A 71,299-nucleotide genomic window follows, 5' to 3' on the forward strand; every position below is an offset into this window, starting at 1 on the left:
TCGAAACGGGCTCGCTGTTTAACGACGCACTCAACAATATTCCAGTAACATGGAATTCTGGACCAGATAATCCGGTGATGAACATCATGAACATCGATTGGGATACGATGACATTTGTCAACCAAGTCAGCGAGCTCCACCCGATCCCGTTAGCTGCCCTCTTACGACAACATGACGACCAATTCTAACCCAGATATTCACTGGTCAGCGACAAGGGAAATCATAATGTGGTGAAATCTGTCTTGATCACATCCTCTTCTCGTTTTAACTGAAATGTACTTAGATCTACGTATATTACCCTTTCATGACTTAATTTAAGATGAAGTCGAATCTTTTGCATTCGTAATTTAACTTATTCATTTTAAGGAGCATTTAGAAGATAGATGCCCATTATTTGCAGGTATTTCAGGGATCTTCTGTTCTCTACAAGAACCTCAAGTGTTGCTTAGCAACTAGTAGTGGACGTCTAATCACTCCCGCGCCAGACTGATACCCTTCCCTTCTGATTTGCACAATGTAGTGCAGCGAGGTGCGCAAGCGCTGAGAGGCAGGCATACCAGTCTACATCCACATCGGAGGGATATTTTTAGGGGCCTTTTCAAGTACGAGTTGTGAGAGTAGCCTCCCTTACATTGGCTAGGGGTGTAATAATTGTAAACGATTAGAGGAAAACAGCGTTGTAAATAAATGCACATCGGTCACTGCGTGGAACGTGGCAAGGCTTTAATGGCCTCACGCCTCTGAACTGCCACGCACCACCAAGCATCAGCTTAACACAATCTCCAGTAGCTTACGTGGCGTTGCTTTCCAATCTGTATCACACGGCCCTAATAATAAGGCTTATCGTACTGACCTCGGACGAATTAGATAAGTGTCAGCTATCTTCAACCTTTCTGAACAGACGTATTATGAATGATCAGCGTGTGGGTTCGTGTGAAGGGTACGCTATCAACATCATTTCACGTCAGAGTGGACTGCCTTAATTGTCGAGGGCAGATAGTGAAAATCGGGTTTGCAAGCATCTTAGTTTGAGTTTGTGTGGAGCAATTTCCAATATGTCCAGGTAAGATAAATATGCTTTTACATTAACTGACAGGATATTTCAATATTAATATGATCCTACTTTATCTTTTTAATGAATAAATTTAAAGTGGTCATTGCAAGGTAACATCAGGGCATAGCAATTAATACTACATGCTTGTAGTCTGTCTCATATTCCCAGAACCACATTATTTTCCCTACTGCCTAGTATTTGAAACAACTGACAGTATGTTTCAATGTTAATATAATCCCGACTTTATTTGTAAATGAATGAAATTGTGTATTGCACAGGTAACATCTGGGCATAGCAATTAATACTACATACTTTTAGTCTGTCTCATATTCCCCAAACCACATTATTATCCCTACTGCTTAGTGTTTGAAACGACTGACAGTATATTTCAATGTTAATATAATCCTGACTTTATTTTTAAATAAATGAAATTGCTTATTGCACAAGTCTTCGTAGTAATTTGAATACTGCAGGTTTAGTCTGCCCCTGAACCATAGTACTTTTCAGACTGCATAGTTTTTACAGCTGACAGTGTATTTTTAATGTTAATTGATATAGTCCTGACTTTATCTTGTAATGAATGAAACTGCTGTTGCCCAGTCTTTTAAGTTCGTAAAGGACACTGGGGTGGCCTTGTGGGTAAGGCGTTCACTCATCATGCTAATTACCTGGGTTCGATTCCCCAGATGGGTACAATGTGTGAAGCCCATATTTGGTGTCCCCTGCTATGATATTGCTGGAATATTACTAAAAGTGGTACAAAACTAAACACCTAAAGTTTTTCGGGCAACAGTTCTTCAGGAAGACAATGAAAAGACTTTGATATGCCCCTTTGATGCAATAATGTTAAGCCTGCATTGTAAACCCTCTCCCTGGTCCTTTTATCAATGAAATACTAGTGAGGTTGCATAGCAGTAGTGTTAGTTATAACCGTATTCATTGGAACAGTTTTAATGTTGTCTTGAGCCCAACAGAGATTATAATCTCTTTATGCTCAAGCTAGAGAACTTGTTTGTCCATTATCTACCAGGACATAGCATTATCTGAATGTCGGAATGTTTACTGTCAGATAACCTCTAGCAGTGGCTTGCTGGTGCTCTCTAGCTTTTAGTATTGTACTGTTCATAAAATCTGTTTAATAGTACAGTTACAGGTCCGTTTCAACTTTCTATCTGTGATAAATTGGTTATTTTACTGTCCTTCGTTGGCAGTGTTTTAAAACTATTTTGGCTGCATTTACTATGAATTTGTTATTTGTTATGTCATGATGAGGCTGAAATATTGCTGATATGACTATAAATCTAAACTCACTCACTCTTTCTACCATTTTCCTTACATCTTGAATCAGGATGCCACAATATAACAAGAAAAGCTGACACAAATGACAAACTAATAAAAAGCTGACACAAATGACAAACTAATAAAAAGCTGACACAAATGACAAACTAATAGCTGATCAGATTGTTGTTTTTTTTAAACTTTTCCATGTTTTTTGATGATATAATTATCATCAAATTTTAAAAGATTTCTTTGTTTCATCCTCCTGTTAATGCCCAAACAAATCAACATTAATGCAGTACCTTCTCTGAGGTAGGATTTTAACTCATTAACTGTATTACCAGTAAATAGACATTTACCATGTCTGTGGTGTACTTACAAGGGTGTCCAGATAGATAAGTGAATGAGTGAATAATGTTTTATGCTCAATATTCCAGCAGTATTATGTAGACGGAAACCAGAAATGGACTTTACACTTTCACCCATGTGAAAATCAAACCTGTTGCTTGTAAAGTTGCTTCCATTCTATAATAAACATGGACTTATGGGGCTCAGTTGAGTGGTTTGTAACTTGCTCATGATGCATATAGGTTATCACGTGAGTATGTATGGGGATGATTAATATCCTGCATTAGGAATAAACATTGTATTTAACGAACTAAACATTTAGTGTTTATTCCTAATGCAGGATATTAACCATGCCCAAACACACTCGCATGATAGCCTATTTATCATACAATGTAATTCTTACTTTATGATTTTAAAAAATATGATTTTGCCTTAGATCATGAAACTAAATTTTGTGGGATGTGCCTGCATAGCTATGACGTCACAAATATGTGAGTAGTAGTACGTGACGTCACAAGCTTGGTGAAGCAAGTTTATATTGTCACTCATTTGAGTGCGTTATGTCATCTGGTTCCCAGTAAGCTTTTTCTTAAAGAACGCATTGCTGTCAACAAATCTTAGCTTATGTTTGAAAAATAACAAAAAAATTTGTCTGGAATTTCAGAAAATTTCAATTACCCCTTTGAACACCAAATACACTTTAATGTTCACATGACGTTGTGCACCTGGATTCCTATGCCGTCCTCTCGCTAACACTGACAGTCGGTTTAGAAACTGTCTTTGTTATCTTCGCAAGCCTATGTATTTCTATCTTCGCTTCATTATCTGCTCAATGTATCATAACCAGGCACGAATTTTCTGGGATCAAAGGAGTGACAGTACAGTAACCATGGTCGTCAATCCTGACACGATCACTGACCCTTGACGCCATGTTTGTTTACACTGTGAAAGTAGTCCCTAAAATTTGCATATGACCTGTCTAATTTGCATCGGTATCCGTATATGACCCCAATGGATACTGGAAATATCTGTTGACTTTATCCTGCAGAGAACACTATCCATTGTATGATGAAACCTAACATTACAAAGTGCAACCCTAGGTATGTCTCTAACTTGCACAGAGTGCAACCTTAGGTATGTCTCTAACTTGCACAAAGTGCAAGTCAGTTGTTTTAGAAATAAATCAACAGTAAATCTAGCTTTGTAAGCAGAAGTATGTCAGTTCATTTTTCTTCTAAACTTTGAATAGCAATCTCACGAAAAACATTGCTGTTTATAGACATGTCTTGACTATGACAATGCATGTAGACAGGGTCAACTGTGTCTGTGTTTCTACGGTTTCATATGCACCACATCACAGAAATATGTTTATATGCACCGAAACATTTAAACACACTATGTTGCAAGTCTTTATTTTAGGTTACAAATAGGTCTACATCTCTTAAATCGAGCCCTGGATTGTTTTGTGTTTTGTGAACAAGAACCATCCTGGTTACGTTTTCAGAGTGATGGCAACCCCTCTGCTGGTAAATGGTTCAAGCTTTGGTCACATGTGTACCATAAGTTTGAGTGAAAGTTTGTTCATTTGGTTGATATATCTGAAATAAACACGTGATTATACACTCTTAGGTCTGGGTTATAATAGATTTCCATCAGCTATGAAAGCCATAAGACACTGTTTAATGGACCAATGTTCCATTACTCGAAACAACCTTAGCTAAGATTAACCTTAAACACTAAGGTTAGAGTTACGATAACCTTGAGAAAGAGATATGCCCGTTGCACGAAACAACCTAAGACAACCTTAACTTGGACTCCAACCTTAGTGTAACCTTAACTAAGGCTGAACTCTTCAGTGCTGTAGTAATGGAAGCATCCCTAGTTCACTTGTTCTGTCTTTGTACACTCTCTGCTAAAGTTAGAGTTACGATCAACTTAAGAAAAAGATACACACGTTGCACAAAACAACTTTAGGGCAACCTTAAGTGGGACTCCAACCTTAGCCGTAACCTTAACTAAGACTGAACTCTTCAACACAGGAGTAATGGAAGCATCCCTAGTTATTCAGCGTGTCCACTTGACTTGCTCTGTCTCTGTACACCTTCTACTTGCTCAAACTTCCCTCAGTCTTGTTGTATATAATAAAAGCAGCTGCCATATTCCCTTCCCAGCCTTAGAGATGCTAAGGTTGATTTGGACCAACCTCAGTTATCAACCTTAGCTTAAGGTTAACCTTAGTTAAGATTGTTTCGTGCAACGGGAGGCTAACCTTAGTAAAGTTATAAGGTTGTAATCTTAGAGATAAAGTTGACCTTAAGAAATAAAGTTGTTTTGAACAACGGAGCACAGGTGGTCAGGCCTGATGACTTTGTTGTGTGTCGGTGAGTCACGTGATATTCACCTTTACGATGTAATGTTTCAGCAAGCGCCCTGCCACATTTGTACCCGGCTTCCATGATGAGGAACTTTGTTCCAAAATGCGCTACAATACCTTTGGAGATACAGGACTTGAAGTATCAGTATTAAGTCTTGGTGAGTTTTGGTTGTGTTGGGTGACTTTATTACTTGTAAAGCTGAGGAGTCGTCATAGGCACGGTGCTACTGATTTCCGAAAATCAGAGAAACGTATCCCATGGCGATTCCATGCTGTATTGTGATTGGAACTGTCATGCTATTGTATTAGATGCATTTGATTGTGTTATGCAATAAATGAACATACATAGAGAGGAATATTTCATGATGCAACAACGATTTCCCTTATGGAGTGCAGAATATGGACATGTTTGTCATTTAGGGTAGAGAGTATGTTTCTGTATTATGACATTGTTTGGGGTACATACTGAAATCTGTAAAGTAAAAAGTACATTTGTTACCTTTCTGTAATAAAAATGCAGACAACAAATGTTTCCACTTACATAAAATGTCACAGTTGCCAACTTGTGGTCAATGAATTATGAAATATATACAGAAAGGCAGTGCAAAAAGAAATTTTTTTACCCAGTCTTAAGTATCCACAGAGATAAATTCTGTTTGTTGTAAAGGAGAAAAAGCTGTGATAATTATGTGGATCAGTGAAAATCAGTGATGACACCAGGGGTCCTAAAAAGTGCAAGAATGCCATTCACCCATCATTCACAAAAATTAATTGAATAAACGGAAGTATTTTTGACGGACATCACAGAGCAGTACTCCTGCCAGGTGATGGCGGTCTATAAACAAAGCAGACCGTAAAATACAATTTTTGAAAAGAATTTGTTAATTGATAATAAGAAGGCACTGGCTACCAATCTGTAAATGTTTATGGAGAGCATCAAAAGAGAAGACAGGACCTGCTCCTGTCCCAGATAGCAACTGGACTGGCAATATGTTATGAAGCGGCAACAACTGTGCACTTGGTCACGAAATGTGCGGTTTTCAAGCTTAACCTTTTCTCCTGATACTTCATGAAAAGAATTTAATTGCCCTCAGTTATTGCAACGCTGGTGCTGGATCTTGTACTTAAACCCCTGCAAGACTGACCTCGAAAATGTTAGTGTAGTGGCTGCAATAATGTATCGGACTACAGATGGATTGCAATTGTTGAGTCTCAAATAGTAATTTAACATGTGAGAAATGAAATACTGTCAATGCATTGATAGTATGTTTGATTATAGTTAGTAATTGACTTCCACTGATGAATGCGCAGTGTAAATACAGAAAGCTCTGGATTTGTTCACTTTGATTTAGAGTTATCTGCACCTGTTACCTATTAAACAAGCTCGATCTGGGGTTCAAGTTTCTTGTCAGGTATTGACTAAAATTACTTCAGCTTGTTTCAATTTCATACAAACTATACATTTATTTGGGAAAGATTTAACAACTCAAGGAGGAAAATGCTGTAGTTGGTCACGATTGACAACTGCTATCACAATAGTATGAGGCGATAGACTGTCGGAATTGCAATAGTTATATCCCCCTTAATAGTCAATCCTACATCAACTTCAGTGGCTGTTTGTGTATAAGGTGGACACAGATTACACAGATCAACTGCATGGACTGTTTGTGTATCAGGTGCATCGTCTTTGGGCAGCGTATTCCGCTCTACCAAAGAGGAGGAATCTATTGAGGTGGTTCGCAAGGCCCTGAAGAGCGGAATCAATGTCATAGATGTGGCGCCCTGGTATGGCCATGGGAAGGCAGAAACAGTCTTGGGGAAGGTAGGATATAGTTTAAGTAAAATGTTTTAAAGGTTTAAACATATGGTGGTGGTGTTTGTCTCTCACACACACACACACACACACACACACACACACACCACACACACTTTTTCTCAGACACTATACACTCATCACCACATATATGCATGCATTCGTGCACGCACGCACGCACGCACGCACGCACGCACGCACGCACGCACGCACGCACGCACGCACGCACGCACGCACGCACGCACGCACGCACGCACGCACGCACGCACGCACGCACGCACGCACGCACGCACTAGACTAGTGTATGGCTAAAAAGTCACATGACCTACAATATTTTTTAAATGATCCACATGACTGAGGGCCAGTGGCCTACTTTTTAGAAATGCTTCAATGAACACTGCCAACACACACACTACTCACATACAGCACAATCGAACAAATATGTCCATGATGCTATATAGAGGCATGCAGTAATCTTGTATGCAATGTTATACCCAATTTCACCCCAGATGTCTTGTAGTTACACCAGACTACACCAGGATGTGAGCAACAAGATACGTAATTGTCAAGAATAAAGAAAAACACGGAAATCTTCAACTCCAACATATGTTGGGATAACAGTGAAGAACCCTGTCCCTCAAAGCAGTCGTAGTGCTACGAATGTCCTGAGTGTATGTAAAAGTATGGGAGTTACAACTGTCGTACTCATAGTGCTACAATTGTTTTGAGGAACGCAGCCCAACAGGACCTGATTGTACCAATGTCCTTCTTGTCTAGGCCCTCAAGGGAGTTCCAAGAGAAGCGTACTATCTCACCACCAAGGTTTGTCGGTACCTCCCGGAGCCCGACCAGATGTTCGACTTCAGTGCTGAGCGAACCATAAAGAGTGTGGATGAGAGTCTTGCCAGATTGGGTGTGGACTACATTGATATTATACAGGTGAGTGTACAAAACTACATCAATGTAATACAGATGAGTGTATGAGACTTCATCAATATTATACAGGTGAGTGTACGAGACTACATTGATATTATACAGGTGAGTGTACAAAAGTACATCAATGTAATACAGATGAGTGTATGAGACTTCATCAATATTATACAGGTGAGTGTACGAGACTACATTGATATTATACAGGTGAGTGTACAAAACTACATCACTGTAATACAGATGAGTGTATGAGACTTCATCAATATTATACATGTGAGTGTACGAGACTACATTGATATTATACAGGTGAGTGTACAAGAATACATCGGTGTAATACAGGTGAGTGTATGAGACTACATCGGTGTAATCTAGGTGAGTGTATGAGACTTCATCAATATTACAGAGGTGAGTGGACTAGACTTCATTGATATTATACAGGTGAGTGTACGAGATGACATCGATATTATACAGGTGAATGTATGAAGCTACATTGATATTATTCAGGTGAGTGAATGAGACTACATTGATATTATACAGGTGAGTGTATGAGACTTCATCAGTGTTATACAGGTGAGTGGACTAGACTACACTGATATTGTACAGGTGAGTGTACAAGACTTTATTGATGTCATGCAGGTGAGTGCATGAGACGACATCGATATTATACAGGTAATAGTGCAGTGTTGTAACCTAGTGCCCAAAGTGTGTTTGCTCTTCACGCTGAATGTATAAGGTCCATGTCTGGTGTCACCTGCCGTGATATTTCTGGAATATTGCTAAATGTGACATAAACCCACACTCACTCTCCATACTGGTCAGTGCATGAGACTACATCAATATTATACATGGCCCCTTTCAAAAAGCTATCGTAACTCAATGTCATGCCATTTTTACTGTGAGAAAGGTTTATGACAATTGTAGCGCTACAAATACTTTCTGAAAGTGGACTCAAGTGAGTAGATATGACTATCTCACTGACATACATTGCCAATGATTCATGTGACATTAAATTTACAGAGCATGCTTTTAGTGACAAAAATAAGGACACTGAATGCAAAATGGCCAAAAATCCCAGTGGCCCAACAAACGTGAGAACTGGTCATGTTTCAGGTTCATGATATGGAGTTTGCTGACAACCTTGACATTGTGATCAATGAAACCCTGCCAGCATTACAGAAGGTCAAGGAGGCTGGGAAGGCCAGAATGATTGGTATCACTGGATATCCTCTAGAAAACTTCAAGTGAGTCCTGGGGCATGATCATAATACAGGGAGTGCTCACTGTACTGTACTCATTTGGTACTTCGTGGTAGAAGATCTTTATCTGGAATAACATTGAATCATGTCTGATGTACAGAAATTACCTATGTTTTGCAAATGCAAATCGACTGAAGGGAGATAACTGTAAATCTGTTTGTCTTGTCAGCAAATTCTAGTGATGACTTCAAAGAGATTTGTACCTGTGCTTCAAACAATTAACATTGAGGTAGTCAGTAATATAAATATGTTGTTCACTTGTCTCTCAGGGCCCATGGGTTGATGTACCCTTGATATTTGTTTATGTTCCTTTAGGGTACATCAACCCATGGGCCCCTCAATACCAGTTAACAACTTCACTCTTGCTATATGCGTTGATATAGCTGACTAAAATAAATATCCAGGATGGCATTGTTCTTCAGTTGAAAATATGGACCGTTAACATTTACGTGTTGAATTTTGTAAAAATATGGATTGTATTGTTACCAAACACACACAGATGTTGAATCTTGTGGCACATTTCAATTCTGTTGGTCAGTACAGCCAGTGGACAGTGTCAAGTAAATATGTGAGAGGAGATATGATAAAAAGGCAATGTGAAATGTTGGTTTATCTATTTAGGACGGTGCTGGAGAAGAGTACGGTGAAGATAGATAGCATCCTGACCTACTGCCGAGGATCTATGAATGATAACTCCCTGGCAGAATATGTACCATACTTTCAGGTAATATAACTCCCAGTCAGAATAGATACCATACTTTGAGGCTGGATAACTCCATGGCAAAATATATACCATACTTTGAGGCTGGATAACTTCCTGTCAGAATATATACCATAGTATGAGGTAGGATAACTACCTGTCAGAATATATGCCATAGTTTGAGGTAGGATAACTCCCTGTCAGAATATATACCATAGTTTGAGGTAGGATAACTCCCAGTCAGAATATATGCCATAGTTTGAGGTAGGATAACTCCCTGTCAGAATATATACCATAGTTTGAGGTAGGATAACTCCCAGTCAGAATAGATACCATAGTTTGAGGTAGGATAACTCCCTGTCAGAGTAGGTACCATAGTTTGAGGTAGGATAACTCCCTGTCAGAATAGATAACAAAATGTATACCATAGTTTGAGGTAGGATTACTCCCTGTCAGAATAGATACCATAGTTTGAGGTAGGATAACTCCCTGTCAGAATAGATACCAAAATGTATACCATAGTTTGAGGTAGGATAACTCCCTGTCAGAATAGGTACCATAGTTTGAGGTAGGATAACTCCCTGTCAGAATAGATACCATAGTTTGAGGTAGGATAACTCCCTGTCAGAATAGATACCAAAATGTATACCATTGTTTGAGGTAGGATAACTCCCTGTCAGAATAGGTACCATAGTTTGAGGTAGGATAACTCCCTGTCACAATAGATACCATAGTTTGAGGTAGGATAACTCCCTGTCAGAATAGGTACCATGGTTTGAGGTAGGATAACTCCCTGTCACAATAGATACCAAAATGTATAGCATAGTTTGAGGTAGGATAACTCGCTGTCAGAATAGATACCATAGTTTGAGGTAGGATAACTCCCTGTCAGCATAGATACCAAAATGTATACCATAGTTCGAGGTAAGATAAATCCCTGTCAGAATATATATACCATAGTTTGAGGTAGGAGAACTCCCTGTCAGAATATGTACCATAGTTTGAGGTAGGATATCCCCCTGGCAGTATTAGATACCATATTTTGAGGTAGGATATTTCACTGGCAGATTTTATTCCATATTTTGAGGTAGAATATCTCAATGGCTGATTGTATACCATACTTCAGATATCTCAGGATAACTGACTGGCAGATTATATACTATACTTTGAGGTAGGATATATCCCTGGCAGAATATATAACAACATTCAAGCTAGGATACTAGTATATATGCCACTATCGGATTATATACCATACTTTAAGGTAGAATATCTCACTTGCAGAATGGATACCAGACTTTGAGGTAGGATAACTCCCTGACAGAATAGATGCCAGACTTCATGCTTGACTATCTCTCTGAGAAAATTTGTACCATTTTTAGATATAGGATGATCACCGTCAGAATATATAATGAATATATAACTAGAGGTCTTGAGTTGAGGAATTATGTAGAGAGCAAGGAATTTAACTAACTAACTAACTAACTAACTAACTAACTAACTAACTAACTAACTAACTAACTAACTAACTAACTAACTAACTAACTAACTAACTTATATATCATATAACTAGAGAGGTTGAGTTGAGAAATGATGTAGAGAGCTAGGAATTTTACCAACTAACTAACTAACTAACTAATTTATGTATCGTGTCTCTTCATGTTTTGAAGATAATCATTATGACATCATGAAAGAAAGCTGATTGTGGCCTAAACTATGAGTTTTTGTTGCAGTCTAAAGGTATAGGGATCTTGAATGCCTCACCAATCAGTATGGGTCTGTTGTCTGACCGTGGCGCCCCGTCTTGGCACCCGGCATCCCAGTATATCAAGGACACCTGTGCTGCAGCAGCAGCCTACTGCAAGGTAGGTAACATAACTGTGATGTACAGTCAACACAACTCAGACATACAGTCAACATAACTCAGGCATACAGTCAGCAAAATACAGAGACATAGAGTCAGCACAAGACAGGCACACAGTCAACACAACACAGATATACAGTCAGCATAATACAGAGACATACAGTCAACATAACACTGGTGTACAGTCAGCACAAGACAGGCATACAGTCAACACAACACAGACATACAGTCAACACAAGACAGGCATACAGTCAATGCAACACAGACATCCAGTCAACACAACTTGGATATACAGTCAACACAGCACAGTCATGCAGTCAACACAACATGGATATACAGTCAGCACAGCACAGTCATGCAGTCAACACAACATGGATATACAGTCAGCACAGCACAGTCATGCAGTCAATACAACATGGATATACAGTCAGCACAGCACAGTCATGCAGTCAACACAACATGGATATACAGTCAGCACAGCACAGTCATGCAGTCAACACAACATGGATATACAGTCAGCACAGCACAGTCATGCAGTCAACACAACATGGATGTACATTCATCATATCACAACATAAATATACAGTCGACATAACATGCATTTTCAATAATGTATGGTCAACATGACAGGCATACAGTCAACACATACATTCATACACTCAACACAACATGGACATATACTCAAAACATCATGCACATACAGATAGCAAACATCACAATCAAGTTGGTTTTGTGCCTCAGTGACATTGCCTGTGAGCTTACCCTGATGGCATGCAGAGTTGTGCCCCTTTGCAATATTAGCCATAGACTTTTTGTTGACTTTTCTCTTTACAATTTTCAAACTTTTAGACTTTTCCATGAAGTTATGGATTGTATGGTTTTTATCATGACATCATTGTGTATTGATAAAATGATTGAGGTTTAGTGTCAGTTTTAGGACAAACAGGGTAACCACTTTTTTCTGAGTATGAAGTAAATTGAGCCCTGCACATCACAGACATTAAAAGAGGGAAATGGAACAAACATGATAACTGATTTTATTTATTTATGAAATATTTACCCACTTTCTTACACTGACATGTCTTCTTTGTTGATCCTAGGAGAGGGGAGTGGATATATCTCGTCTTGCCATGGACTTCACTTTGTCACAGCCACAATATCACTCAACTCTCGTCAGCACAGCAAGGTATGGGACACTCACACACTGGTAGTCCACAGCTCTGTTAATTCAGGCTGAGTGAGTGAGTTTAGTTTTATGACATCCTCATCAATATTCCAATTATATGATAGTAGTCTCTGTTTTGTTGAGTCTGGACTATACAATCCAGTGATCAACATCATGATCATCAATCTGTGCAATTGGGATGTGTCAGTGAGCCTGACCACCTGATCCCGTTAGTTGCCTCTATGACAAGCATATGGGTTACTGAAGATCAGTTCTAACCTGGACCAATACTGGTACTGTTCATGTGAGGACAATCAGAAAGTATGTGCTGGTCATTTTCGGAAACAACAATGTTTATACACAGATTGATCTTTTTCACCAAAGGTTTAGTTTCCAATTAACTGTCCTCTTCAAAACTGGGTTAATATATGTCATGTTCAAGCACTTTAATACTTTTCAAATATCTTTCACAGCACAATGAGGAGTTATGGTATTTCTCAAATAACAATGAATCATATTCAGTTTTCAATGTTGCAAAAGTCGAAAAAGTATTTGAATTTTTCGGGGGATCTTTATGGAAACACATGATATGGCATATAATGTGTATGTGTATTATGTTTTTGTTTGTTATTGTGTAGACTGGTTTTTCATTGTATGAAGATGTTTTTGTGCTGTGTTTTATGTTGTTCTCAACAGTATTCCCGGTTGTGAGTAGTGAATCATGGACCAGATGATCCAGTGACTGATATTTTCAACAATTACCCACATGGTGGCAGTATGAGTGAGTGAATGGGTATAGCTTTACGTCGCACTCAGCAATATTCCAGCCTTATGGTGGTGGTCTGTAAATAATCGAGCCTGGACCAGACAATCAAGTGATCAAAAGCATGAGCATCAACCAAGACAGCTGGTTGACATGATTGTGTCATCCAAGTCAGCGAGTCTGACCACCCATCCCTTTAGTCACCTCTCATGGCAAGCATGGGTTACGGAAGATCAGTTCTAACCCGGATCTTCACGGATTGGTGGGGGTACGAGGAAACGCTGTCAACCAAGCCATTTCTCACATCTTTGATATATCCGTGGAGATCTGGGGTAGAATAGGTCTTTGGTAATCCATACTTACCAAGAAGATGACTATTTTTGTTGTAAGAGGCAACATTAGTTCACATTTGCCCAGATTGATGCTCATCCTGTCGATCACTGGATTTTCTGCACAAGTGCAGCGTCAAACTAAACTCGCTCACTCACATCTTTGATACCATTTTGGCTGGGGTGCTATAACGGCCAGAAATCCTGCTTGGAGGAGTGTATTATGTGTGTTTGTTGCTCGTTTCAGTTTGGCAAACCTACAGAAGAATATTGACTCTGTGTACACTCCGCTCAGTGACCTAGAGAAGAAGACACAGGCAGAAGTAATGGAGAAGTAAGTCAGGCATATATCAGGACGTGAAACTTCCAAAACTTTCAGCCAGAAAGTCATGAAGGCCAATTATTTACAGACTACTAGCACAGCTGTTTTTGAGTGCGGCATAAAACTACATTCACTCATTTGATTACCAGCAAAACACCATCCTCAACATATTTTAGGAGTACCTCAAGAATAAAGACCTAACTTTCTGTGTTTTCTAATTTAATTGAAAAAGTATTTGATCACACTGTTCCTTTTATATTATCATCAATACATTATTTTCATCAGTCATTTGTAATGATTCCCATAATCGATATTTTCAATTATCAGTCTTTAGCCAGCCTTGATTACAAATATCTATAGGGTAATTAATACAAATGTATATTCTGTTTTGAGAAACAGTAAGAAAGATTATTTGACTTGGTGTGACTACATTGACAATGTTGATTTGTCACAACAATGACCAGTGACTGGCAAATTAGTAAACATAAGTTTTAGAGGGGTCACTCACATGGCACATGCTTCTCCATACAAATCATCAGCAGCAACACCCCCCACCCCCTCCCCAGCCATAAATTATGAATGGTCCCTAAAGCAGCATATCTCTCATTTGCTGACACACTCACTCACTCCTATGAATGTGAATTTTCAACCATCATCACAATTACCTCTCTTTCCTAGGTTCATGAAGCCGCTGAACAACAAGAACTGGGAGGGTGTGGAGGTCGCAGAATACCGGGCGTCTTTGAAAAGCAAGTCTGGTTGAAGCTTGAGGTGCTACGTCTCAGAAGATACATCACAATATGCAGCACAATGTTTGGGTAGTAATATACGTTGCAATATTTGAGCGATATGATACATGTTTTTATACTTTATTAGTGATGTAATTATATAAAATCAAAAGGGGAATAATGTGGTATGGATTGTGGTCTTTTTTGTACTGTTTTTGTGTTGAATCCCAGTTTTTTAATCAACCTGAATGACAAACTGTTATCTCCACTGCTTACCTTGTCTTCTGAAATAATTAAGGTTCGGTATTGCCAACATTTTTGTATTGCAGTATGTTTCGATATGTGTTGACATATTGAAATTTGTATTGCCATATACATTGGAAGCTGTCTAAACTGGCACTCATTGGGACTGAAGAAATAATCCAGTTTAGACAACGTGCCGAATTGTAGAGCTGATGTTAAATGTTGAAGCCACAGATGAGACTGAGATTTTATGCCAGTGTTGACACCTTGCCGGATTGGACAGATGCCAGTTTTGACAGCTTCCACTGTATTGTGAAAATGCAGCATATGGTTAAAGGTAATGAAATTACACTTTCTTTTCTTTTGAACCAATGCCACTGTCAAGACTCAGATGGTATTGTCCAAATTGAAGGCTTCGCTCTAAAGCTTGGAAGCGGGGAGCGTCTGCGGGGAGCCATATTCATATGGTTCAAAAAGTCTACCAGTTTGGTTTGTTTATTCTTACAACGAGTTCCAGTGCCAATCTATATTTATTTATTCATATGGTTTAAAAGTCATGCAAATACAATTATAAGCCCAATACACATTCTCAAAACTGTTAATGTATGATATTATTATGGAAGTACAAATGTTATTTGTATTTTTGACTTCACCATGAAAAGTACCATTCACAGTCATGAAAATTGCTGATTGTGTCGCTTGAAACGATTCGTGAAAAATGTACCACAATATATCATATTGTAAATTTTGAATGGCATTATACAGTTTAACTGGTATTACCGCCCACACCATGTATAATGGACATGAAGGCAGCTGTACTTTCACCATTACAAACACTAATGGAGTTGTTGTCGGCAGACATACAACAAATGTGTGCCCCAGATATGTTTCTGTATACAGAAATGTACCATACACCATTTCCGAATGCAGAAATGTACCCTATGAAGTGTCCATTCCGCATTGTGCCCTTTTCTTGATCGAAACTCTCATACTGTTTTATTACATGTATTTGATTGTGTTTTGTTAGAAAAATACACTCTCAATAAGAAATATTTTGTGTTGCACAATACCACTTGCAATCAACTGAGCAAGAGCAAATATATATGGTTTCAGATTTGGGTTGAATAAGATGGTTCCTGTTTATGGTAGAGTTTCTGTTGAGTTTGATCAGGGTACATGTCTGTATACAACAATGTCCTGGGGTATATTTTTGTAGCACCTGTGCTGACAACAACCTGTTCAATATTATTTAGCTTGGTATTTGTTAATCTTGTTGTTTATAGCTTTTTTATACTTAAAATAGGAACTGGTAGACATGGTGCTGTTCTTATTATCAATTCGCAACATTGTGATACTTTGATTTGTGTGGAGAGGGAATTCTGACATCTGTACAACGAAACACAGTCATGATGAATGTGTAATGTATTTTGGGGAATGTTATAATTATATAATTATTATATCTGGAAACCTTGCCTTCCTGTCAGTTCTCATAAAAAACCCCAATCTTTTATGTTGTAAAAATGTCTATATAACGGATGTTGGGTTTCTGTTTCCGTACAGTAAATTTTACAAACATATGGACGAAACACAAAACGTCTCACTTATTCGCATGAAGCTTTGATCTGCAGACCAGGTGAAGTGAAGCATGAGTATGCCACATTTATTGACACAGCACAAGGTCTGCTAATCTGAATTAATGACCGATCAGCAGGATACTGGTTGTGATACGTGGGCCTATTTGACACCCAGTGAATTGTAACTGAAGTAAAGCATGTGTATACCACATTTTTAGACACGGCATAAGGTCTGCTAGTCTGAATTAATGACCGATCAGCAGGATACTGGTGGTGATACGTGGGCCTATTTGACACCCAGTGAATTGTAACTGAAGTAAAGCATGTGTATACCACATTTTTTGACACGGCACAAGGTCTGCTAGTCTGAATTAATGACCGATCAGCAGGATACTGGTGGTGATACGTGGGCCTATTTGACACCCAGTGAATTGTAACTGAAGTAAAGCATGAGTATACCACGTTTTTTGACACAGCATAAGGTCGGTTCGAAATGTATTCCCGTGCTTCAAACACTCAATAACACTCGGAAATTGGCCAACACATGATGTTTATCTCCTAAATAAAAGCTCACTTTAGTCATTGATAAACACTACTACTGCAACTAGTTCTTTGTTTATGGAGTGCAGTCAGCTTTATTGGTCAGTTGTGATCTAGCATTATATTGTTTACGGAAAAGTAAACAGTATTACAGGAAGTCAGGGTATCCATTGTTCTGTTTTTAAATTTCTTCAGATTCCTGCTAACTGGTTTGTAAAAGATTGTGATATGTGATATTTTAGTCATGTTTACCGTATAGTCTTCCAGTGTTTGGGTGTTGCTTAGATGTACAAAGGTACGAAGTTGTGAATTTGTGCATTCGCTCGTCACTCCGAAGACCTGGGTTCGATGCCTTACATGGGTACAGTGTGTACAGCCCATTTTCTGGTGTCCCCCGCAGTGATATTGCTGGAATATTGCTAAAAGCGGCGTAAAACTAAACTCAGTCACTCACTCCAGGGTTTACATTCCAATAAGCCTATATTTTACACGGAATGCATCTATGGCTCGGCCATATGATCTTATTACCTCCCTTTGCTGACTTTGCATTCTCACAGCAGCCAATCAGCTACGATGCCATTACAACTGAACTTGCCAGTGTCAACTAAGATAGCGGTCACAGCTGCGCAGTGCGAGTCGGACTTGGGGGAAATCATACAGACAAATTGTCAGACCTGAAACTGTGAAAAAATATCTGCAAGAACTCCTTCTACCTCTTTCAGAGTTCTTCTGCATGATTTGTTTTGCCAAGTTTGATCAGTTAGATAATTTAAAAGCGAAAGTGAGTTGTGACTGGTATGCTGAACTTCTCAGTGTAGACACCTGATCGGGTGGGAGGTAACAAAATTATCGTCCTGAGCTATTGTGCATCGAGGGTATAGTGGAGATTTATCACAATGTACACCTTGGAGATATCGAGGATGTTAAGCAGTGCGCAATAACAGCAAAACAGTTATTTTCACGTGTTTTCCCACATTTTTCAGTGCCTCTGTTTTACAGGTATACAATGTACATTATTGTGAGTAACATTGCGTCTAAGTAGGATGTTATGTGTTAGATGAAAGGCATATTTTTGTCCCTAAACAGGGTATGTTTGTAATGCACTTCCTTTTACACATATATGTGAATATTTATATGACCTACCAGAAGTCATTGTTTCATGTGATACCAAAGTTTGTATTTATCTGTCTTCCATGACAATGTAGTGAAGTAAAACCACGCTATGAATACACATGGAGAAAAGTTAAGCACCACCCCAGTACTATGCCACAACTTCCATGATTCTTTGTATGAATTGACAGAAAACATATTGACAAAAGTCTTTGTGTTTTGGTGTCATCACAGAATTTCTGACATCTGTTCATATAAATTTTACGTCTATTTTGCCCTTTTATGCACAATAACATTTATTTTGTGCTTCCCCAGATAGCATTCAGACGTCGGCCCATCGTTGGCCCAGTGCTCAACAATGTTAGGCCGATGCCTGCCAGTGTTGACCCAACTCTGTATGCTATCGTCTTTGGATACTTGCTGAGAGAATATGTTGAGAGGGAATGCTGTGAACAAAAACCAGTGAATGCGGATGCTTCACCATAGATGACCAGTCTAAGTAAACTTATCCTCAGTACTTTTCGTTACACTCCACTACTGAGTCAAACAAAACCTTAAGGGAGGTCGCGTCCGGTAACCTTTGAGATTGACCAATCAGAACACAGCTTACCAAATCGCGAAAGTGCACCTTTGCATATATCTTTTGAACTTTTTATCTCGAAAAGGTTCCTACCCGAACGATTCCGAATGCTATTTAGCGTACGCTCGCTTCCGGGTGATGCGCACGGCGTACGTACAACCATGACAACAGTGGGTAAACAGTCGCTGAAAATAGTGTTTTTGGCTATATTCAAGGATGTTATCTCCCGGAAATATTAGGTAATGGTAACCATGTCAACAGAAACCCTGAAGTGTATATACTGCAGGTCAAATAACTATGTTATATCCTGATTTTTGTTTGTGGAGAGATCCGTGTCAGTGACCTGAATATTTTGAAAGTCCCTCCGATCCGTAAATAGTAGCCGTTGTCTGATTGGTTAAATCTATTTAACAATCACGCGTTTCATTGGACGGTCATTTGTTGCTCAAAGGTTACCTGCCGCGACCTTCTACTAGGTTTTGTTAGACTCAGTGGTGGAGTGTAACGAAATACACTGAGGTTAAGTTTACTGCATAGATGAGAAAACCAAGATGAAGCACTTGACTAAAACTGCAGTCAAATAAATTGCCACGATGAAACACGCATAAATATACAATGCCACTGCAGAATAACGCCCAGTCTTGGATTCCCTGAGAAGCATTTTCCATTGGGTATATGGGAAACAATGGTGTTAAAATCATATGAAAAGGTTGCTGAAAATCAGTGATGACACCAGGTGCATGTGACACCAGGTTGACACCCACATGGACATGCCACTGCTCCCACCCCGTCAAAGACCTGGGCCCACTTGCACAAAGCGAGCTTTATGCTACATGCAATGATTTTAACTCCCATTCTCCAACATAGGCTTGCAACAGTCATAGCGCTACATAAGACAGTCATAGCGTTTTCTTTGTGGAAGTGGGCTCTGCATATATTGATTCTAAAGGTAATGGCATTGTTTAGCAGTGTTACCATGGTTGTTGTTGGATAGTTTTAGGTATGAAGTATTTTTTTATTTATCTGTTTGCTCAAAGCAGTGTGCAGTTGTATCACATTGTTGTGACATTAAGAAGTCTACTGATATTAACATGCGACTATCTACAGAAATGTTATGCATAAGCACAGTATTTGCATGTATATCACCTTATTGGCATTGTTGTTTTATTGTGGAGAGTATTGTTTGAAATATGGTTTGATTATAAATAAACGTGGGGATCCTTCATTTATTTATTATGACTGAACACATCTTTCTAGTACGAAACGTTTATCACGCTCAAAGGCATGTCTATCTGTGGAGATTCAAGGGCAGATACTGTCTCCAGACTGCTTGTCTCCCAGTCTGGGGCGGAATTCTTCGGACTCTCATTTTGGAATTTCTGGGGCAGACAGATTCATCCTTGTGGAGAGTGGGATAGACGCGATCATCAGTTTCCACGCCTGTCTCTGCGTGGGAATTTATAGGGCGGAGAAGGTCATCCGATTCCACTGGCAGCCATCAGGTGACAGCATAAATATGGTGCCAAGTTTAGCTTGTTCTAGATTACGGACGAGGATGACTTTCTGAGCGAAGGTGTCTTGACAGTCTGATGCATGGATCTGCTTCCTGAAGGCTCGATCGCGTGTTCGAATCCCATGTTTGCCCTGGATGGAAGGTTGGGTTCGTCAGCCCCATACCCCTTCTTTGAACTTCTCGGAACGTGGGATAGGTCAGTGGTTACAGCTTTTGCTCTTCACACCGAACACCTGGGGCCCGTTTCACAAAGCCCTCGTACTGGTCCGACCTCGTAAAACAGGTCGTAGACCACTTCTTACTTTTTTACCCCGTTTCACAAAGACCTCGTACATTTACACTGTGTCGGAAACAGCCCAAAATTTAGGACCCCGATTGACTTGTCGTAAATGCTTTAGGAGGTCGTAAACACTACTAGTACGAAGATGGCGTCAACAATTATGGTACTTTAAGTGATTAAAACACGCTAGCTAATAAGGCCTGACAAAGTTTGAGACAGGTCGAACGTGCTCGATGATTTTGACATGATGTCGAGATATAGATTTCCCAGGCATGCTGTTTTCTATCTGTGCAGAACGTTAGAGACCCATCATTTCTGACAAAACACAAAATCATGATCCACAGCATTATTTGGTGTACAGTATGATTTCAAATGTGAAAATCGGATAATTAGTATGACTATATTTTGAAAAAAATACCCCACAATGCTAACGGTCACTGATACAAGTTTTTCAGGATATTAACAATGAAAAATTTGAAACGCTGCCGATGAACCTAGAACCGGTTGGGATGCTTTCGAAAATATAGTCACACGAACACTAAGTGCGCATATTGGATAGTGTTTATAAAATCTCATTTCGCGAAGGCCGGTATTGAGAAGCCTATTACATCATCATGTATATTCCACAGTCAGCTGCGACAAACGCTAAACTGAATTCCCCATATATGTCAATAGGATATTACATGTGGTCTTTGCCACCAATACCAACGGTCTAGATAAAATGAAACGAAACATTTTGGGTGTGAAAACAAAAGTTACCCAAGTTTGAAATGTAAACAAACAAAACCTTTTGCTACAGTGTGTAGCGAATTCCGACATCCAACCGTCTATTCATTGTTTTGAATGGCTCAGTGGCTGTTACATACATTTATGTATGGAAAGAGTATCGTAGCAGGAAAGAGGAAATTGAAATTAAATATAATGCAAAGATTTGACACTTCACAAGTAAGTGTCAAAATTTCCTTGTAGCGTGACGCCATAATCACGCAAAACCAAATCACGCAGAACAACAATTTCTGGCTTCTTCTCATACTTACAATGAAAACGATGAAAACATATAGCAACACACAGATGGTCAGAGTCACTCTGATTACATTTATGTTCAAACGAACCCTGAATCAAGGGAAGAGTCCTCGCAAATCCTATGTACCCTTGTCAGCGAAGGCGCCATTTTGTAAGAAATCGGTCATCGGATGTCATGTCATGCGTCAACATTGTTGTACATATTAGGCCATTTCCTTGAGGTGAAGTCGGATGAACAAGAGTAAACAAAAAGTTTCCGATTACACTTTCAATACTATGATGTAATATTTGCGTATGGTTCAGATATTACTTCATGAAGCCAATTTCAGTATCTACCTTTAGCCTTGTTCAACATCACATCATACGTGGATATAGGGTATTCGTTTTTATTCTTTGAAAGGTTCTGATGGATTGAATAAAAGTTACGAAAGAAGTTGACACATTTCGAGTAGCGGACCATATTTAAACCTCTACACATGTGTTAGCAGATCAAACGTAGTCGACCCGTGAAGGTCCCGGGGTAGAATAGGCCTTTAGCAACCCATGCTTGCCATAAAAGGCGACTCAGCTTGTCGTAAGAGGCGACTAACGGGATCGGGTGGTCAGGCTCGCTGACTTGGTTGACACATGTCATCGGTTCCCAATTGAGCAGATCGATGCTCATGTTGTTGATAACTGGATTGTCTGGTCCAGACACGATTATTTACAGACCGCCACCACACAGCTGGAATATTGCTGAGTGCGGCGTAAAACTAAACTCACTGACTGACTCACTCACTCACTCACTCAAACGTAGTCATAAGGGCAAGCACTACTTTAGTTCCTCTTTTGTACAATTAGGAGATAAACATCATGTGTTGGGCAATTTCCGTCGGTTCCAAATGCATTCCCTTGCTTCAAATACTCAATAACACCCGGAAATTGCCCAACACATGATGTTTATCGACATTGTAAACACAAAAGTAAACCAAAGGGGTTTTAGTGTCTGCACTCGTTTACATCGAACACGGACACAGCAGTGAAGTGTCATCAGCTGGCCGTTTCAGCTGGTTCTCATGGTAGCATCTGGAGTTGCTCATTTGTGACGTCATTCTAACTTTACGTCACAATATGATTTGAATGACATCACCACTGTTGATGACACAACAAAACAATTGCTTACGTGTCAATACGCGGTGAATAGTCTTTCAGTTTCCGGGAATCTAATACCATTTAATCATGTTTTTCAACCAATCAGATTACAGAACACAGTAACTTTTGGTTTACAATATTCAATGCATCGGGACTAATGATGCAGTTTTATATGAACACAGGTTAATGGACGGCGATTAATTTTGACAAAGTGATAATATTATTGGAAATGATTTATACATTTTGTTTTGTAATTAAGTGAGAGAATCCAATAATCCAATAAGATAGCCTGTACTTTCATTTTAAAACTTGACATTTGCATTGATATTGAAACTGCGTTTCTATTTTGAAATACTTTGTGAATAACAAGATACACCGGTGCCTGTTTGGTCTCGCTGTATGCGATGCTATGCAACAAAGTACATCTTAAACGATGTACGACATGGATTTGGGACCCCGTGGTACGACATGGATACGACGTCTTTGTGAAACGGTCGTAAAGGAGGTCGGAAGAGGGTCGTAAACAAGGTCGTATGGAGTACGACCTCCTAAATTTAGGGGACTTTTGTGAAACGCAGCCCTGGGTTCGATTCTCCACATGGGTACATTGTGTGTTTATCATCCCAAACGGTATTCTGTACAGGAGATATAGCTTGTGTGAGATCATGCGATATCTTCTAGGAGATGTCATTTTGACAGTAGATTTTGCACAATGCCCTGACTATGCCGTGACGTCATGAACTTGATGACGTCACAATGCTATGACATCGCTGCACTGCAAGTCTAATAGTAGTACAGTGTTGAGAACTTTACAGCTTAACCCCTTGGATGCCGAGTTTTTTTCAGGCGCACATTTTCGTAAGGTTGGAAAAGTGAACGTTGTGCGAGATTTGTGCTCGCGTGGTACTTCATCAGCGTACGGCTATAAAATTGCACAGAAATGTAGAATATTTAATTTCCTATCCGTTGGTATAAATATAACTGCGGCTACCTCAGGGGTTTGAGAAATAGACTCTTCTAAAAGTTGTTCAAAACTTTTGTGTGTGTTGAAAAACAGTAAATTTCTCCGTTTTTAATCGTGCACCAATAAAAGCACTCTGTTACGATTTTTTTAATTTGGCATCTTTACGGAAAGTGTGAGCGAAGAAAATACAGCTTGATATCTGAACGACATAAGTGTATATGAAATGAATGTAATGCATATGCATAACATCATACTCACAAAATAAAAAATGACCTGCAATAAAATGTGTTTACTTTATAGCCGTACGCTGATGAAGTACCACGCGAGCGCATATCTCGCACAACGTTCACTTGTCAAACCTTACGAAAATGTGCGCCTGAAAAAAACTCGGCATCCAGGGGGTTAAGCCTGTGCTGGAGAATGGGAATTGCAATCAGTGTAGCGCTCAGATCGCTCTGTGCAAGAGGGCCCTGGATGATTTCTAGCATTCTTGGAAAGATTACAAGACGAAGCAATTATGATTTCACGTCTTTAATAGCAAACCCATTCAAGATACGTTTTATCTAAAAAATGTAGGTAATATGGTTAGCAAGTGCGCTTGAGCAAATAATACTGTTTGGCTTTGTGAGCATATGTGACTATTTATGTATATTTATGTAAAAATAGACACCATTTTAATTGCTTATTGTGAGACATGACTCCACAGATAATAGAATTTGGATCATAAAACATGACGATTGTGTGCAAAAAACCTGCAGTTAGGTTATTTGAGACGAAGGTATTTGTACCCAGTTAGAAGGGCGACTTGAAACTGATATGGATAATGCAAATAAAATTTTAGCGTAAAGATCAGATCGTGTGCAATGCTACGAAACAGGTTCAGTTCCCCACTTGGGTACTGCGTGTGAAGCCCATTTCTGGCGTCCCCAGTCGTGATGTTGCTGGAATATTGCTAAAAGCAGTGTAAGACGAAACTACCCCCTCACTCTCTATGGATCATGTATTCTAAAGTTCCCATAGAAATACTTTTAAAACAGTTATAAAAATAGAAAGAAACAAAAACCCCAAACCCCAAAATACACACACACAAAAAAAAAAAAAAAAAGAAAAGAAAATTGAAAAAAACCCACCCAAATGCCCCCCTTCCCCCGCCCACCAAAGAGACAAGCACACAAGCGGCAGAAGAAAAAACATGTCAATATATATTATCCATCAAAACTTCAGACTCACTGTAAACATATATACATGGTTACATCAAAGATTGAGTTCTCCACTAACAAACCTTATGCAGATGAATTGATGCATCAAACTGCTGAAAACCATGTGCACGTGCATGAACATCAGCATTTGGATGTCATTTGGGTTAAGAATTCGACAATTTTCGCTGAGTTTCTGTATTTACTGGACTCTAAAAACTGTTTTTCAACGTCACGAATTTGTTTTACAATACGACAATTTACAGGAGTTCATGTGTAAACCGTACCTTAAAACAGTATGACATACGTTGTAAATCTGTCCGGAAAGAATGACTGAGGTAAGTGGCTACACATATGTTAGTGAGTCTAAGTTTTTGATGGGTAGTATAGTCAAACAAGTTCTGATATCTTGGCGTCTACACGCGTAAAAGTTAATCATTAATGCCCCTTTGGCGTTTTCGACATAACTTACATTTAGCAGTCCTTGGTGTCACAGCTCGTAATGATCAAAGATTAATGTGATTGTCTTTGAGTAGCTTGTAAATGTGATATGACCTTGAACTGATGACAGAGTTGAAATAAACCGTTTCAGCGAGAGTCCTTATTCTGGATATGTTTTAACGATAAAGTTATGTCAATTGCGGTATGCTTTTAACTGTTTGGTGATATGAAAAAAGTACAAAATAGGAAATATTGGATTTACAAGACGGATGCAAATATGCAAATGATGAAGCCAAGGAGGAAACAGATGATGAAGAGATGAAGAGAAATTATGTGACAATTTGTGCCGTTGCCTTCGGAAATGTTTGATCTGTATGGCTATATATTACTTTATCTCAAATGCTTTGGCAATGGAATGCTCACAAAATGAATCCCCTACTTTTTAATGATATATTAAGTTGTGTCAATTGTAATACATCCATATTAATGATAACAAGCTTTCCACAGATGCACTTCTACTCAACAGGCCAAATCTACACCTGTATTTGGTTTTGTCAAACTTAACTCGTCTTGAAAACTCTAACTGCAAACATATTCACGAAGAATTGCATTCATCTTCCTTCCTCAATGTTAACTGGATCCGGGTTTCCATGTGCTGTTCCAAGCTGTTGGCGAGTGACTGGAGCAACTTGCTGCCTGGCCCCGAGGTTATAAAACACAAGTAAACGTAACGCTCAAATTCGCGTTCATGCTCAAAATCGCGCTCTGCTCAAGAAGAAGTTATAAAACGGGTTGAGTCGTCACTCGTCGGAGCTGAGTTCACCATTCGACTTGAGCATGTTCAGTGTACTCTTTGTTTATAATACAAGCGGCAGTTTGGCTCTCCTCCGTCAAGAAAGGTAAGAAATCGATCGTTCTTGGCTTATCGATATCTCTCCAAGACGTTATCTTCTCCCAAACCATCGAGCGGGCTCGAACGGTCTCGAAACACTCTCGGAATCTGACGCAGGTAAACGGTCACTGTTGACATTGAACTGAGTATTGAGCACGGTTTAAAGCATACTGAGATCATAGCTGTTCCGTGCTCAAGTTGAGCACGAAAGTTTTTTTAAATAACTTCCTTTTACCGACTTTGAGTTCTGAGTTGAGCACGAAACCGAATTTGAGCATGAAATCGTTCTCAGGAAAGTCTTATAACCTCGGTCTACTGTACAGTGAATAGACTGATCGCCATGTTGACACGAAGAGCACAACAAATAACCTCTTCGTTAGGACGCTGTAACGGTCTGCTTTCTGTCCTCGTATTCCTGCAATACCTTCTCCAGTTTTTCACGTGCCCACTGCGTGACCAACTCCGTTTCCACACGTTCCATGAACGCGCTGTATGGCTGGCGGTTGCGTCGTCGGTGACGCTGAAAAAAGCAAGTTCAAGGTCATCAGTCACCAAAATAACAGCTGACATATTTGTTTGTTGTTTAACGACACGCACAACAGTACCCAAGTTACAGGACAGAGGGCCGTTAACAATCCTGTCTGGACGAGACAATCCAGTGCACGTGATCACCAACATGAGCATCGAAATAAATGATCAGAGGGAGTGCGATTCGCAGCTCAAAGTGCCGCCTTTTAGGCATTCCACAACGATAAGAGCAGTGTCGTTTTGTCAAATTCGGGTGAGGGGAATATAGTTCTGCGCCGCTTTTTAAGCAATATTTTAACATCATCCGTGTAAACCAGTATTCGGTAATGGACTTTACACATGTGAGGAATCGAACCCGATCTGTATGTGGCGAACGGACGCTTTAACAATATGCTACAATACAGATTCGCCCTGTTTATAACTCTAGAATTGACAGCATCACTGGTTCCACTAAGATGAGTGAGTGAGTTTAGTTTTACACTGCAGTCAGCAACATTCCAGCTGTATGGCTGCGGTTTGTAATCAACCGAGTCTGGGTCACACAATCCAGTGATCAACAACATGAGCATCGATCTGCGCAGGTTCCACCAGAGACATGGATGTCCATGATCTGCACTATACCCGTGAAGGTCCGGGTAGAATAGGCCTTCAGCAACCCATGCTTGCCATAAAAGGCGACTATGCTTGTCGTAAGAGGCGACTAACGGGATCGGGTCGTCAGGTTCGCGGAATTGGTTAACACATGTCATCGGTTCCCAGCTGCGCAGATCGATGCTCATGTTGTTGGTCACTGGATTGTCTGTTCCGGACTCGATTATTAATAGACCGCCACCATATAGCTGGAATATTGCTGAGTGCTCATTCATGATCTGCACTCACTCACCCATGATCTGCACTCACTCACTCATGATCCTCCTCCAACACCATGCACATAGGCCTCGATTTTAATTTCTAACTAACTCACTTACTCTACTGGCAGTAATACACACTGTTTATTATATACCATTAAAACATGTATGGGATATTCCAATTTGCAAGCATACCACAAACCAGTGCCAATGGATAAGAGACAAAGTAATATATATCCATACCTATTTCCTAACATTTCCAAAGGAATGGAATAAATTGTCACATTTTCCTTTAATTTCCTTTCATCCTCCTCCTTGGTTTCATCAGTCGCATGCTATTAATCTTGTAAATCCAATATCCCCATTTTTTAATGGTATACTTACTGTGTAAGCTCCGCTCTTGGTAGGCCAGGGATCTCTGGACAGAATGAGCTCAGGATCGTATTTTGGCTTGGAGGCCATCGCCGGCGCCATCTGACGTTCGTTCACAAGGTCGCGTTCTGTGCAGCCCAGCGTCAAACCGTGTACTGTAACGTATTAATGTAGAGATAAACAACAGCTGGATTAAAATTTGATATTGAAACATGGTAGTCATAGGTAAAGAAATGTTTAGGCATGTTTGACACTAGAAGTGAAAACTATCGTATACAAGTGTTTAAACGAGTTGTTTTACACAGCATCTAGCAATATTCCAGCAATGTCACGACCGGGAAGACCAAAATTAGCTTCAAACGCTGTATCCATGTGGGGCATCGAACACGGGGCATCGGCGTGCCAAGGCTACCCATCGTCCATCATAAACAAATGACAATGGAGTAAGAAAGTAGACTCTACTCCTTAACATTATAAAATAGTTTCCTAATTTTAATTACTTACCCGTCTTCCTAACTATGCGTAAAAGGTACTATCCACAATAATATTTCACTAGCCCCAAATTTTAATGCAGTCACGGATTTCATCATGATGCTGCTAAGATGATGACTATTTTATCTGGACATAATGTTGAATACAAGTCGGGTGTGTGTGATATCTATTTACAAAATGACACCCTGAAAACGTATTAGGTAGTCGTGCCAATGACAGTGGAGAGTTAATGGTCTGAGTGGAGTTTTACTGGTCCCTTGTTAGCAGGCCAGTGGCGATTTCTCACACCTCTGAGTCTGCTCTCTATGAATACTCTTCATCTTGTTTTAAGTCACCTGCGGGAGCATGGAGTTTACGGGACCCTGAGTACACTTTCACATAAACACAATTTTGTGAGAAACGTGGTTTCGCTTTTAGCAATACCGCTGTACGTAACAACAATGGAAGCGTAGGGTAATTCGTGCAACATGATATTTCGAGGTAAAATATAAACACAATTTCGAGAGAAACATGCTTCGCTGAGATGGATAATATTCCAGGAGGAACATTAATATTTTAGATTAAACGAATGAATTATGATTGGCGTGACGTCCGGGTAAGCCATATTTCGAAATGTACAACACTCTCAGGTGATCAATAGTTCAGCCTGTATTCATATCATGGCAGACAAAGGAATGTTCATAAAACGAATAACTGTCATTTCGACGATGTCTATTGAGGAATATCATTGATATTAGTAAATTCGATATACTTGTATTGCGGTGGTCTGTGTTGAACCGGATGTTGTAGGGGTCCTTTTCGTAGTTTGTCAAGAACTCTGGCAATCCGAGACTTTTTATAGGCGGGTACTGTGGGAGAGACGAGAAACATCAAAGACAAGTAGCGGCAAGACACATAGTAGGGCTTAGATTTTCGAAGCTCTGTTAGCTGTACTATAGTCGTAAGTGCCATACATTAACTTTAACTTACGACCATCTTAGCTCTAAGAAAGCTTCGAAAATCTACGCCCTGATAAGATAGGAAATCATGTGTACATGAATCAACATCAAATAGGATAAAAACCCAACACACGTGCAATTGACTATATGAGTGAGTGAGTCAGTAAGCTCAATTTTCCTCCAATAGCAATATTCCAGCAATATTATGTTCTTAAAAGCGTTGGCTAGTCACACCAAAGGCCCGGGTTTGATTCCCCACATAGACACATATGTGAACCTCATTTCTGGGGACCCCCGTCTTGATATTGCTGGAATCTTTGTAAAAGCCGCGTAAGCCCATTCTCACTCACTCACTTGTTAGATCAAGGTAACAAGGCCTCTGCGAAGCTTTGAAAAGATTAACGGTACATACACACACACACACACACACACACACACACACACACACACACACACACACACACACACACACACACACACACACACACACACACACACACACACATACATATCACACACACACACATATATATACACACACACACACACAAACAGACAGACTTGTATCATACGTTCCCGATTTTTTCCCAAATGAACAGTTGACTAGCGTTACCATACGCTTATGACGTGTGCCACCGATGGGACAGGGATACGCCCACCTTTTCGCTAATACAGGGCCGTATATATGAAAATTCGCAGAGTGCTTTAGAGAATTCTAAACCATAAGAATGTTTTGAGAATTATTTAGGCTTCACGCTGAACTTTAAGGAATTTCTCAAGTCATACGTATGAAACACCTAATCTGCATTTATGCTGACGATGAACTAATCATGAGGTTTCGACACTACAGTGGTGACATTAGATATCATACGGAACGAATTAACCTTAGCTAAGAATTAGTCTAGGAGCGAACTTATCACTAAGACAGATTTCAGGAATTCTAAGACCAAAACTGAAAGAATTCTAAGAATCTTCATAAACACGGTCCCTGGTATCATCAATGTTTAGTAGTAATTCATAGACGTCATATCTCATGTTGTCAAGCACTGGATCTGGTTCAGATTAAATTAGTTACGGACGTCGTTCAAACGTAATACTCATGAATGCACCCGTGCAGACCTGGGGTGGAATAGGTCTTCAGCGACCCATGCTTGCCATAAAAAGAGACTATGCTTGTAAGAGGCGACTAACGGAACCGGGTGGTCAGACTCGCTGACTTGGTTGACACGTCATCGGTTCCTACTTGCGAAGATCGATGTTTCTGATCACTTGATTGTATGGTCCAGACTCGATTATTTACAGACCGACGCCATATAGCTGGAATATTACTGAGTGCGGCGTAAAACTAATCTCACTGACTCACTGACTCACTGACTGACGAATGCTAAGTCAAACAAACACTTATTCCTGATGTAATCAAATTGTACAATCGACTCTGCTTTTTGGATCAAGAATGGCATACAATAGGAGGCAAAGTCAGTTGAATACCATGCCCAATGCGACACATTTATATGATGCGCATATTATATATTATATATTATATATTATATATTATATATTATATATTATATATTATATATTATATATTATATATTATGACAGCATGAGTAAAAGAAAACACAGCATTAGCGAAGTTAAACTAACTTCACAAAAAGTATCAAGGTCCATTACAAACTACTGCATATTCTAATGACAGGGGATAACATTCGTCAAAGACGATAGCAGGCCCCTCACTCACTCGTCTGAAGTCGTGTCTCTGGGGCATCTCATACTCCTCCGTTGGGTGCATCCCGTCCCTTACGAACTGTTTCTTAGCCGTAAAAGGCCTGGGTATGTGGAACCTCGTCACAAAGTTTTGCTCCTTTGGACCTCTGTCACGAAATATGACCGGCAGTAATGACGTTCGCTCCCTCTTTACCCTGGTTCGCTCCCCGGGTATTGTGCCGTACCTCCAGGGCTGCATGGAATCAACTGTGTTGCGTTTAGGTGGTTGAGGATCATAAACAGCCACCCGGAAGTCAGGGGGTGGCTTTCGCCATATATCATCGTCTTTGGTTTTCTTTTTCACTTGCAACTTTTCGCTTCTAGTCTGGAGTAATGCGTCATCAGCATCAAAACTTGTTTTGGCATGGAAACCGAACTGGACTATTCCTAGTGAGCTCTTTCCACTGGGTGGGCGTGACGTTTCAACTTTCACATCCGACTCGCTGACTGTGCTCGCCATGGTCGGACCTGGTAATTTAAAATGCATATTGATTGATATTTCATTTATATCTCACCTTCATGTAAAATACTTTAATTTCTTTTGTCAATGACACTTTAACACGTTTCCGTGTCACCCCTCCCAGGGGGGTGGCAGACGGAAAAAAATATTACCCGCTGCCACGGTAACCGCCAAACTCACCGCAGATAAGTTGTATTGCTGAGAATCATATGACGTCATAATATGACGCATGAAATCCACGGAGTTCGAAAACCGTTCGATCAGCAGTTTTTTAGTTCAATGTGGAGACATCTATTTCACCAACTTTCACAGTTTTATTAAACTATGTTATACATTTAATCGCTTACACACTCAATTTAAACATGATTCACGATTGATGTAGCAGTTTTAAGCTTGTCAGAATATGTTTCACTGATTTTAAGAATCCAGTCGAGAGGCAGACGCCATTTTATGTAGATGTCAAATAGTCGGTAGCGAGCTTGATGAGCATAGCATGATATGATGTTTTGTTCGTTTAACATGGCGGTAAGATAAATATGTTGTATGCTTCCTCTCAGCTAATACAGTCTGATGTTCGTGTCTTTCTAACAGTGTCACCCTTTGCCTTTGGGCTCCGGTGACACTCCTGCAAAAACGCATACATCAAGCTGTATTACCATTAAAAAGCATACAACTTATTATGTATAATTAAACGATTCTGCTGAAACAAAGTGAGGACCAGAATGTGATACAACAGCTCCACTGGTGACACGGAAGATATAAGTCGAACTTAAAAAGATCGATCACGTGGAACAATCAACATCATGATCATCGATGTAGGCACGGGACACGATGGCTTATCAACCAGCCAACCCAACCATCCTATTGCATTAGCCGCTTTTACTACAAGCATGGATTGCTGATCAATTCTTACCCGTATATATGGACATTTTGCGTTAGAAATATCTTCTTATTGTTCCAGAGTAATGACCATGGATACAAAATATTACATGTCAGAAAATAGTATTTACTACAAAACGAGTCTCTCCACCCTACCACATTCAAGTTATTGGCGTGTGGTTTGAAAAAAGGCACTCAATTGGGGGTAAGTGAGTATGGTTTATGCCATTCTGAGCACTATTACAGCAATGTTTTGCCGAGGGACATCAGATATGGGCTTCACATATTGTATCCATGTGAGGAATCGAACCCGGATCCTTGGTGTGACGAGCGAAGGCTTTCACCACAAGGCTATCCCACCGTCCACACTCAGCTGGATAATACTATGGAGATTTGAACAATTCTAACCCGTATCGCTCAAAGGTCACTTGAATCACTGATGTGTATATGATTATTAGTATAATTCTCAAAGGTGATTGTTAAAAATGATGACATAGAATGTTGATAGGAGACCAAAACCTATATTCCAGAACACGTCCTCGTGTCAAAACAGGTGAAGATTTGAAATTCATTTAAAGCGAAATATCGAAAAAAAATCAAATGTACAATTCAATTTATCAATCCTTAGATTATTTTTACTCTGTCATATCATGATAATACGTGTTTATTAGAATACTTTGTACACCTTTTTTCTATTGGTAGGGATTAATATTATCAATCAGGAAACCTGAAAGATCTATTTACCCGCCTGTATGGAGCGCAATAGTGCAGTGGTAGGGCGTGTACCTGTCACACTGAAGGTGGAGGCATCCTGGGTCGGGTCGCAAGATAGGAACATTTGCGTAGTAGCCTTCGACAAGATACCTAAATCAACATTGTCTCCCTTTACTCAGTTGTGAAATGGGTAACCGTGAGGATGTGCTGGCAATGTGAGTCTTTAGCTCACTGAGCCAAACAGGCAGTGTGGATGGATGTCCCCAGGAAGTTGAAAAAACCCCCAAAACATCGGAAAGTACGATAATGTCCCATCACCGGGGATAGTAATGCATGCCACCCTTGATGTTAGGCAATGTGCCTGGATATGAGCGCTGCATGGGCGGACTGTTAGTATTGTTAATACATTACTCGAAGCATTCGGTCAGTAAATATGTATGTGCATAGCTAATGTCTTAATTTGAATTGTGTTTATTGTTGCTGTGGCTCGTGTTTTGAATTGTATGTAAAACTGAAATGTTAAAATGTATACATTATTGCTTTCCAGAGTGACTGTGAAACGAAACGTTTCATAACCAACTCACTTAGTAGATCTCCGAACCCCGCGTACTGAAAGGATTTTGTAACCTGAGACATTTTTATATTAGACACTTACACAGTGTGTGCATTATGCAGACGACAAATTTAGTCTTGTCATGCCATTAACAAAGATATTGCTACAGAAATATCTACGACTTATAGCGCAACCATGGCAACGTATACTCGAAGAAGTTAATAACTTGACATTTATATCGAACCCCATACTGCGGTGATTGAGTGTGACTTCAGGATACCTTCGGCAGATAGAACGTAATAAGTAATAAGACGTAATAAGAAAGCATTGTGTGGGTTCCTTTTTGACTTAACCATCCACCAATACATGATGTTTTATCATCCTCCTTTACATGATGTTAACGAGCTTTCCATGCACGATGTTAACATCCTACCATACATGAACTTAACCATCTTCCCATGCATGATGTTATCAGCCTCCCATGCATCATGTTAGCCATCTTCCCTTAAGTAATGTTAACCAACCTACCAGATGTTAACCACACTCCCATGCATGATGTTAACCATCCTCTTATGCATTATGACAACCATCCTCCCATACACGATGCTAATCATCCTCCCATGCATGATGGTAACCATCCTCCCTTACATTATGTTAAACATTCCGTACCAGATAATACCACACTCCCAAGCGTGATATTAACCATCCTCCTATACATGATGTTAACCATCCTCCTATACATGATGTTAACCATCCTCGTATACATGATGTTAACCATCCTCCTATACATGATGTTGACCATCCTCCTATACATGATGTTAACCATCCTCGTATACATGATGTTAACCATCCTCCTATACATGATGTTAACCATCCTCCTATACATGATGTTGACCATCCTCCCATACATGATGTTAACCATCCTCCTATACATGATGTTAACCATCCTCCCATACATAATGTTAACCACCCTTCCATGCATAACGTTAAGATACTCCCTTTAACCATCCTCTCTTACATGATTGTAAAGGACCTCCCATGGATGGTGTTAACCATCACCCCATGTACGACGTTTACCATTCTCCCACGCATGATGTTAACCAGTAGTGATTGACGCAGTATGATTTTACGATGCCTTGAGCGGGTATCAAGCAAAAGGTGAAGGAAGTATTTTGTTGTTTCAGCACCGTTCAGGGAGCCGTAAAACAAGTACACCAATAAGTTACAGCCGTGCTGGTGTGTTCGACCTGTCTCGCCCGTGTTGACCAGAGTCGAGCTGAATGTATGTCAAGTCAGGAAATCAATGCACTGTACAAGTAGATCACTGAGATTAAGCTCACCAGCGGTATATCATATTACATTTTGCTGAGGTGTTTGACATACATATTCATAGCCGCACGAACGTTTTCAGATTCCAAATAGAGTTTATCCATGCAATATATGAATAAATTGTGAACGGAGATCTCGTTTTCAAACACGTGAGTATCCTCATCTATAGGGGGATATACGGTCGTTTCAGGATACAGCCTTGTATAGTAGTTACTTTGCATATCCTAAACTGTCTTACTGGGTAAGTCTGTAACTTTACAAACCAATTACAGCGCTCTCACGTGGTGTAGCCTCGCCACCATCCTCCCTAACTTGGTGTTGAGAGTCCTTTCTTACTTGATGTTAACCATCCTCATTAACTTGATGTTAACCATTCTGTCTTACTTGACGTTAACCATCCTCCCTAACTTGATGTTAACCATCCTCCCTAACTTGATGTTAACCATTCTGTCTTACTTGACGTTAACCATCCTCCCTAACTTGATGTTAACCATCCTCCCTAACTTGATGTTAACCGTTCTGTCTTACTTGACGTTAACCATCCTCCCTAACTTGATGTTAACCATCCTCCCTAACTTGATGTTAACCATTCTGTCTTACTTGACGTTAACCATCCTCCCTAACTTGATGTTAACCATCCTCCCTAACTTGATGTTATCCATTCTGTCTTACTTGACGTTAACCATCCTCCCTAACTTGATGTTAACCATCCTCCCTAACTTGATGTTATCCATCCTCCCTAACTTAATGTTAACCATCCTCATTAACTTGACGTTAACCATCCTCCCTAACTTGATGTTAACCATCCTCCCTAACTTGATGTTAACCATTCTGTCTTACTTGACGTTAACCATCCTCCCTATCTTGATGTTAACCATCCTCCCTAACTTGATGTTAACCATTCTGTCTTACTTGACGTTAACCATCCTCCCTAACTTGATGTTAACCATCCTCCCTAACTTGATGTTAACCATTCTGTCTTACTTGACGTTAACCATCCTCCCTAACTTGATGTTAACCATCCTCCCTAACTTGATGTTAACCATTCTGTCTTACTTGACGTTAACCATCCTCCCTAACTTGATGTTAACCATCCTCCCTAACTTGATGTTAACCATTCTGTCTTACTTGACGTTAACCATCCTCCCTAACTTGATGTTAACCATCCTCCCTATCTTGATGTTATCCATCCTCCCTAACTTAATGTTAACCATCCTCATTAACTTGACGTTAACCATCCTCCCTAACTTGATGTTAACCATCCTCCCTAACTTGATGTTAACCATCCTGTCTTACCTGATGTTAACCATCCTAATTATCTTGACGTTAACCATCCTCCCTAACTTGATGTTATCCATCCTCCCTAAGTTGATGTTAACCATCCTCATTACCTTGATGTTAACCATCCTCCCTAAGTTGATGTTAACCATCCTCATTACCTTGATGTTAACCATCCTCCCTAAGTTGATGTTAACCATCCTCATTACCTTGATGTTGACATTCCTCCCTTAATTGATGTTGAGATTCCTCCCTAACTGGATGTTAACCAGCCTCTCTTACATGATGTTAACCAGCTTCCTTTATTGGACCTCCCTCCCACGACAGAAAGGGTACTTTATAAACAAAGTGTTATCCACAAATATATAGCTTACATGTGGTCGCCTGTTTCCTTAGACGGCCACTAATGACAGTGTGATTGATATTCAATCTGGACCCAAGGCTGCGACGGGACAAACCAACTTCATGCATACCAGTAATCTGCCATCTGGTATTTTCAGAAAGCCTACGCCTCGGCATGTCCAAAAATGTTCAATTTCAGCACTGTTTACTTATTGATGCGTCGAGAAGAAAGCAATGAGAATACTTCATTGCACCTTTTTATATCTTATGAAAGACTTAGTGTTATTTACCTAATGTTACTGTTGGCAACACAGTAACCTTGCAAACTCTCGTCACCATGTAACCTCATCGTTTAAGTATTTTCTCTCCCGTTAATAGCATTGACCTTCTCGCTATAGTGTTATCTGTACACATAAACCATCCCCTCTATTGGTTTTATATATAATTCACACAATGTCTCACGTGAACAACAGAAATAGAAAGATATATAGAGCGGACTATTCCGCAAAGACAATCTTCTATTGTTGATTTTGTACATGTCTTAATTTGTGTAGACTTTCTCAACACTGAAATAGAGATATCCTGTTCATCAAACACTGCCCAAATACGTATGTTGTGCCCTTACACGTTTGGCACAACATACGTACACAAAGAACCGGTACCGTTATAGGTCACAAATGTGACACAGGAATGACCCGTTGTAAGAGAATACATTCAAAATTAACACACCATCTTTCTACAAAAAGTGTATGGACTTCGATTGAAATCAAAACAATTCCTGAAACACATAATCTTATCAATTTTGATCTATATTCTCAACGTGGTGCATATGTCTTTGCGTCTCTGTTTAACCTCACTTTCCCCACATCTGAAATGTTTGGATAAGGTGTGAGGTCACTGGATTGTGGATGTGGGACTTCAGTTTGTTCTAATTAGTAATACTGGTGAACACTTCTTCGCAAGGGAACAAAGACCAGTGCCATAGCCTGGTGGACGTAGACTCGAAAAGTAGATGAGGGGAATGTGAGGTGTCCCCGTCTTTACCTTACTGCTTCGTAATGTTGTACTGTTGGCCTCATGGTCATCTGTACGTAATAAAGAATGATGAAGATGAAGACGAAGATGAAGGTGAATGTGATGAAGATGAATGTGATGAAGATGAAGGTGTTTAAGATGAAGGTGTTTAAGATGAAGGTGAAGATGAAGAAGAAGATGAAGAAGAAGATGATGATGAAGATGAAGGTGATGAAGATGATGAATATCTGAGACATGGACTCTTCCAGTTATTCTTTGGTCGATTGATTTGATACCTTCGTAGCATCATGGATTGCAAAATGGTTGGTTGACATTTAAAATTATGTTGATGCGTGCTAACTGTACATTCAGTTTTCTTGTATCGACGTGTTGTCTTTACCTCAAACAGGATAGATATAAAATATATGGAAATAGATACGACATCGTGTTCATCGAAAATGTGAAATTTGTTGTCAGACTTTGATTTAATTGATACCATGGAAACTCAAATAAAATATGTACATCTAAAATTATGCTGGTACGTGCTGAACCCCTTTATCACCCTTTACGTCAATTTTAGCATATATTGCGTATCTCATTCTCGCCTTAAATTACTTTTTAAAATATTTAAGCACATACAATCGCATCTTATGGCCTATACATCACGATCAAGTTGCAGGTGGAATATGTACGTCAGGCAAATACTGTCAGATGTGTTTTGTACGGTGTAAATTGTTCACGTTTAAGAAAACACACAGGGCACGGTTCGAACTGACCTTCAGTAACCCATGCTTACTACGTAGTAAGAGACGAGTAAGGGGATCGGGTGGTTAGACTCACTGACTTGGTTGACAAGTATCATCGCGTAACGGCTGCGTAGATCGTTGATTGTCAGACTATTCACACACCGCAGTCAATTGTGCCATGTTGCACAACGCACACACAAATGATGAAAACAAAACATGTTCAAAGATGCCTCAAGGATTTACGGAAAAGGGTAAGCAATTTCGGTTTGTGAGATATTTCGAAAGTTGGTAGATAAAAGTCAGATAGTTTATGGATGACAATTCTGTATTTGATTATGGAGTAGATCAATGTGCACATGCTAAACAAAAACGAAGTGAATGAGTTTCACGCCGCTTTTTTGGCAATATTCAAGCGTTATCAGGGTGGACGAACACCACATATTGGCTTCAAATATTGTACCCATGTTGGGAATCGAACCCGGGCTTTCGGAGTGCGTAGAGGGTTCGCCTGTTGCGTGGAAGACCAAGGTTCGTGAAACCCTTTTCTGGTACCTATTTCCTGTTATTGTGCTAATGTATTAAATCATTTTCTTTTCAAACTATGTTAGAAAAAAGTTTTACAATAAGGCAAACACTGAATATAAGGTACGGGCGTATAAATGAAAAAAATAAATTTGGCGAAGCAGTACTTCACCAAAAGAATAAATAAACATTAAGCTTAGGAATTAGGCCGTCAACAACTAGCCTGAAGAAACGTTTCAAGACTCCAAGTGAAAACATATATCGGTAGTTAGAGGTTCCAACATTCCTCGATCCATCCCCTCTCCAGTCTCAACGAAAACAAACCTGTAAATTGTTGATGTGAAATATGATATATTCAGAAGCAGTCTATTCAATGAGTAAGTGAATCGGGCAATCCAGTGATCAACAGCATGAGCATCGATCTGCGCAATTGAGAACCGGTAACACGTGCCAACCAAGTCAGAAAGCCTGACCATCCGATCCCTTTAGTCGTCTGTCAATATAAGCATGGGTTACTGAAGACCAGTTCTAACCCGGACCTTCACTGGTAGCAATCTGTCTAAAATCAGATATTTTACACGAAGAAGAAACCTCCTTTAATAATGTAGTGAAACCACATAAATAGCCTATGTGGATCGTTGTACTTATAGGGGCGGTGGGGTAGCCTAGTGGTTAAAGTGTTCGCTCGTCACGCCGAAGACCCGGGTTCGATTCCCCACATGGGTACAATGTGTGAGGCCCATTTTCTGATGTCCCCCTCCGTGATATCGCTGAAATATTGCTAAAAGCGGCGTAAAACCTAGCTCACTCACTCACTCACTCCTCGTTATACTGATCCACGCCTTGCCATGAACCTACTACATTTTAGGAAGACAATGTTAAGTATTTTACAGATACATGTTCAGAAATGTGACGGCTAATTTTCAAATCAATTACCTTACTTGGAGAGCGCAATCAAAACATTCTGTTAAACCACTCGCATAGCATTCTCAAAATAGTATTTTCATAAATGTAATAATCAACTAACAAGTTTGCATTTCTTTCGTTTGATAAAAAAATTCACGCAATTTTACATTGAAAAATATATTTACGGTCCTGTCAATACCACACTAAAAACAAATGGTCATCATTGATGCCGACTCTTACAACCCAACAAATTTAAACACGGTATCACCGACACGCCTCACATCCCGTCTTCTTCCCTCTCGTGCCATCTACTCCTTTCCTCTCTTCAGTCTTCCTCATTCTATATCCACACTTTCACATCCAGTACTAATCCTATATTTGCTTTAATTTCTTCTTATGGTATTAGGCAAATGTTGAACATTCCGGAGGATCTTAATTTCACTCTACAGACTCTATGTGAAATGGATATATTTGGATTCTCTTGGAAGCAGTGTAAGACATTGCTTTGTAGATGCACCTCTCTATCACATATGTAACATCCATCCTTATATTAAGCGACAAAATAAAAAACAAAAGAAAAAAACAAAACAAAAACAAAAAAAACCTAAACAAACAAACAAACAAACAAAAACAACAACCCCCCGCCAAAAAAACCCCCCAAAACCCAAACAAAACAACAACAATAAACAAACAAAGAAAAAAAACCCTGTGACAACGGAAAACATCCAACTTTTCAGCATAGCAGTTGGATTCTGGGTGCGCCTTAAGGTTAAACCTCGGAAAAAATAAACCCTGTCCTATAACAGAAGGTTTAGACTGAAAAGGATTACCATTCATTATTCACGTGTACGTTACCTGATTATGGAGATTAAGATTATACATAATGCTTATCGATAGAGCAATGCCTCGAGCAGATGTCTAAATATAATCTCACCGTTGGCATTCGTCAAGAGGTGAGGTGGCCGAGTGCATGCGATAAGGGTGCGACCACGTTTCGATCGTCACGCAATGTATTTGACGTTCGATTCTCTGTATGAAGCTTATTTACTAGTATTCGGACGTGGTTTTGACCAGATGAGTTGACATTTTAGTTTAATTACCATCCTACAGAAACTCGGCATAAAAAACAAGCTTTTTTAAAACTTAATCTTTTCAATTAATAAAATTTATTATTGTTATGGCAGAAATTGTGACTCATAATCTCAGGTCAGTCACTGACTTCAGTCTGAAAAGGGGCGGTTGGGTAGCCTTGTGGTTCAAGAGTTCGATAGTCACGCTGAGGGCCAGGGTGCGATTCCCCACATGGCTAGAGTGTGTTCTCCCGATTATGCTGGAATATTGCTATACTAATGTAATTCTAATATAACCAAGTTGCATAACACAATCATTTTCGACTGTTCATACACCGTATTCTCTGTAAGCTCTAACACACCTTCACACGCAAAGATATAGATCGCCTTCTCACCGGTGTTTGCTATACTTTAATATGCCATTTGGTTATCGGTGCCTACTGCAGCAACCAGGCTTTAATTCTACAGGCTTGAATGATATCTGCAGGCCAAGAGAAAAAATAGATTACACTGTTTTCAGTTTCACACTGTTTCTATAAAATCAATCCTCCAAGCCTATGGCGCACAGACACGTATTTATTTCTTGAAGACTGGTGTTGACATTTCGATGCGCAAATTGCTGAAATGTCAGAAACTGAAACTGTTGGTTATTGTCACACGATGGATCATGGATAATTCCTGAACGTAAATAAATTATGGGAAAGATTCCAGCTGTCCATTGGAAAAAAAATGGTCACATGGGCATGCAAATATTTGAAAGTGCGATGCAAAAAACAACCCGCGGTTGGCCGCGATAATTTCGAACGTTACTTATAATCAGTTTTGGGCAAATAGTATCTATGCACGCAGTAATGGTGTTATTTTGAGCATTTCGTACGTGCATTTTTTTGTCATGATTTTAACATTTGTGAACGATCATGTATGCAATTAGGCCTGTATCGGTCAATATGTATCTATACTGGAAACGTGCCTATCTTTTCTAATTTTGATAACAGATTTTGTCAAATCTTACATTCTCGTCTCCAAGTTGAATGTAGTGACTTTAATCACAAATACAGATGATCCATATCTCCAACATCTCCTTGCTCTTGTGGCCATCGACCCGTGAAGGTCCCAGGGGTGGAATGGAGCAGTTAAGGTCCCGGGGTAGAATAGGCCTTCAGCAAACCATGCTTGACATAAAAGGCGACTATGCTTGTCTTAAGAGGCGACTAACGGGATCGGTTGCTCAGGCTCGCTGACTTGGTTGACACATGTCATCGGTTCCCAATTATTTACAGACCGTCGCCATATAGTTGGACTATTGCTGAATGCGGCGTATAACTAAACTCACTCACTTACTCACTTGTGGTCATAACTATGAAGACTGCTCATTATTTCATTTCATGTACCCTTTACAATGATATACGTCAAATTATGTAATTTTATACTAAGGGGTTTGACTTAAAATCATTTTTAAGATATCACAACTCTTCCTCAATAGTAAACAAAAAAAACGTATAATTTCAGTGTACTCGTTTATAAATTTGAAATAAATTGTTAAGATGATATACTATTTAACAATGATTGGGGCTATTTCTGGCGTTTGTAACATTTATACACCATTCACATTGTTTATTCATTGTGTTGTTTGTACTCTTCCATCCATTGCATGCTGTATTGATATAAGCTTATACTTGTTTACCATTCCGGTTCCATTCAATGGAAATATATACGTATAAATCAAACGTACCAGTCTCTGCTTACATGATTTTTATAACTGATGAAACAAATTGAGTGTATGAGAGCTCATTGTCCGAGTGTAAGGACAGTGAATGTTTCCATAAGCCATATATCTATTGATAACCTATAAGATCTATAGCAAACAGCCGGGTCAAATGCATACCCAGTCGTCATAAATCTTCCCTTCAGACTTCAGACATATATACCACACACTTTATGGAATTCTTAGCAGTGTATTTGTGATAACGTGAAAACGTGATAACGTGATAACGTGGGAATAAAGATATTCTCATCAATAACAGCCCAGTCAGACTGGATGTGTTATCATACATCCATCACGGCATGTTAAACGCAGTATAATGTTATATGATAGTGAATGTATCTGTTTGTAGGTTGCGTTAAGCACAGGCCCTGACATTGATCGATATACTGCCCACACGACGACAACTGTTTATTGCAGTGGTGCTTGATTATCTGTGAAAAGGATCATAAAACACTCAATAAAATATATTAGTTTACATTTGAATTTACCAACGATCAAGCCAAGCATCAGACAAGTTTCCTCAACCGTATATTCGTGGAACTGTTTTGAAAATTAAAGGGCAGTTCTGATAAAAGCAATTTGCATTTTTTTTATAGTTCATAAAGTATTTACTTAGTAGTTTCTTTACCAAACTGTTCAAATATAACAAGTAACTAAACTTAGTGAGTGAGTTTAGTTTTACGCCGCTTTTAGCAATATTCCAGTACTATCACGACGGAGGACGCCAGAAATCGGGTTCTCACCTATTTTGGGAATCGAACCCTGATCTTCAGTGTGACGAGCGAACGCTTTAACCACTTGGCCCTTCACCGTCCCCATACTTACACAGTGCTCTGCAATAGTGTCTATTGTGAAAATACCTTATTGTATGTGATGGTCACAGGTTTGTATATGGGATAGATCCATATCACCCCGCCCACACACCCCTTGCTAGCTCAGGAACTGCGTGTACATATTCTATTTTATTGTATACTTAAGAAATAAACATACGTTTACCCCCATTCCTTCATATATGCGTTAAGATTTAAAATTTAAAAAATAATACATACTGTGTTGGAAAATCAGGTATTTAACGTGATTATATACTTTTAAATAACTTTGACTGACCGATCACAATCCAGTCATGGCAGAATGTTATATTAGCCTTAGTATTTTATAAACAGAACATAACAAAAAAAAAAGAAAGAAAATAAAAGAAAGAAAAAAATCCTTCGATCATACTTTCACAAAGCATAAACGTGAATAATTCAATGCCGACTACACCATCTACTCGTAAATGTTTATAATATACAAATATCACTTTGATTAAGACGACATACTGTAAATCTGGTTTACACGTATCACACGCTCATGCCTGAGGACGAGTCTGGACGAGACAAGACAGTCCAGTGATCAGCAGCATGAGCATCGATCTGCGCATTTGGGAACTGATGACATGTGTCAACCAAGTCAGCTAGTCTGACCACCCGATCCCGTTAGTTGATTCCGATCTCTTACGAAAAGCAGAGTCACCTTTCATGGCAAGCATGGAATACCAAAGACCAATATTCTAACCCGGACCTTCACAAATTTGTTACATAATGAGACAGAAATGTGATAATTAGTAAATATACCTAGACAGTATTTCATTCAGTCAATACGGAGACAGCCTTTACCCGTCAAGTGCCTACTTAGCCAAGTGGTCGAGGTATATATATTTACTTATATACCGACCGCGAAGACCAGTGCACGATCAGAGGACATTCAACTCATACACATCCATGTACATATTAAATATATAACTACAATTTGTCCTACCTTGTGTGTGTGTCAGTATAAACTCGGAACGATCACATATTAAATCCCAGTCACGACAATCACAACCCGACTCTATAAAATCGTCAACCTCAAAGTTTGTTTGCCGAGGGTCGCCGACATTTGCCGATAGCTTCCCTAGTTACGGGGCGCGTTCAAACCTGCGTTGCTGATTGCGCATTGATAGAAATCCCCGATGCATGCATGAACAGTAGATCTGTATAAAGCCAGGGGATAGCTGACTGATCCCATGTCACCAGCTACTCAACTGCTAAGCACAGACAGTGTTCTGTAGTTTATAATGCTGGCCTTCACTGACCCATCGTTTCTATCTAAGCCGATCTATGGTTGTCAATACAGAGAGAAAACTATTATTTCCCTTTCAAGTCCTAATGTAAATCGAACAGTGTTTATTATTCTACAGGAGATATGAATTCATACGCCGCACTCCAGGCGTTACAGGCTTATGAATGAATGAATGAACGAACTAGCGAACGAATGAATGCATGGTTGATTGATTTAATGAATGAATGAATTAACGAACGAACGAAAGAATGATGCATAATTGATTTATTATTTAATTAATGAATGAATTAACGAACGAGCGAAAGAATGAATGATGAATGAATGAACAAACAAACGAACGAATGAATGCATGGCTGGTTGATTTAATGAATGAATAAATGAATTAACGAACGTGAGAAAGAATGAAAGAATGAATTAACGAACGTGCGAAAGAATGAATGATGAATGAATGAACGAACAAGCGAAAGAATGAATGCATGGTTGATTGATTTAATGAATGAATGAATGAGCGAACGAACGAACGAACGAACGAAAGAGTGATGCTTAATTGATTTATTTATTAATTAATTAATGAATTAACGAACGAGCAAAAGAATGAATGATGAATGAAAGAACAAACAACGAACGAATGAATGCATGGCTAATTGATTTAATGAATGAATAAATGAATGAACGAACGTGCGAAAGAATGAATGAATTAACGAAGAATGAATGATGAATGCATGAATGAACGAGCGAAAGAATGAATGCATGATTGATTGATTTCATGAATGAATAAATGATACACATAAATATACATCATGGACCCATACATCATGCACACACGTCAACCATTTCAACATATTTCATATGCTCTTAGGGGTGGATGCTCTTAGGGGTGGATGGGTAGCCTAGTAGTTCGCTAGTTCACTGTGAAGCCCATTTCTGGTGTCCCCCGCCGTGAAAAATCATGGAATATTGCTGAAAACGGGGTACAAAGATATTCTAATAATCTGTAGTGAATATATCTATAACGTACTTTGGTTAAATATCAGCCAGGTCTAAGATTTAACTTTCATGCTTACTGACCTAAGTCGAGCACTCGAAACGAATGTAGTTTTACCATAATGCTCACCTCAGGGCTGCTGTGAACAGAGAGCTGAACCATTTCAAACCACGAGAGCACAAAGCGTCCCCGGGATTATTTTAAAGCTGATTTTGCACCAGATTATATCTATTCAAAACCTTCATTTAATTATTTCAAGTGATGGATCTTTGCCCCAACGTAAGTCATATCCGACATTGATGCTTTGACTTTGCATGTGTTTGTGACCGGTAGAGCAGAATACGCATGGAACCCGCATGGAACCCGCATGGAATGGTTAAGTGCTCTCTGCTTTTAGTCGTTATTTCGTATGACCATAGTAAGATGTTTTTCGTTTTTTGATTATGTTATCCACTGACTGTTATATGATTATTAGCTTTCGAGTTAGACTGCAATTCATCTGTCCCTTTTAGAGCCAAACCGGCTGTAAAACCGGGTTTCAAAACCATCTTGCGATGAGGGAATCTGTTTTCATTTTAAGGATCGACTGCCTATAGTAGGTAACACTTCACATTTTCGTGGTTCCCTTTTATCTTATCGTCAGTATATACACATTACAGAATTATGAAATCAACGAGATGAATCACTGGAATACCCACCAATACTCTTGAAGTATCGATTCTTGCTACATCCCTCGTTTTCCATCTACTGAACGCATTTAGAGGCATAATAACGCTCACATCAACATTTCGACTCGTACATACTTTGTGTCCGATATGTTTGCCTAAAAGATCATTGCGTTAGTATTTATTCCATTACCCTCGTGTGAGTGAGTTTAGTTTTACGCCGCACTCAGCAACATTCCAGCTATATGGCGGCGGTCTGTAAATAATCGAGTCTGGACTAGATAACCCAGTGATCACCATGGGCATCAATCATGGGCATCAATCTACGCAAGCTAGCTTGCACCAAGTCTGTACTACAGTACCACTTACTGAGTGAGTGAGTTTAATTTTACGCCGCGTTCCAGTTATATAGCGACGGTCTGTACATAATCGAGTCTGGAGCAGACAATCTAGTGATCACCCATTAACCTTGAAAAAGATATAAATCAATATGGAAACAAGTATTTTTTCTCAGGAAAACGCGTATGGCGTTCTTGTAAATGTTTGTAAAAGGAAGAAGCTCCACTGTGTGTCAAAAGCTGCTAAATATAAAACATGAGCTGTTTGAATATTGAAGGAAAAGTCGAATACTGAAGATCTGAAATCATACAGCTCTGTGGGTAGGTAGTTCTCTGGGTGGGTAGTAACACAAAGTGACCGCGGACTTTTCACTGATGAATAATTTCTGAAAGATGAGGATAATCCTTTCTGTGTTCTTGTGATGGAAGAAGCAGTTTTTTCTGTCTCTCATGAAGAGTATATTATGTTAGCTCCCCAAAAAGGATCTTTTTGATAATGCCAGAGCTCATTTAATACGTGGTATTTTAAAAGAAATAGAACCGTTTCATAAATTTTGAATATTTGTGAAATACGAATAATGTTAGCATCAACAGATTTGTTATCGGCGGTGATACTTAGTCTTGTAGATATATCACTACAATGACAGTGGGGCACGACTCCTTCGAAGGATCTAAGTCAACGGGCGTCACAATTCCTTGGAATCAGTTTTGTTATTTAATATTATTTAGCTCTTCACACAGCCAGAAGATGGTGCCGCGAGTCCTGTAGATTTTGTACAATGCCCTAACAATGATATTACGTCATGAACTTGCTGGCACAGTACTAGTGCTATGCTAAGAAACAGAATCACATCCTCTACTCTTGATCCCTGCTATGGTGGTCTAGCTTTGGTTGCTATAGTATTAATTACAACTAAATCGTGGGCGAGCTGGCTAAGGCGCCATGTTACTGATCTAGCGAGGTTGAGGTGACGGGATCGAGCACACCTGCGACCGGGTGGAAAAATCTTGTGGACAACTTTGTGCGCAGGCGCTTTCAATGTTGTCACAACCCCTGGTGTGCAGTACCCAACCCTTTGCACGTTAACAGAACCCACGAATCCTTGTTATATGACCAGACGGAAACATTCAAACACCTAGTTGCGGGTACAGCAACGTGCAGTGAACATGGACACAAAACACTATCGCTATGTGTCCCAGTCCTCCCAACTCGGTACTTCTAGTGGCTACAAGAGTTCCAATGTTCGAAGGGAAAACAGAGCACCTTTGAGCAGGTGATCTGGTTACCAGAGTTGCATCAATATAAATTTACTGTTCTGTTGTCCTTTCTCAACAGACATTAATTGATAATTAATTTTCTCTCATCGCTGCAGCAATTATAACTCAGTCTCACATGGATGTTTCACAGCCACGAACTCAAAGCTTTCCCTTAAATTTAAGACAGCAAACAACCACCGATTTGCACTCAGTAAAGTCAAGTCGTTAGTAAGCTGAGAGGAGCCCAATTCGTGCAATAAATATTTCACCGCTTCAGAACTAGAGCACTTAGTTCAGCCGTGGTGCAGAACTGTCCACGGAGATGTTCATCACAGGGCGTGTGTGCACAGGCACATATTATCGATATGGCTAAATGTGTTTGGTTCGTGAGATGCGGGTTTGGGATACTGGTTTGTACCTTAACCTCAGCATCACAATGCGACCATCAGAATATTCTTAACGTTACTGGCAAAGATGGAAATCACGTTTTACGTACGAAAGGTTTTTATGAAGATGGATCACATTTAATGTTGTGTGTGGCCAGATGTCTGAATGAACGTCGATTTTGCCTTAGGGCAGGTTGTCTTTGGACTCCGGGGAACGTTCCAACATATTCATATCCACTTACAATTTGGCCTCAGGTGAGAAAAAAACAATTGTCTGTTTCTACTTACGTTCCTCGTATTTTATCATCCAAAACTGTGTTCCACAGGAGATATTGTGATATCAAACGATGTCTCCTAGGAGATATCGTTTTGACAGTAGAATTTGTACAATGCCTTAACAATACTATGACGTCATGAACTTGATGGCGTCGCAATGCTATGATATCGCTGCACTGGAAGTCTAATCACAGTTCTGAGTTAGAGATGTACATTTTTCCATGAAAAATAATGAAGGGTATAGAAACTCACCCTCTTGTCTTCTGGTATGAAATATATCAACACTTGTTAATAAAGGTTAAAATAAAATAGACTTTGTAATTTTATCAACTCATGTTGAGATACAACATATGCCATATTTGGGATTTCATTTTCTTAGTAAAGTACAAATTCTAGTACTTTTTCGGTTGAGTCCCATCTGGGATTCGATCCCACACCCTGACACAAAGTCAGCCGCCTAGCCCGGCTCAGCCACCGCGACTTCCACAAAATGAAAGTCGGACAAATGGTAGTCTAGACTACGTTCTTTGTGGAAGTCGCTGCGGCTGAGCGGGCTAGGCGGCTGACTTTGTGTGCTGGCGATTAGGTGCCTGACTCTGAGGGTGCGGATTCGAATCCCGGATGGGACTCAACCGAAAAAGTACTAGAATTTGCACTTTACTAACAAAGTGAAATCCCAAATATGACTTATGTTGCATTTGACCACTTTCTAAATGACATTGTGTAATCGTGTTGAGATAAGACACTTGGGTGAGATTCTTTATATACATGCATTTGAAGTGAGGAAAGACACTTGGTGATACCTGGTTTCAATACTACCCGATTCTTTAGCATCACATCCTTATGATGTAGTGTGTGAGTGAGTTTAGTTTTACGCCGCTTTTTAAGCTATATTCCAACAATATCACTGCGGGGGACACCAGAAAATGGGCTTCACACATTGTACCCATGTGGGGAATCGAACCCTGGTCTTCGGCGTGACGAGCGAACGCTTTAACCACTAGGCCACCCCACCGCCCCTCCTTATGATGTAGTTGGAATCACTCAGCTGACTTTATTCTTTAGGATATTTTGTTAATATCCAGTTTCTGTGCTATCCGATTGTGCGAACAATTTTCTCTTTCTTTTTACGTTGCTCGTATTATATTTGCAGTCAGGAAAGGTTTGTCTTTGGTAATGTTTTAACATGCGATTTAGAATCAATTGTTACAGTGACTTATTTCAGATTTGAACGACCAAAACCTTATGTAAAGATGGTTATATTCCTTCCAAGTTACCAGAAATCGATTCGGAAAAGAACATGTGTGAAACCTTCAAGAAACAAGGCAATGTGATATACCGTATTTCCTCTAGTAAGCACCGGTCCTTTAATAAGCGCCGGAGTTAAAACAACGGTTGTATGTGTGAAAAATCGCCTTGGGTAAAGCAGCGGTTTAAGAAATAAACATCGGACCTCTAGAGATCACGGGGTTTCTTATAAACACCGGGTAATTTTTTTAGAAATGTATTCTCCCTTGACCAGAAACAATTATACATATATTAAGGAATGGTCCCTTATGTCATATATTGATGTCCTCCACATGGCACGGGTTGATGGATAGTATGTAATATACGCCTGGTCTAAGTAAGCGCCGGGCTTCTAACAAGCGCCGATCTTGACGTCCGTTGAGAAAATAAGCGACCGGAGCTTACTAGAAGAAATACGGTAAGTAGCCATTAAACAAATCAACCTGGTTTGCAAAATAATACTAATCTCTGCAAAGGTATCACAATGACAGTACAAATACTAAGTTGGTACAGAAACCGTAGATACAGAAATAAGGACAGATGGTAAAATTCATTTCCCTGCAACAATAGTAAGTTTCCAAAATAGTTTCAAGGTGAGCACAGTAGTTGGAACAAATGTACATGTGGCACGTGATGAGCGTTAACTTAAACCAACCTGACTTGTCCTTGGTGTTTCATGTTATATGCATAGTTTGGTATGTGTTTAATTACAAGGGGGTAACTGCAGTAGTTGGAACAGTGAAACAAACAGTGGCGAGCGTTAACTTAGACCAACGGTACTTGATCTCGGTGTTTCATTTACTATGCATACCCCTTGTAATACAAACCAATAATATCGATATGAAACTAAGATCGTTTGTCAAACAGCTTTTATCCTAAGTTGAATAAAATTGTGAGATTTAAATGTTCAGTTGGCAAGGTAAGATTATGAGGATTCCCAAACTTAATTTCACTTAATTCGATTTATCTTTTTATTACGTTTAAAGTCAAATTCATCGGTACGTTTTCACTACAAACAGACTACAGCCACACAGTCTGGTATTGAATATTGACACTGATTAATTTTTATTCCAGCGACTCAAGTTTTACTCTATATCAGCGTGGAGGAAATTGTATAGAACAAAAAGGGTAAAGACACACTTTTCTATGTTTGATTGAAATCTTATCCACTGTCTGGGCTGCGTGTATAAAGAGGGGCGAGGGCCCTGAGCTGATGATGAGCCTTTCAGCCTGTCAGAACCATCTTATTCTGTAACACATAATGATAACAAAGTAATGAGTTTTATATGACGTGAGGTGTTACAATGACATAAATACACGCACAGGTACACACGCAGACACACACAGACATACAAAATTATGTAAGTGGTAATGAAACATGATTCGCGTTGTACAAATTTCGGTCTTGTGTTACATCAGCGTTTTCTCTATGTACTCACACAGGGACTTCTTATCCTGCAGTCGAAAATGTTAGTATTAACCGATGATCCTCGATGTAGTATCACATCCGGGTAAAGCATGAAAAAAACCCAGCACACTCTTACAAACGCAATGGACAAAGCTAGCTTTTGTTGGTGAAATATCCCAAATCATCTCTTCCGTCTGCATTCCTTGTTTGACATCTGACTTGTAGAAAAACTGTGCCTCTGTATCTTAATGATAGCGTAGGGGATAATCCAATAAAACTAAATGTCGCCTCGTTTATTTTCATTATCGTTTCAGTTATTGTATTTACAGACCAAGTCAACCACATCTGTAGTCACAAAGTCGGGAACAACAAATACTGCAAAGAAATCGAATTCGTCACCACAAATTTCGATTCAACGATTAGAAAGTAAGCTATTATAAGGTTATATGTCTATATACAGTACCTTTTCCTGATACCATCTGCGAAAGACTTAGTCTTCAGAAACCCAAGCTTGTTGTAAGAAGTGAATAACTTGGTCGGGCGGGTAGGTTCTAATCTAATCCGAATCTATGTTCATGTTAGTCCATACGGGTAATTGTCTGGTGAGTTGTGTTACGAGTGTGTATTTTCTGTATATTTTTGTTATTAATTAAGTAATAATTATTAATGGGTCACAACGTTTGGTGTTTTGAATAATAATTATGATGGGTTACATTTCGTATAATAGATGGTCAGCATTTTTAAGATTTTGGTAGCACGGCTGTCTGGAAATTGTTTATTTGTTACTTCCGGGAGACTGCTACAGATTTCTACTGTGTTGGAGATGATCGTATGTGCCCGAACTTCGGGAAATGACTGAGTATATATATAATGCTAGTTGCCGAGTTGGGGGAGGGGGGTGAGCGGGGGCAGGGGACACACATTGATACTCACTGGAGTATCATCGTCAATCACTGCCAACGCTTCATCTTCATAGCCGCCGTCAGACCTCTCGCTGTGTTACATTCTGCATAAGTGTTTCTCTCTCGCACTAAGACTTTGGTGAGTTTGCTATATTATATTTCATGACCCATTACCATTGTCTCATTTGTGTTGTATTTGAAATCGGTATTGTGAAACTGACTTGTGACTTTGTATACCTTGCTCTCGTTGCATAATAATACAGAATGTGAATGTTTTTAGACTTGTCTTTGTTCTGTTTTACTGGTTCACAGGGGATTTCTACACATCGTTTGTCAGGGCAAATTCTTAACGGTAACAAAATTGGGGGCTCATCTGGAATAGAATTCCAGATACCATATTCCAAATTTCAAGGTTAATTGAGGAACCAGGAAAATGGTGTTTGAAATTGAGAAGTTTGTATTGTCCCCTGACTCTGAGACAATTGGTCAGTTGTGGAAATAAGATTTGTTGCAAATTTCTTCACATCTCAAACTTGATGCCAAACCTGCAATGACGAAATTTCAGATTTTGAAAATTAAGTTGAATCATTTTATTAATGAGGGAGTTTTTGAAGATGATGTTTTGGAAATGGTGCCAGAGGAATGTTTAGACCTGTTGGAAATGAATTGGAATTGAAAAGGTTGGAAATAGAAAAGAAAACGAGATGGAAAAGTTTGAGGTGGAGAAGGAAATAGCAAAAGAAATAGAAAGATACAGAAACAGAAAGGAATTAGAATTGATAAAAAAGAAATTGACAAAGAAATTGCTTTGAAAAAACTTGCAAACCCTTCTCAACCCTCGGATTCTTCCTCATCTGACATTGCAAGACATGCTAGGGTTGTACCCCTTTTAATGAGAAAGAAGTAGACAAATATTTCCTACATTTTGAGAAAGTTGCTGAAAATCTCTAGTGACCTAGGGAGTCATGGACTATGTTATTGCAAACTCTTTTGAAGGGTTAGACCCAGGATGCTTATTTAGCTTGTCAGTACAGCAAACCTCAGATTATGATCTTGTCAAAAGTGCACTTTTGAATGCTTATGAATAAGCTTGAGGCTTATCGTCAGAAATTCAGAAATGCTCACAAAAGGGACAATGAGACTTTTGTAGAGTTTGCTAGAGAAAGAGAAACATTGTTTGATGTCTTGAGACAGTTAGTGCTGATGTAAGATTTCAAGCAGAGTGTTCATTCTGACCTAGAGACATATTTGGATGAACAAAAGGTTGATGACTTACATAAGGCAGCAATGTTGCCAGATGATTATTGTTTGACTCACAAGAGTTCTTTTTGGTCTCCAGGTAATACAAAGTTTTCTGGCCAAAAGGGCTTTTCCCAGGTAAAGACTTCAGGACATGTAGGTTACAGTGGTGTTAGAACAGGTTCAAATGCTAGTGGCAAGCAGTCACATACTTTTCAGTCAAAGCCTAAGACTAGAAGTTGTTCTGATCCTGTTTGTGCATATTGTAAGAAGCCCGTTCATTTGATATCTGCATGTTACAAACTTCAGTTTAGGAATCAAGCTACAGGTTCCCCAAAATGCTTTTGTGCCCATCGCACCTAAGCCTTTCTTTCCAGGTGGTTCTGAGGAGAGTTTTGTTTCTGAGAGTAAGTCTCCAGATTCTGTAGTTCGGAAGGAGTTTTTGCCCTTTGTTTCTAAGGGTTCTGTGTCACTTATGGGAGATATTTCTACCCCATGGCCCGTTATTATCTTGAGGGATGCTGGAGCTCTTCAACCTCTGATTTTGAAGGATATTTTGCCTTTTTCTGATGAATCTTCAGCTAACTCAGATGTTTTGCTTCAGGGCATAGGTGGCAATTCTTCTGCTCCTCTTCATTTTGTGAATTTGACTTCACATCTGATTTCAGGTCAGGTGAAACTTGGTGTTCTTGACTCTCTCCCAGTTCCAGGTGTCGATTTGTTGATCGGTAATGATCTTATGGGGGCCAAAGTTGGTGCTGATCCAATTGTCACTGTTTTGCTGGAGACTTCGGTTAGTACAGAAAAGTTGGAGGATGAATTTCTGGGTATTTTTCCTTCTTCTGCTGTGACTCGTTCAACATTGAAAGGCATTTCTTCCAGGACTTCTTTGCAGAATGATACCATTTATGATTTGTCAGGTACATTCCTGGATCATTCTTTGTGTGTGGTAGAAGTGGATGATTTACCCTCAAAGAGTAGTAGCTCTTCAGGACTTCGTGATAAGTCAGATAGTTCGACAGGTGGTGAACACATTATTTCCAGACAGCAACTTATTAGTGCACAGAGTGAGGATGTTGAAGTGCAGAAATTGGCTAGTAAGGCTGTTTCTTTTGAGGAGGTTAGAAAGGATCCAGTTTGTTATTACTACAAGGATAGTGTTCTGATGAGGAAATATAGGTCGCCGGATTTTCCTGTGGAGGATGAATGGAAATTGTTCCATCAAATTGTGGTACCGAAATTATTTCGAAAACATGTACTTTCATTGGCACATGGCAGGTCATTTGGGTGTAAACAAAACTTGTGAGAAAATTTTGGTACATTTCTTTTGGCCCAGTTTGAGACAAGATGTGGCTGAATTTTGTAAGACCTGTCATGCATGCCAAATTGTTGGAAAACCAAATCAGAAAATTCCTTCCGTTCCCTGAAAACCTATACCGGCTTTTGAGGAACCTTTCAGTAGAGTTATTATTGATTGTGTTGGTCCACTACCTAAGAATAAGTCTGGTAATCAGTATTTACTCACAATCATGTGTGCTTCTACCAGATTTTCTGAAGCAATTCCACTTCGTAGGACTGTTGTTCTTGTGATTGTCAAGGCTTTGATCACGTTTTTCACCTTAGTTGGTTTGTCAGATGTTGTTCAGTCTGATCAGGGCTCAAATTGTATGTCTGAGGTGTTCCAGCAAGCTATGTACTAGTTAGGTATTAAGCAAGTTACGTCTAGTGCTTATCATCCAGAGTCACAGGGAGCTTTAGAAAGGTTTCATCAGACTTTGAAGAATGTGATCTTATTGTTTTGAGACAGAGAAAGATTGGGATGAGGGTGTGCATTTGTTGTTGTTTGCTGTCAGAGATTCAGTTCACTAAAGTTTAGGGTTCAGCCCCTCTGAACTTGTATTTGGTCACAGTGTGTGTAGGCCACGAAACACTTAAAAGAAAAATGGCTCAATGACAGACCTGAGATCAGTCTCTTAGACTATGTGCCTACATTTAGGGACAGACTATCAAAAGCAAGTGAATTGGCCAGAAAAAACTTGAAAGTTTCACAAGAAAAAATGAAGCTAAACTATGACAGAAAGTCAAAAGGGATATATTTCACTTGTGGTGAGAAAGTGTTAGTTTTGCTTCCCATTCCTGGTCACTGATAGCAAGTTATACACCACATTTAGCAATATTCCAGCTATATGGCGGTGGTCTGAAAATAATCAAGCCTAGACCAGAAAATCCAGTGTTTAACAGCATGAGCATCGATCTGCACAACTGGGAAGCGATGACATGTGTCAACCAACTCAGCGAGCCTGACCACCTGATCCGGAGAGTTGCCTCTTACGACAACCATAGTCTCCTTTTGTGGCAAGCATGGGTTGGTGAAGGTCTGTTCTACCCGGACACTCACGGGTGGGCGAAAGGAGTGATAAAGTCATATGGGCACTATTTCAGTCATATCGTGATTTGTCTTGTCCAGCGTCAGTTACCTGAAGACCGTCATATAGCGGGAATGTCGCTGAGTGCGGCAACAAACAAACCTCATAACATGTTATGTGCGATATTATGTTTGAAATGACAGAATCTGTCATACATGTGCATGGCTGTAGTGTTGAAGGAATGACGTTTTAAAGAATGGCTTAATTCGTCAGACGTAAACCTGAACACGAGTGAGTGAGTTTAGTTTTAGGCCACACACAGTAATATTCCAGCTGTCTGTAAATAATCGAATCTGGATCAGACAACCTGAATGTGAAAGAGATGGGTGGGCTACTGAGATGGTTTCAGATCCTAAATCGGTCCCACACTGAAATGCTGATGAACACTTTTCATGTTGTTTTCTCTTCCAGAGAAGTGCAAAAAGAAAAGAAAATCTGGTTTTCGATTTCACAAGGAAGGATCCGACGCCATGTGTCTGGCATTGAAGAATGGTACACCGAGAAAGTTTTCTGAAGCAAATAACTATTGTAAACGATACTCTGGACGAAGAGGAGGTAGAGCACCTGGACTACATCTTGTCGTCCCTGATACCAAAAGGAAGATAAAACTTATGAACAACTTCCTGAAGTCTGAAAATGATAAAAGTACGTGTATGCATACAGGTTTACAGCTCGCAGATATCCTTGTCTCAGAAGACTACGAGGGTTTAGTTCAGTCCGTTTGGCTATAAGTGGAGCGACGAATTGCAGTCTAACTCGAAATGTGAAAAAAACGTAAAATGTTCACAGAAACACTGATCATAATTAAAACACAAGACCAGCTCTGTGAGGTTTTGGCAGAATGTATGTCCCAAATGTAAAAAAGTTGTTTCACAAACTATCATTAAAATATTGACACAGTTGATTATTTGTTACGAGGGAGGAGTGCCGTGAAAGGAACAGGCAGGTGTGCGAGGAGGGATTGCTAGTGTGCAATTCATTGGTCCGCTTTGAGTTAAATGGACTGTACAGTCTGTACAGTCCGTTTGATTTCAGTTGAGACCGATGAATTGCTCACGAACACAAAATCTAATGATGACAACAAAACCAAATTTTGCAAAGCCTCATGAAATCAAACAGACCGCAGTTAGAAAAGTCCTGTCTTGGGCCACATATATTTCTGGGTACAGGGGTATGTTGTGGTGGAGTGTAGTCTAATTGGTAATGAGTTTGCTCGTCGGGTTCGATTCCTCACATGGGTACAGGCCATGAAGGCCTTGTTCGAGCTTGTCAGCACCAGTTACAGGAGCTGCGGGGATATAGTACTCGACCTGATGGAAAATAACTTTTAGAAAGCTAAATCTATCGATATCCCTCTTTGTCGTTTTTGTCATATAGCATTGTGGAGATTGCCTTTGTCCCAGCCTTGTGCATATCCCAAGTTTTGAGGTATAATAAAACATACCGTTTTCAGCAAGATTTTGAAAGTTGTTTAGGGAGTGGTTGGGTTACCGTAGCTTCATGGTTAAAGCGTTGGCTTGTTCCGCTCAATACCCGGGTTCGATTCCCCACATGGGTACAATGTGTGAAGAACTTTTCTGGGTTTCGCGGCTGTGATGTTGCTGGAATATTGCTAAAACGGCGTAACATACAACTCAGTCACATTCATTCTCAGTACAGGGTCATTTCTCATACTGTTCTTGTGCTGGGTTATGTCCATCATTGGTCTAAATAGACACAAAGGATGTCTTATAGGTCTGAATAGATGAAATTGACCTGACTATCCACTAAAATCTCTAATATATAGTGTTTTGTTGCATTTGAGTGGTTTTAAACATGTTTAAACCAGCTACATGGCGGCGGTCTGAATGATCGAGTCTGGACCATATCATCCAGTGATCAACAGCATGAGCATCGATCTTCACAATTGGAAACTGATGACATGAGTAGTAGTATTATTAATGGGGGTTTTATATCACACTCAGTATAAGCCTTATACTTATCAATAACATGGATCTAATTGTTGAAGGACATCTGTAAAATATAAAACAACAAACATTGTGAGAGGTAAAATTTACGACGCTGAGTGTGATTTAAAACCCCCATTAATAATACTACTACATGTGTCAACCACGTCAGCAAGCCTGACTACCCGACTCCGTTAGTCGTCGCTTACACCAAGCATAGTCTCTCAAACAGTTGTAAATAGTGATGCATTGCGAAATGTGGTAGATAAATTTTCTTTCAAGCATATAAGTCTAGATCCCATCGCTACATTTCTGAAATTATGACAGCCGTCGTACATTTTACCTCGCTGACTCTCACAATGTTGTTTTATATTTTGCAGATGCCCTTCAAACAATTAACCAAAAAAGGTATCGCATGTGGATTGGCCTTCGTGGGAACGTTTGGGTGGACGGATCAAAAATAATCGGCGCCGAATTTGCAAATGTGAGTGTTGGGTTGTGCATGTCTGTGAAGGTAGCTGAGTTGAGCTGGAAATACCAGAAGTGTGAAAATACCTGGAATTTTTTTGTATGCGAAATAGTTTACTAGTCTTTCCCAACATTACATTCATATCAGTTGCTTTTAGCAATATTACAGAAAGATGATGGACATAAAATTGCTGAATCATGCACAGCTCTTGTGTGTTTTGTTATTTCTCAGTACACCAGATATCAGATACTGTGTTAAAACGTCCACGTTTGAACCAAATAATACAATGGCGGCATGCCGCATCAACGTAAGCAGGAATATGGTGGCATGTAACATCCACGTCAGCAGGCAATATGGTGACATGCAACATCCACGTCAGCAGGCAATATGGTGACATGCAACATCAACGTCAGCTGGAATATGGTGACATGCAGCATCAACGTCAGCTGGAATATGGTGGCATGCAGCATCCACGTCAGTTGGAATATGGTGACATGCAGCATCAACGTCAGCTGGAATATGGTGACATGCAGCATCAACGTTAGCTGGAATATAGTGACATGCAGTATCAACGTCAGCTGGAATATAGTGACATGCAGTATCAACGTCAGCTGGAATATAGTGACGTACAGTATCAACGTCAGCTGCAATATAGTGACATGCAGTATCAACGTCAGCTGGAATATAGTGACGTACAGTATCAACGTCAGCTGGAATATAGTGATATGCAGTATCAACGTCAGCTGGAATATAGTGACATGCAGTTTCAACGTCAGCTGGAATATAGTGACATGCAGCATCAACGTCAGCTGGAATATGGTGACATGCAGCATCAACGTCAGGTGGAATATAGTGACATGCAGTATCAACGTCAGCTGGAATATAGTGACATGCAGTATCAACGTCAGCTGGAATATGGTGACATGCAGCATCAACGTCAGCTGGAATATGGTGACATGCAGCATCAACGTCAGCTGGAATATGGTGACATGCAGTATCCACATCAGCGGTAATACGATGACAGGCAGCAACCAAGGTAGCGGGGAAACGATTACGTGCAGCAACCACGTCAGTGGGAAATGACTCACATGCACCAAATACGTCAGCTGGAATATGCCGATAGACAGTAACCACGTTAGTGAGTCTGTTAACCATCTGATCTCGCATTGCGGCTTGATGTACAGAAACATAATACAGGAATGCCTAAGACCAGAGGTATGAAAATCATGATTGAAGCATATTAAAACGAAGCTTGCGCATCTTTGTAGATACACTCTCATAGCTCAGAAATGTATAATGTTTGAGCTAAAATGTATTGTTCACAATGACATGAAAAGGAGACTATGGGAGACAAGAAGAGCCATCGTCGTCAATGTATGTGTTTTTTATGACATATCTATGTGAGAAGGTTACTTACTGCCCACAGCTTATGATACGCGAAGGCCTGGACAGGAAACGGCATCGTTTTGACTTTTTAACGTTCTTTGGTTCAAGCTGAAGCTATTACAGGATGTTTATATTAATTGGAAATGAGTGGGTGAGTTTAGTTTAGCGCCACAGTCAGCAATATTCCACCTATACGGCGGCAGTCTGTAAATAAACGAGTATGGACCATCCAATCCAGTGATCAACAGTTTGAGCTTCGATCTACATGTATGCAATTGGGTTACCATGATTTGAAGTCAAACAAAGTCACGGTAGACGTTTGTTACCAAAGTGTTCGAGACGAAACGTCTTTGACAGCCACAAAATAACCCAAACCTCACACACGCCTTATCAAATGGCTTTACATCTGAGACATAGAAAAATATAGGTATACCCATTTCTTTATTGTGTGGCATTCCATCACATATAAACAAATCTGTACGTTAAAGCGAAACCATCATAACTATTTATTAAACCCAATATTGTTCGTGCGTGTTTTACAAGGTTTGGCTTTGGTTTCTAAAATTAACATAAGCATCAAAATGTAACTTGAATTTACATCTGTGAAATGGCAATCATTTATTCCTACATTATACCGTGTAAAGTCTGTAAAGTGTTTTAAGTGAAGAGCTCTTTCTGAACAAAGTCTCAAAATCAAAAGAAACGTATTCTCTCTACACGTTCGTTAATACCCTAAGCAATTTATGTATACCAAACCGCCATATAGCTGGAATATTGCTGAGTAAGGCGTAAAACTCAACTCACTCACCCATTTCAAGTATACCAAATAACTGAACAATTACTCGTACACGTGTTCATGTCATTGATTTAGATAAAACTACAAATAAACATCACATTCATTTGTTTTCACGATATTTCTGTTGTTGATTTGACTGTGATGCATTCTGTAAGGGAGCGGAGTTGATATAAACTGTCATAGATGGCTAAAGCGCCAGGCTAGTGATCCAGCGAGGTTGAGGTGTCGGGATCGAGCCCACCTGTGATCGGGTGTGAAAGCTTCAAAGTCAACTTTGTGTGGACACTCTTTCCGTGTTGTCACAGCCCCTAGTATACAGTACACAACCCTGTTCACTTAAAAGAACACATGAATCCGTTGGTATATGACCAGATATACACCTACTACAGCAAGTTGCAATGAACCTTAACAAATACTGTGACTATGTGCCCCATGGCCAGTTCACCCAGCTGTAAATAGGGTAACTTGTTAGGATGAGATAGGCACAATAAAACTCGGTGCGGCTCGTGACACCAAGAGTTGTATGCACCCCAGGGAGCTGAGACTGGCATCCAGTGATCGAGGGAAACAAATACCAGCGCCTTGAACAAGAACTAGTTGCATGGGTATGTGCACTTTATAAAATATCTTATCCTATCCGTATTCATTTATTGAAAAGAAATTTGATGAAGTCAAAACCATATGTGATGTGTTCGACTTGGTAATGGCTGTCAATAGCTACTTAAACATGATGGATTAAAATGGGTTTATATGGAAATAATCATGTCTTAATTTAAAAATGTGCGTAGACGATAAAAAGATGTTGAGTGAGTTTATAGTTTTACGACGCACTCAGCAATATTTCAGCTATATGGCGACGGTCTGTAAATAATCGAGTCTGGAGAAGACAATTTTGGTTTCGTTTTCTAATGGAAGATCGCATTTCATTATTTATTCAAGAAGGGTATTTGTGAATATACACGTTAGATCCTTGATGATTCTTATTTATATAGAAGAAAACCTGTAGCTTGGTTTTATTACTCTCAATTATGCCCTCAATATCAGCTAGGGCGTAATTACATACATTTTGTGAAAATTATGATTAGCACGCATTGTCTCTTTGTTGTCATGGATGAACAGTGATCGCCAGAATCTCTTGCTGCAAACATTAATGTACCAAACTTTTATAGCTATTTTTATTTCTGTAGCGTCTATAAATATCTGTTTTGGGACTGTAGCTAGACTGCAGATGTTCATTGTTCTGACTGTATAAAGTCATAAAGTATGTCAGTATTAAAGTCGCCAGTAACAATAACGAATTAAGATTATCAACTGCATTGCCTATTGTGAACCTGTTTAATCGCTCTAGTGGTGACTTTTATCAGCCCGGTAAAATGTACCAATAAGGTAATTTTGAGATTTGCACTCGAACATATATCAAGCGCTGCTGTTACACAGAGATTATTTCTTACACAGAAGTGCGTATAGAATATCACTGAGTTTAAAAATATTCAAACGGTTTCACGTGTAAAGTGACGGAATTTCAGTGTGCCGGGATGATGGTATAGCCTAGTGGGTAGAGTGTTCGCTCAGTAACCGAAGACACGGGTTCTATTCTCCACACGGATACACAGTTTGAAACCCATTTCCGGTGTCCCCCACCGTGATATTGTTGGAATATTGCTTGAAGCGACGTAAAACTAAACTAAACGTTTGGTTTGACGGCACATGCGCACGTAAAATCACAGGAATAGGTGTAGGGCGTCCATGGACTCAAATCAGAACAACGTACATACATTGGGCAAACCAAATCGAACCAAACAAAATAAAACACGTATTATTCGCACTGAGCAATGATTGCACGGTCTGCAAACCATCAATTCTGGAGAGGCAATCCGTTGATGGACATCTCGATCACTTGGCATTTTAGAAGCACTCGGGTGTGTGTTTTGAATAAAGTGGACGAGGTAAGAATTTTATTCATACTTAAAATGGATCAAATAAAAAGGTAAGAGTCTCGTAAACAAGAACGTCTCATAAACCCTAGGCAAATTTCTCACAGTAACTGACAATCTGACTCACGGTTCACTGCAACCTTTCCAACGATTCCTCCATTTTCTGTAGTCGCTGCAGGACTGTCGTTGTGATATCTTCGTTCTTTTTCGCGATTTCACTGCACTTTCCATCTATACTCTTTATTTTGTTACTCAGTATATCTACTTGAGCATTGAATTCACTTCTAATCTTTGTCCGTTTCTACTTTGAGACGTATTATAAGTTTCTGGTTACTTTCGATTCCATATCGTGGAGTAACTGTGTGAAAGTCGAGTGCATGTCCTTTATTGCAGCTAGTAATTCGTCATTCTTAGCTGACACGTATTCACGACTGACAACGTCATTTTCATTTAATCTTGCTTTTGTAACGGCACTTGGCTCACAATCATCGTAAACGCTGAGGAGACATAACAACATCGACATAATATGATGAATCCATGAGAGATTGACACATTTTCAAAGTCGAAGTGTTTGACCGTTTGTCTCTCAGAATTCTCATTTTTGACAGAAATAAGTTTCAAAGCCAGTTAGTCACACTTTATATAACGTTCTTGAGCCAGAAATAGATTTCTATTTAAAACACTGATATCTCCGCGTAAACAAATCACGTCTTGATCATCCAAGGGCGGGTAACGTCGAGTCAAATACAAAAGCTCCTCTGCGCGTTTATTGATTTCACGAAAGGATTTGACCCTGTTTGGAGAATTGATCTGTGGACGAAGATACAGAAGATTGGAATTCACGGTAAATTCGTCACACTTATTATAAAAAACATGTACGAAAACATAAAATCAGTTGTAAAATTCAACAATAATTCCTCTTGTTATTTTCCTTGTGAAAAAGGTGTTTGCCAGGGAGAAACTTTGTCCCCGCTTTTATTTTCGTTTTTGTTTAAAGATTTAGAAAAACATCTGTAGGAACGTGCTGCGATGGAGTTACATTAGAGATGTTCAGTGAAAATGATCTACAAGTATTCTTACAGCTTTTAGTACTATTATATGCTGATGATACTGTTCTTCTTGGAAAAACAAAAGAAGATCTTCAAACATCGTTAAACTCATTTTATGATTATTGCAGAAACTAGAAATTAAACGTTAATTTATCAAAAGCAAAAGTCTTTGTTTTCGGTGCGGGGCCGGCTAAAACATCAAGATTAGAATTTAAATATGGAAATAGAAAAATAAATATCATTGATAGCCATGTTTATTTAGGAACAAAATTCCATAGAAATAAAAGACTGGTTACCGATATTAAACGAGTAGTAGCAAATGCCCCAAAGGCGATATACTGTCTCTTCAAGAAAGCACGAAATATAAATCTACCACTTGATTGTCTCATGTCAGAAATCTACCACTTGATTGTCTCATGTCAGCTTTTTTGTTATGATATTACCAATCCTTACATACGAATCAGAAACATGGGGACATGAGAAACTATAACTTATTGAAAGTGTCCATTTAAAGTTTCTAAAAATTGCCTCCGGTCTTAGAAAATCCACCCCAAGCTTCATGATTTATGGCGAATTAGGAAGAATCCCTTTAAATATATAACAATCTGTTGTCATTTTCACCAATGGTGGTTTTATGAGAATAAAGAAGTTGAAACTGAAGTTGAAGGTGACATTTGTTACTACTGTAAGAGTACAAACCCTTGGGGAATTATGGTGCATGTTGTTTTAAGGGATAAACTTTCAGGGTGATACTAAATTCTGGACTGCCTAACGAAACAGGTGATATGAAATCACCTTGTAGTCTCTTACATGATTGAAGTTAATATGAACTCACTTAGTTTGTTGTGACAAACATTGACTGACATTGTTGGACACTGATTGATATAAGGGAACACTAAGTCACCAGTTTGGGTATATAATATGCTGAAAACCTATCACTTTTATCATGGAAAACCAGCAGTTAGAATATAAGTTCATTCCGACTTCACCAGGTGGCAGATATCTATGCATCGAAGGGTATAACTGGTCGACGCGATGGTATTCCGAGACAGGATCGTTTTTGTAAGCTATGTAAATCTAACGACGTCGAGGACGGATTTCATTTCCTTCACAAATGTCCCGTATATAATGATCTACGTAAAACACATATCTCAAATATTCCTGTGTACAGCAACGACGAAATCTTTATCAGCATTTTACAGAACAGCAGTTTAAACAAGTTATTGTCCATTTCTAATTTCATTAAAGAAGCTCTTGCTTTGCGTAAATCCTCATTGTGAAATTGTCACCTTTATATTGCTAAACGCAACTCAATGACAATGTTATTTATTGTTATTGCTCTGTACGTGGGCCTTTCTACTGAATAAACCTGATTGACTGATTGAAGGGTACATATTTCGAACGATGCGTAAGCGAAATGTTGCATCCTGGATGTCCTGGGGGTGTATTTAGAAGACCTGCAACTCCACTGTCTCCTCTGTCGATGACACAGTAACCAAGCATCCGGGCGTGCATAACACGAAAGTGTCAACAATGATATAAAGGTATAACTATCCGCTATGATAATAACTGTAACATATAACAAGAGAGTAAAACATTTCTTAATCGACATCGTCTAATGTATAGAATATTGATAAAACGTGATCCTGTATCTCCAGGTGCGAGAAACATTGGAGCGACAGAAAGTGAGGGCCAGCACATCACTGACACTCATAACATCACTGTTCAGCGAAGAGTTATTATCACTGAGAGATGAACAGTGGACAGCCCCAAAACAGATCGGGTGTAGGGAGTATGCCAACATTCAACACGTTAAAAAGTATGCTGTACCGTGTCCTCCGTTCAACCGTTCCTGCAATCCCCAAATCACGACGAGAGATCGTAATTCCAGCCGGATATGCAGTGACAGACGCTGGGGAACCTATCGTCATCATAAATCAGGGCGACGACGACAAGATTCTAGGGATGTTGACCACTTCCAACATTGAACATTTGTGTGCCTCAGACATTATGTAGAATGATGGGACATTTTACGTGTCACTCTCGATCTTCCGTCAACTCTACACCATCCATGCTAGGGTTCATGGTCAAATGACTCGCCTTGTCTGTCTTCTTCCCCTTGCCTAACAAGACGAAAGGTACCTACAGCCGTGCGTTTCGTCTGTTGAAGGATGCAGCCGCCACAAGAGGACTTCATTTGGCACCAAACGTCATGTAGGTATACATACTTTCGTAAGGGAAAAAAATATGAGAGCATGATCTGTAAGAATTTAACTTTTCCGCATAATTTGCCTTGTGTAGTTTTCATGTTTCTTTACTTTGTATGTTTTCTGTTTTAGATGGATTTTGAAGTTGCCGCAGAGAACGCCGCTAAGGCTACTTGACTGGAAAGGCTGCCTGTTCCATTACACTCAGTGTATTTGGAGGAAGACACAGGCAGCTGGTTTGCAGTCGATATACAACCAGGACGTGGACATCACCAAATTTGTGCGGCGTGCTGCTGTACTGCCTTTGGTACCAGTCAATAGTGTAAGTATCTCTTTACCATAAAAAGAGAGTAATATTTTCACATTTCTGAGTTTGTTTCTAAATATATGTAATTTACATATTATCTAATACTGTTTTGGTTCTTTCCTTCTAGACGCTCAACGCACTCGCCGGTATGCCAGATGACCCTCGCTGTCTCCATCTTGCTGACTATGTAACGACGATCTGGGTCGAAGGCGCTCTACCACTCCATTCCTGGAACCAAAATGACACAATCGGCCCATTTTGAAACAACCATTTGGAAGGGTGGCATGGTCGTCTAAAGAAAATCGTATCAAAGGCCCATCCTAAACTGTTTGAAATGTTGTCCTTTCTGACATCAGAACGAAAACTTAATGAAATCCGCCTGGTCCAGCATGGTGCTAGATAGAGACTTCCTCCTAAGAGGAGGAAATACGGCAACATCAACAGCAGAATTGACAGTTTGAAGAATGATTTATCTACAGGCACCATGAATGGTAACTACATACACAGACGCAGTTTTTCATTTGATAAAAGTGCAGTGAAGACTGAAAGTGAAATAATGAGTGAATGGGTGAGTGAGTGAGGTAATATTTAACGTCTCATCGGCAATATTGCAGCCATATCGTGACGAGAACATATGTGGCATACAAATGAAATATATATGCATATTAGGAAGAACATGTCGAGAGAGGATAGTCAAACCACTAGACTATCACGTTAGTATTAAAACCATAAGTTAGAGCCATAGATCGCCACCAACAGAGTGAAATAATGAGTATAAATTTAGTGACAATTTGTACTTGAATGAATTGGTTAGAATAAATCTCCTGCAAACGAAGAATCGACTAATGGGATTGTTTGGTCAAGCTGACTGATTTGGTTGACACATTTCATCACGGGATTTCCTGCTCAAGACTCGATGTAATAGATGCAGTGGTAGTGGTAGTAGTGGTGGTAGTGGTAGTGGTAGCGGTGGTGGTGGTGGTAGTAATAGTGGTGGTGGTAGTGGTACTGGTAGTGGTGGTAGTGGTGGTGGTAGTGGTAGTGGTACTGGTAGTTGTGGTAGTGGTGGTGGTAGTGGTGGTGGTAGTGGTAGTGGTAGTGGTGGTAGTGGTAGTAGCAGTAGTGGAAGTGGTATTATTGGTGTGGTAGTTGTAGTGGTAGTGGTGGTAGTGGTTGTATTGGTGTGGTATTGGTAGTGGTAGTGGTGGTAATAGTGGTAGTGGTAGTACTAGTGGTGGTGGCAGTAGTGATAGTAGTGGTAGTGGTGGTAGTAGTAGTAGTAGTAGTAGTAGTAGTAGTAGTAGTAGTAGAAGAAGTAGTTATATCGTATTCTAATATATGAATAATAGAGATGCAGATTATCGCTGACACACTTCATCACGGGATTTTCTGCTCCAGACTCGAGGTATTAGAGGTATTGGTATTGGTATTGGTATTGGTATTGGTATTGGTATTGGTAGTGGCGGTGGTGGTAGTGGTAGTAGTGGTAGTGGTAGTGGTAGTGGCGATGTTGGTAGTAGTAGTGGTAGTGGTGGTGGTGGTAGTGGTAGTGGCGATGTTGGTAGTGGTAGTGGTAGTGGTAGTGGTGGTGGTGGTAGTGGTAGTGGTAGTGGTAGTGGTAGTGGTAGTGGTAGTGGTAGTGGCGATGTTGGTGACATTTTCAACCTTGCCATGTGCGTTGTGTTGTGATCGTAATGTGGACCAAGCAGAGAGCTCGGTTGCATTCTGTGCGGATTCCCCCGATCGAGTAACGTAAACTTCCGTCTTACAGAAATGCGACACCGGTCAATAAGCGGTCAGACCGGCGTACTAAGGCAAAATAAAAGGTTTTTATGAAGGTGAGCCATAGTTGTAGAGCAAAAGGGAACACTTACGTCGCAGATTATATCCTTGTTTATCCATGTCAAGCGAGAAATTAGCGAAAATCGAAGTTTATCGAAGTATATGGCGGGTGTAGTATAGGGGCATACCCTATGCATCGATCGCCTGTGACCACAGCTTACGTAATGATAAACAAACTATGATGTGAAACTGGACTCTTCTGAAGAAAAAGAAGTATACAGAGGTATAAATTGGGTATTGATAGTAAGAGATATTTAATGTGTTAATGGGAAGAAACATTAGGAAGACGATTCCCCAGTGTGATTGTGATATATACATTTAATGCCCAATAGATCTACACAGAGTGTAAATTTGAAATATTTCCAATACAAGTTAACTGAGAATATTTTAACAACTAATACTTATTTACTTAAGGTTGGAATTAGAGAATCACCATCATGCACATTTTGTGAACAGGGGTTTGTATTTCATCTACTGTTTGGATGTAGTTTTGTAAAGGAATTGAGGACTGATTTATGCTCTTGGCTCGGGATATTGGGCGAAGGACAAATAGAACATTAGAACATTATTTAGTTTTAAAGTAGAAAAATAACAACCCTCTGAACTTTTTCTGCATAATAGTAAAGAAAAATATTTCCACTATGAGCATGAAAGAAGTTAAACCAAACTTTCATCAGATCAAAAGTGAGATAAAAAAGCTACACATCATGTACATTTATTGCGTTTCTGGAATTCAGTATAATTTGTTAATGGCTGTGCATGAGCTGTCGATCACTAGAAATTAACAATGACCCAATGGATGGTGGATCCTTTTTTCTGACTTTGTTGTAGAATTCCCTCACTCGTTATCTTGTACTATTGCGTAAACAACAGGAAACTACAAAAATATGGGATACTTTAAGGGACATTCTTGTGATCTCGCATTATCGCGATCTTGACCTTTGGAAACATGCTAAAAATGCCAAAATGCGAGGTCGCGAGAACGTGAGATTTGGCCCATTCTCGCACTTTTTGTTTCAGGAATGTTTCCAAAAGTCGAGATGGGAGAGAATGCGAGATCTCGATAATGTCCGTTACAGTATTCCACCGGAGAACAATGCATACTGCTTAACATGAAAACCGACCCTTCTTTTCTTTCAGTTTAAGTAAGTAAATAATTAATGTTCACTTTGTCAGTTAAAACGTCTTGTATTTTGTTTTGTTTTTTAATTCAATTACATTTTTGTATGGAAGACGGGCGATAAGGTTTTAAGGTTGTGATGACTCTCTAATGGGTGAATGAGTGAGTTTAGTTTTACGCCGCACTCACCAATATTCCAGCTGTCTGTAAATAATCGTGTCCCAGCTAGATTAAAAGTACGTATTTGAGAAATATTCTAATCTACCCTTACAGAAGGCACAGGATCCAGGACAATATCTTCACCTTTACCAAATGAACGTTCAGTTTTCACGACAGAAGCAAATGAATTGATTAATTTTAATAAAGCTCGAAGTTAGTCGAATCAAATGAAAATGATATAAATGGAGTGTCACGACACTTAAAACATACTTTCATTCATTTATAACCTTGAAAACATAAAAAAAACATGCATTTGTGAGCAAAAGTAAATATTCTTGCCCATGGGCGAGGTAGTTCGACATTGTTTATGTTTCAATTTATCCATCTATAGCATATTTTCATGATAATCGCATGTTGAATTGTTGTCAAATCCTTTGTCAGAACCTGGGAACAGAGTTTCTGGACGTTTGTATATCCAGAATCAAAGCTAACGTGTTAAATAATTAATGCTGATTATATCAGTCAAAAGGGCTTTTAAAACATCATTGATTTTTTGCATGGAAGACCGACGATAAGGCTTTAAGATAGTGGTGACTATCTAATGGACTTCACTATGAGCAATTGATCAGCGTCCATTATATCAGCATCCGAATTCGCTGTACAGAGGTGCAGTGTGTGTTCTCATCATACAGATGTCAACAGACCGAAAATTAATAATTGTTAAAAAAGAAACAAAATTGATAAAACATCTCTTTCATTCAGCCTTTTTCAGTGACCTCCTTCATCAATCTCGTCTACCCGGACAATATTCGAAAGATTGGATTGTAACCGTTTTAAATTGTACACTATAACCCGTCATCAGTTATTTCACACCATGCGAATTTGAAACTTCTGAGGTTGAATTAAATTTGGAAATTTTAGACATTTTTTCTTTTCCATTAAGACAGTTAGTAGTTGTTTGTTGCTTAGCGTTATGTCTGGACCTGACAAACCAGTGACCAGCATCATGGACATCGATCTACGCAACCTGGATATGATGACCAGCGAGTCAGCGAGCTTGACCACCCGCTCCCGTCAGTTGGTTATTACGAGAAACATGGGCTGCTGAAGGTCAATTCTATCCCGGATCTTTACTGGTTGTGCGAGGTATGCACAAGGGTTATGATTGATAAGGTAAAACCAAGCGCTGACGACCTAGTTTTGTATATATACTTCTAGCACAGCGATTTAATACAAACCTACAAATTCATTCCCACGGAAAGAATGTATCTCATGTATATATATCCTACGTCGAAGATATGGACAAAAGCTTTCGATATCTGTGTGATATATACAGATGTGTGCGTACAGTTGGAGGGCGTGAGAAATTTACAAAATGACCCCATGAACTTTCACTAGCGAGTCAGGCCAGTGACTGTGGAGATTTACTGGCCCTACCAGATTTCTACTAGCTGCGGGCTAACGGGCAAGTGTCCATTTCGCATACTGTGTGAATTGACTGAGGGGTAACGAGATCCTTTTGACAATCAGTCACATCCAAACTGTAACATTCTTATATCGATTGTGAAACTATAATTTTTCATAATAAAATAGAAAAAGGATTATTGTAGGGGAATGAGAGTATTTATCAATTCATTTGATTACATCCAAGGTATTTTATTAATTTCGCCCATTATTAATTGATCATCTTACATTGTATCATCTTACATTGGATTATCATTGGAAATTCCTCAACTGCCAGAGCGTGCTTTATGCCGAGTTTACAGAAAAAACAAATATTCTGGTTCTAACATAATAGCAAAAAATATATAAATATATTAATATATCAGATACACAGCAAGTACGCAATGTACAATGTCTTATGAATAAGGAACAATGAATAATTTG

General features: G+C 39.4%; 2 protein-coding genes across 2 annotated transcripts; one reads left to right on the forward strand and one right to left on the reverse strand.

The window, feature by feature from the left end:
- The first annotated feature begins 679 nt into the window (after window positions 1-679).
- LOC137256414 (uncharacterized) lies at window positions 680-20,193 on the forward strand. The gene is made up of 10 exons (XM_067794258.1): window positions 680-1,063; window positions 5,103-5,212; window positions 6,731-6,876; window positions 7,645-7,806; window positions 8,908-9,038; window positions 9,675-9,777; window positions 11,484-11,615; window positions 12,715-12,800; window positions 14,119-14,205; window positions 14,872-20,193. Exons 1-10 carry the CDS (start codon window positions 1,056-1,058, stop codon window positions 14,954-14,956), a joined length of 1,050 nt encoding a protein of 349 aa, XP_067650359.1. The 5' UTR covers window positions 680-1,055; the 3' UTR covers window positions 14,957-20,193.
- A 4,201-nt stretch (window positions 20,194-24,394) lies between these two features.
- LOC137255944 (putative uncharacterized protein C7orf78) lies at window positions 24,395-44,826 on the reverse strand. The gene is made up of 5 exons (XM_067793550.1): window positions 44,726-44,826; window positions 31,325-31,818; window positions 29,400-29,496; window positions 28,169-28,311; window positions 24,395-26,928 (listed from the first exon to the last, which is right to left on the reverse strand). Exons 2-5 carry the CDS (start codon window positions 31,808-31,810, stop codon window positions 26,785-26,787), a joined length of 870 nt encoding a protein of 289 aa, XP_067649651.1. The 5' UTR covers window positions 31,811-31,818; window positions 44,726-44,826; the 3' UTR covers window positions 24,395-26,784.
- Window positions 44,827-71,299: the final 26,473 nt, after the last annotated feature.

Source organism: Haliotis asinina, chromosome 11, assembly GCF_037392515.1.
Source record: "Haliotis asinina isolate JCU_RB_2024 chromosome 11, JCU_Hal_asi_v2, whole genome shotgun sequence".
Classification (NCBI taxonomy): Eukaryota; Metazoa; Mollusca; class Gastropoda; order Lepetellida; family Haliotidae; genus Haliotis; species Haliotis asinina.

Coding starts and splice junctions, on each gene's coding strand:
- LOC137255944 (XM_067793550.1), bottom strand. CDS start 31,810: ATGGCGAGCACAGTCAGCGAGTCGGATGTGAAAGTTGAAACGTCACGC. Junction 29,497..31,324: donor AGAGACACGACTTCAGACGA/GTGAGTGAGGGG, acceptor TCTCTCCCACAG/TACCCGCCTATAAAAAGTCT. Junction 26,929..28,168: donor CCAAGAGCGGAGCTTACACA/GTAAGTATACCA, acceptor TGCTTTTTTCAG/CGTCACCGACGACGCAACCG.
- LOC137256414 (XM_067794258.1), top strand. Junction 9,039..9,674: donor TATCCTCTAGAAAACTTCAA/GTGAGTCCTGGG, acceptor TTATCTATTTAG/GACGGTGCTGGAGAAGAGTA. Junction 11,616..12,714: donor CAGCAGCAGCCTACTGCAAG/GTAGGTAACATA, acceptor TGTTGATCCTAG/GAGAGGGGAGTGGATATATC.